General features: G+C 35.9%; 1 protein-coding gene across 1 annotated transcript; it reads left to right on the plus strand.

The window, feature by feature from the left end:
* The first annotated feature begins 225 nt into the window (after positions 1-225).
* HAT1 (histone acetyltransferase 1) lies at positions 226-49,356 on the plus strand. Its single transcript, XM_049887436.1, has 11 exons — positions 226-291; positions 2,469-2,573; positions 14,805-14,880; positions 19,028-19,148; positions 33,210-33,389; positions 33,677-33,798; positions 34,299-34,403; positions 34,715-34,821; positions 39,685-39,836; positions 42,218-42,334; positions 48,661-49,356. Exons 1-11 carry the CDS (start codon positions 285-287, stop codon positions 48,826-48,828), a joined length of 1,260 nt encoding a protein of 419 aa, XP_049743393.1. The 5' UTR covers positions 226-284; the 3' UTR covers positions 48,829-49,356.
* The last annotated feature ends 6,505 nt before the right edge of the window (positions 49,357-55,861 follow it).

The following is a 55,861-nucleotide window of genomic DNA, read 5'->3' on the forward strand; positions in this document are numbered from 1 at the left end:
ACGAGCGCTTAACCACTGCACCACCAGGTCTCCTCCGGCTCTGGCCTGCAGAAAGAGGTCGACTGCAGTTGCAGTTGCTAGGCGACGGACTGAGCATTCCCGACTGTGCCAGCTTGCCTCTTGAGGCACTTCCGCTAACGAGCGCCTTGAACGTTTTTCTCTCACTGGTTACCGTCACTCCGAGGGTGGGCGGGGGAAACGCGTTTGATAGTGCGCTCACTTCCGGCCAGGGAGCGCGCGGGTTGATTCGTCCTTCCTCAGCCGCGGGTTCTCGCAGCTCGGAAATGGCGGGTAAGTTCCCGGGAAAAGTTTACCAAGGGGAGGGGCGGGCACGGCTGGGAAGGGACGCTGAGGCGGTGGTGGCAGCGCTCGCCTGGAACCTCGGGGCTCTGGCTTTAGTTCCAGAAGGCCTTCTTCGGCCAGGAAGCGCGGAACTCTCAGCCCAGCACCCTGTTGGCCGCATTCCTCGCCCCCGCTCCCGCCCCCACCCACCCCACCCCCACCCGCTCAGGGTTCTGAGCTTTCTGCGAGGAATCCAGCTCCTGCGAAAGGCTGAAGAGGACTGGAGAAAGCGTCACAATCTGGGCTTGAAAGGTGCCAGATGCCTTCCAGACCTTGCCTCTTTGGGGCCTCTTTCTCTTCCCGTTCCTTTTGCCCACTGCCTCGGTTAGACCACAACTGACCCTGCTCCCGCTAGCTGATTTAGTGCTCTGATCCCTCTCTGCCGGGTCTCCCTCCACTTTCCACTCCAGTCAACTTCTCAGCTAGCGCATTACTGTTTTGATCTGCACCAGGGCTCTCACTTGAGTCTTGACTGACTTCGTCATGGTCTTCGTCATCTCCCGCAGCTCACTACTCCTATTATCGCGTTTAAATTTCCTTTGGAGAAGAGTTTGTTCCCGCCCTCTAACTTCATCTAAACTTTTAGCGTATTCTGTAATCGTGTTCATTCTACTCTGCTCTCTCCTTTATTGAGTCGCTTCAATTTGCAGCATTTAAAATTGTTATGACTTTGTAAGCGTATTAAGGCTGTTTTGGTGGGAGTATATACTTTTTTCCAATTGTATATCTTTCGAAGTGATGGGTAATTTCTATTTCTGCTTCATCTTTTCCCAGTGCCTTCATAGTCTCACTGTACGTACCTTAAACATTCCGTTTTTATGAATGTGCTTAATAGACAAGCCGTAGCTTGAGCTTTACAGATGTTTAAGGAAGTACTGTCCTACCAGATAGAGACTGTGATCTTGGGGTACACAGGTACCATAAAACGGGAACGTATGTGCCGTAGAGGCTGTACATATTTTAAGAATTGTACCTAGACTCGAATCTTAGTTCCATCACTTAGTAGTTGCTCTTGAACAAGTGACTAAACCTCTTTCTAAACCTAAGTTTTTAAATCGGAAATGGGACTGATACAGGTAGTACTTGCATGTTTTATAGAATTGTAGAAACTAATGTATGATTTTGCACGTTAAATTTAGTTGCTTAGGTTGTTCATAAATTTCTTAAGACGAGTTCTGTTATCTCCTGTCTGTTTTATAAATAAGGATCAGAGAGGTTTTATAATGTGCTGAAGTTCATAGAGCTTGTAAGTAAATTGTTAAGCCTGGGTTTAAATCCAGGAATTCAGACTTCAAACCATTACTCTATCCTGTCTCAGGTCTTTCCCATTTTCTATGTATGTGTGTTTTAACCACTTTTTGAAGTTCATGGCCTGTCATTGTAGCCCTTTTTTGTGCTGCTTATGATTTTTGTTTGTTTTTGCTGAATTTTCATTTTGTCAGGAAATTGTATTCACCTGAAAGTTTCTGTTGATAATGATGTCTTCCGATGTTTGGTCATTCCAGTAGCCTACAATGTCTGACTTTTATGCACACATGGTAAAACAAAAATTAATACAGCAAAAAGAATTTTCCTTGCTACCCCACCCCTATTCCCTTTCTCTTATCCCAGAGGTAATCACTGTTAACCAGTTTCCTGTATGTTCTTCCAGAGATAATCCATGCATCATCTGTTGACAGGTTGCAGAAATGAAATGTTGCCAAAATTATCAAAGGTCTTCCTCACTTTGCTCCTTACACCTGGTAGTGGTAGCAGTGGTATCCTTTAGCATTATGTATCTTTAAGATAAAGACTCTCTGGGTATGAATGCTAGCAGGTAATTTGTATTACTATCGAATGTTCAGAAATGTCAATAGTCTGTCACGTTAATTTTTAGGCTTACTCATTTACGTAAAGCAGGCCAAGTTCATAAGCTTCTATCTCAAAGTGTTTTTTTTTCCATTTTGTTATGAGGCAGTCATACTCAGTACATTCATTTAGGACTATGTAGAGAATGGGCTGTACTTTTATGACCGCTTAGCGTGTTTTAAATCTTACCTTCATCCCTCTTCTAAAAAGAATCCTATTTGTGGTTTTCACTGTTTAAAGCACTTCCAACCAAACCTTTTAAAAATCTTTTCTTCTAGGGTTTGGTGCTATGGAGAAATTTTTGGTTGAATATAAGAGTGCAGTGGAGAAGAAACTGGCAGAGTACAAATGTAACACCAACACAGCAATTGAACTAAAATTAGGTATGTACTGGCTATGTATGTACATATAATCTTTCTTTTTAAATTTGAAGTAGGATTTTATGTAACAGCAGTTTACCTAACTATAGTTCTGCACTTATTGAACACATTCAGATTTTATTCTGCCTTGCTTTACATCATGGAGTGGGTAGATGTTTGAGACGTGGCAGAGTTTCACATACAGGAAATATAATGTGGCAAAAAAAGACAAGTATATATATCTGGTCTCAACCTCTTATAAATATTTGCCTTGACTCTTTATGCTTATAAGAAAGAAACAATAACAAGTGTTGATGAGGATATGCAAAACTGGAACATTCATACATTACTGGTGGGAATGCAAAATGATCAGCTACTTTGGAAAACAATTCGACAGTTTCTTAAAAAGTTAAACATGAATTTACCATATGGCCCAGTAATTCTATCCCTAGGTATCTACCCCAGAGAAATGAAAACATCTCTGCACAAAAATGTGTACATGAATGTTCATAGCAGTATTATTTATAATAGCTGAAAAATGGGAACAATCCAGATATCCATCAGTTGATGAGTGGGTAAACAAAATGTGTCCTACCCATATGAAAGAATATAATTTGACATTAAAAAGGAATGGAGTACTGATACATGCTACAACATGGATGGACCTCAAAGATATTATGCTAAGTGAAAGAAGCCAGACATAAAAGACCACATATAGTATGATTCCATTTTGATGAAAAGTTCAGAAAAGGCAATCCATAGAGACAGAAGGCAGATTATAGTTACATGGGGCTAGAGGTGGGAATGGAGAGTGACTTCAGATGGGCAGGAAGTTTCTTTTTGGGGTGATGGAAATGTTTTAAAATTAAATTGTGGGAATATTTGCAAAACTGTAAATTTACCAAAAAACCATTGAATTGTACACTTGAGTGAATTTTATCATATGTAAATTATACCTCAATAAAGCTGTTTAAAAAAATAATATATGCTCATGAACTCTGGCTCCATCATTTGCCATGCCTTAGTTTTCTCATCTGTAAAATAGAGTTAATAGTGCATACTTCATAGTGGTGGTCAAGATTAAATATGAGGGTACATACAAGTAAAGTGCCTAAATAAATTGAACATACAGAAAATGCTCAATAAGTGTTAGATGCTGTTATTGAAAACAATGCAGATATAACAGAAATAAAAAGAAGGTGGCAGTCCCCTGAACCCTCATGACAAAGATACTAATCAAGATTCTTTTTCTTATTCATACATTAGTTTGTTTTTCTGAAACCAGGATCCGGTTGTACAAAATGTGTTGTTAGTTGTTTTGCTTAACAGTACCTTGAGTATTGTTTCCTGTACCTACATACAGACCTACCTGATTCTTTTAAGTTATGTAATACAGTATGACTGTATCACTCTTCACCAGTTAATAGACATTCAGGTTGTTTCTAATTTTGGTTGCTGTAAATAACTCTGCTAAGAATGTTCTTGTACAAGTCTTTTTTGTGAACGTAGGCTTTTATTTTGGATAAATTCCTAGAAGTGGATTTGCTGGGTCGTAGTGTAATTGTATGTTAAGCTTTATGGGATCCTGCCAGACTGATTTTCAAAGTACTTTTATACTCCACCAGCAATGTGTTAAAATTCTGGTTGGTCTATATCCTCACCAACATTTGTTGTCAATTTTTACAATTCCAGGCATTATAGTGGGTATGTAGTGGTATCTCACTGTGGTTTTAATTTGCTTTTTTCTGATGGCTGCTGCTGTTAAGCATTTTTTTTTTTTTTTCGTGTGTACACTGGCCGCTCGTATACCTTTTGTGAACTTTCTATTCAGATTGTAATGAATTGAATTGTGTCCCCAAAAAATATGTGTCAGCTTGGTTAGGCCATACATGGTTGTCCTTCATTTTGTGATTTTCCTGTGTGTTATGAATCATAATCTCTGCCTGTGGTTAAAGAGGATTAGGGTGGGATGTAACAGCCCTGCCCAGGCCACATCCCGATCCAATGTAAAGGGAGTTTCCCTGGGGTGTGGCCTGCACCACCTTTTATCTCTGAAGAGATAAAAGGAAAGGGAAGCAAGCAGAGAGTTGGAGACCTCATACCACCAAGAAAACAGTGCCGGGAGCAGAGTGTGTCCTTTGGACCTGAGGTTCCTGCGCTGAGATGCTCCCAGACCAAGGGAAGACTGATGCATCACAAGGACCTTCATCCAGAACCAACAGAGAGAAAGCCTTTCCCTGGAGCTCATGCCCTGAATTTGGACTTGTAGCCTACTGGACTGTAAGAGAATAAACTTCTCTTTGTTAAAGGCGTCCACTTGTGGTATTTCTGTTACAGCTGCACTAGATGACTAAGACAGAGATCTTTTGTCCATTTTTTTAGTTGGGTTATTTGTCTTTTTGTTATCAAGTTGTAGATATTCTTTATACATTCTGGGTATATGTCCTTTGTGCCAGATAAATGTTTTGTGCATATTTTCTCTCAGGCTTGTTTATTCATATTGTAATCAATATCTTATAGACAAAAGTTTTTTGTTTTGAAGAAGCCTGGTTTATTAATTTTTTTCATTTACGTTAATGCTTTCTGGCCAAGGACATGAAGATCTATGTTTTCTTCTGGAAGCTTTGTAGTTTTAGCTTTTTACAATTAGGTTTATGATCCATCTCAAATTATGTAGATAGTATGAGGAAGGTGATGAAGGTCCCCCCCCCATATCCATTCCAAATGGATATGTTCTTATACAAGATGGATATGGATAGCTATTTATTCCAGTACCATTTGTGTTAATGCTTTGGTGCCTCTGACAAAAACAAATTGACTTTTTAAGGGTGGATCTATTTCTGGACTCTAATCTGTTCCGTTGAGTTACCTGTCTATCCTGCCAATATCATACTGTCTTGATTATTGTGACTTTTATAGTGAGTCTTGAAACTGGTTAGGGTGAGTGCTCCACCTTTGTTCTTTTCTCAAGATTGTTTGGACTGTTCTTGACTTTTTCATTTCTGTATACGTTCTTGAGTCAGGTTTCCAGTTTCTATTAAAAACTCTGGGATTTTCATTTGTATTACATTGAATCTGTAAATGAATATGGGTAGAATTGTTATTTTAATAACATTGAGTCTTCCAATCCATGAACGTGGCATATCTTTGTATTTATTTAGGTCTTCCAGAAGTGTTTTAAGTTTTCAGTCTTAGATGTATTTTGTTAAATTTCTCTCTTAATATATCTAAGTATTTTGTTTTCTGATGCTGTTGAAAATGGTATGGTTTTTACATTTCCTTTTCCAGTTGTTTCTAATGTGTGCGAGTGTGTGTGTGCACAGTTGTACAATTGTCTTGTATCCTGCAGCCTTGCTAAATTCACTTATTAGTTCTAGAAGTTTTTTTTTTTTTTAATTATACATTACTTAGGGTTTCCTACATACACAATCATTTTGCCTATTATTGAAGACGTTTTCAATTCTGCCTTTGCAGTCTGTGCCTTATATTTCATTTTCTTGCCTTATTGTCCTGGCTAGAACCTCTAGGATAATGTTGAATGGAAGTGTGGGAACAGACATCCTTGTCTTATTCCCAATCTAAATAGGAACACATTGAACCTTTCACCACTAAGTATGATGTTAGCTGTAGGTTTTTCGTGTGTGCCCTTTATCAAGTTGAGAAAGTTTCCTTCTATTCCTAGCTTGGTAAGAGTTTTTATCATGAATGAATATTGCATTTTGACTAATGATTGTCTTCATCTATTAAGATGATCATATGATTTTTCTTTTTTAGTTATGTTAATGTAGTGAATTACATTGTTAGATTTTATATATATATATATATAAAATCAATCTTGCATACCAGTATATTGTCCCTTTTCTGCTTGCTGGATTTGATTTGATAACATTTCTTTAAAGATGTTTGCAAGTATGTTCATGAGCGATAGTGGGGTTTTTTTCTTGTTATCTTTGTTGGATCTTGGTATCTGGATTTTGCTGGCCTCATAAAGTGAGTTGGGAAGTGTTTCTTTTGTATTTTCTTAGTTTATGAAAGACTGGATTTATTCCTTCTTTAAATATTTGATAAAACTCAGCAGTGAATTTTCTCTGTTGGAAAGCTTTTAACTATATCTCTAATGAATAGATTGAGTTCTATTCTGATTTTGTTTCTTCTCGTGTCAGTTTTGATCATTTTTGTCTTAAGGAATTTATCACTTCATGTAACTTTCTTGGCAGAAAGTTGTTCATAGTCTCTTTTTAATAACTGTGGAATCTGTAGTCCCTTCTCATGGATATCGGTAACTTGCATTTTTTCTCTTTTCCATGATAAGTCTGGCTGTGAGTTTATCAGTCTTATCGATCTTTTCAGTAATTTCTCAATTATTTCCTATTTCCCATGTTTAAGCTTTATGATTCTTCTTTGGGTTCAATTTGCTCTTCTTTATCTCTTCCTAATGTAGAGGCTTATATCATTAATTTTAAACATTTCTAATACCAGCGTTAAAATTATAAATTTACCTCTAAATACTTATTTTGTTACATCCCACTAATTCTGATATGTTGTTATTTTTATTATCATTCAATTCAAAATATTTTCTAATTTCCCTTGTGATTTCTTCCTTGACCCATGGGTTATACAGAAAAGTGTTAATTAATTTTCCAAATATTTGGGACTTTTCTAGCTATGCTGTTGTACTGATTTCTGATTTAATTCTATCGAAGTCAGAAAACATACTTTTATTTCAGTTCTTTAAATTTACTGAGACTTGTTTTACAGCCCAACATATGGTCTGTTTTGGTGAATGTCCCAGGTACACTGGGGAAACAAATTTGTATTGTACAGTTTTTTGTATAGTGTTCTATAAGTGTAAATTGGGTTAATAGTTTTGTTCAAGTTTTCACTATTTTTACTGATTTTCTGTCTACTTCTATCAATTAGAATAATTGAGAGAGGCTGTTGGAATCTCCAGCTAACTGTGAATTTGTTTCTGTGTCTTCCGTTGTCAGTTTTTTCTTTATATATTTTGAAGCTCTGATATTAAGTGCATACAGGTTTGTTAGACTTGTATCTTCTTGATGAATTGACCCTTTAGTCATTATGAAATGTTCCATCTTTACCTCTGGTAATATTCCTTATCTTGAAGACTACTTTGTTGGATATTAATATGGCAATGAGAGTTTTTTAAACATGGGAGAAATAACATCATGTTTATATATTAATGCCAAGGATCTATCAGAGAAGGGGAAAAATGGTACAGGAGAGAAAGGGGAGTATTGGTGAAGTGTGATATCCTTGAGAATATGAGCAAGAAAAAGATCTCATTCACCAGTAGAGGAATTAGCTTCAGGAGCATGGAGAATTTCTCTACCATAACAAGAGGAAAGCAGACAATATGGAAATAGCTACAATGAGTTAGGTATAGAGGTAGCAGACTGAGCAGATTCTCTTGTGAATGTTTCTATTTCCTAAATGAAGAGTCGGTAAGGTCATCAGAAGAGAATTTGATTATAGAAGAAAGGTGTTGGAGGTTTGAGGAAATAGTCACGTAAACAAGTAAGAGGAGTGAATGGACTTGAAAAATACGGTATAATTGTCAAGCAGCACAAAGGGTTCACTTGAAGTTAATACTCATGATGAATATAAAGTGAGGTCAGCATGGAGGGGCCATACAGTCGGATTTAACTAGAGTTGGACTTTTACCAGACTGATATGACGAAGATTGGGGCAAAGGAATTGAGGATGTGTATGAGGGAATTGAAATATTGACAGGCCATGAAATTCTGTGCTGGAAAGGGAGGAAAATGAAGGTATGAAAGAGGGGAGGGAAGTGAAAGGGTGACGGAATCAATATGTGGTAAGTTCTGTGGGGAGGAGGGTTTGAATTGTTGGAACAGGGCTATCAGAGTAAGCTAAGACTGAAAGAGTTTACAGTGTTTGAAATTGAGATCAAGAGGGTATAGTTATTGATAGTAAAGGATAGGGTATATCATGGGAATAAGTAGCTAAAGTACAGTGAAGACAAGATTCTTAAAGGAGGAATCAAGGAACTGAGAGGGGCTGGTTTAGAAGATTAATTTTCATGAATTTTGAAGTCACTAAGAATTAAGTCTAATGTAATGTTGGAAACAGTGACAGTGAACCAGTAGCTAAATTCTTCAAGGAATGATGAGATATCTGGCATGAGCTTCAAGCTGGATGTTCTTAGGGTATGTAGAGAGAGACATTAGTCTGAAACAATTGTCCCAGCAAATATGAAGGCATGGATAAAGAGAAAAGCAGCCACTACTTAAGAGAGCTGTAAGAAAAGCAGTGTCCTGGAGGAGAGTTCTGTTGTCAGTGAACTGTTGGAGCCAGAAGGCATAGGGGAACATTCAAGAAGAAGTTGGGGATATGGAGAATTTTGCTGATAATTGACCTGTGAATTTCACAGTGGTTACAGGGAAATGGAGAAGAGCAGGAGATGGCATCAAATTAATGGTTTTACGTTGTTACGTAGGATAAGACTCCAGGTGTTAAGGGATAACCTAGGAACTTGACTGAAGTTAATTGGAATAAAGAGTATGATAGGATTAATTATGATGGTCTCCAAAGTATGTTTTTTATAACTTATTTTTGTTGTCAAGGATATACACAGCAGAACATACACCAATTCAAAAATTTCTACATGTGCAATTCAATGAAATTGATTACATTCTTCAAGTTGTGCAGCCATTCTCACCTTCCTTTTCTGAGTTGTTCTTCCTCAATGAGTGTAAACTCACTCACTGCCCCTTAAGCTTCCTTTCTTAACCTTCCTAGTTGTTGTCAGTTTGATCCCATAATGATAGATCTTAAAAGAGCACAATGCTAAAGGCAGACATTCTTTACTAGTTAGGTTTGGTTTTAAGAAGACTTCAGGGGATATTGTTGGTTTAAGGTTTAAAGATTAGAACAATTGTTTCAAGGTCTCAAAATTATTTTTTAATGTTGAGACCTCTAATGTTGCAAGTTGGTGGTGCTGATGGGAGTCTTGCCAGGAGCACACTGGGCCCCGTCCTTCTAGTATTTATTTTGTTATATATGCATGTATACTATTTCTCTTTTACAAAATTGGGTTTACAATGTCATGTTATGTTCACTTAACAGTGCACTGTGAACATTTTCCTGTGTCACCAAATATTTCTCAATGATATGATTTTTAATGATTTTATAGGGCATTTCACATATAGGCAGTCCCCGGATTACAAATGTACAATTCGTAAAGCCTATTATATTAAAAATTCAAGGTATATACAGTGATTCATGATAATAAACAGGTGCTACTTTGAGCCATCAAAACATTATTATTATTAGTGTATTATGTTAAAGATGTTTTAGTGTATCTGGAAGTGTTTCTGTAGTGTTTTTATGCTAAAGCGTTTGACAGACGTTAGATACGAAGCATACCTGACCTTTCCGACTTAAGTACAAATTTGACTTAAAGACATTTGAGAACAAAACTAGGTTGTGATCTGGGGACTGCCTGTATTTACTATAATTTAATCATTCTATTGCTTGACATTTGGATTGTTCGCTTGTTTGCTGGCATAACTGCATTGGAAAGACTTAAAAATACTTAAGGTTTATGATATCCAGGAGAGAGTTCACATTTTGTGCATATTTTTATGTATATCTATTACATTGATTCAGTCTTTGTACTTTGAGAAAGTCAGTCTTTTTTGCATTCTTTATCTATAAAGAGAGGTAACAATGGTTCCTACCTGTAATGACTTTTGTGAGGATTAGCTGCAATAATGTTTATAAAATCCATAGCACATTGCCCGGCACACAGTAAATATTCCATTGACAACTAATAATGTCATTGTTTTGTGTGTGACTGTTGCTTAAAAGTACACCCAGCGTTCACACAAAAACTTGTACATGAATTTCATAGTAGCATTACTTAGGGTAGCCCAAAAAGTGGGAACAACTCAAATGTCCATTAACTGATGAATGTGCACACAAAATGTGGTATAGCCATAAAAATGGAGTATTATTCCGCCACAAAAAAGCACTGATACATTACAACATGGGTATGGACCGTGAAAACATTATGCTAAATGAAAGAAGCTGAACACAAAAGGCCACATATTACATGATTCCATTTATATGAAATGTCCAGAATAGGCAAATTTAGAAACCTGGTTTTGTTTCATTTGTCATAATTACTATACTTATATAAGTATCGAAAGTTTTTCTTTGAAACTAGAAGACTACCATTTGTCCCTTATCTAATAAGAAGACTAACCTTCTTTCCCTAACATAAGTTTTTGGTTCCTTTTGTCTAGGTCTAGAATTTTTTGCCCTAACCACACTCTTTTTGAGGAGATAACTGTCATTCTAATCTCTATCAAATACATCCCTTGATATCTTCTGATCCCAGGAGCTTTTTGGCAGCTTCTTTAGAAATCTGGGCAGTTAGGTTGAAGGTTGTGCGATCAATGAATTTCATATAATGTAGTGACTAATATAAAAAATTACATTCATTGTATCCTTTATAAAATACATAGCATTGTGTTTAAAGAGTTTCTATTGGATTCTTGAATTTACAGGCTCAATTTCATCAAATCCAAACATTAAATATTTAATTAAACTACACATTTGCCTTAAGCTATTCATTTCAACTAAAACTCATTGCTTTCTTTTTCTTTTAATTACTATTTTCTTTGGACCAAGTTCTGTGCTAAAATAGTAAAACTTTACTAATTTGGATAACAGGGGCATTGGAAAACAGGCCAGTCCAAGTTACAGGCAGCCCCGGATTTCAAATGAGTTCTGTTCCTAAGTCTGTCTTTAAGTTGAATTTGTACATAAATTAGAACAGTTAGGTACATCAATTAGTTAAATGTTTGTCTTAGTATATAGTGTGCCTTTTTATGCATAAAAAACATTAAAGAAACACTTCCAGGTACACTGAAACATCTTTAACATAACAATACGGTAGTAATAATAATAATAATGTTTTGATGTGCATCACAAAGTAGTGCCTGTTATTATGAACCATTTTATGTACCTTGAGTTTTTAATATAATAGCTTTACAGGGGTTGGTTCATAACTACGGGTTGTACTTAAGTCAGACATGCATAACCCAGGGACTACCTGTATAGGCTTAAAATACTTGTCTTATTTATTGCTTTTCTTTTTCTCTGTACTATCTCTTTATCCATTGCTACCAAAGTGCTATATAACATACCATATTTTTATGCAAATAATACGTGCATTCTATGTTTGTTTGCCAACTGCTCCCTCCCCCTGCAAGATATTAGCATAGTGCACTTACAAAAATACCTTGTAGGGGGAGGGAGTGGTTGGCAAACAAAGGCACTATTTGTGTAAAAATATGGTATATGTTATATTAGAGGTAGTAGTTTGAAATTTACCTGTTTTCACAATTTCTAGAGATTTTCAAACATTAAAGATGCAGTAAATGTGAATTTTTAGGTTAATGAAGCTAGACATGTTGGACTACTTTATTTTTCTAAGTTATGGAATATTATAGACATGGAAAAATATAGAGCAAACTAATGACTATCTGTGATCCCATCGCTCAGCTTTTTCAAATCTTGGCGTTTTGCTGTTTGCCCAGGTCTTTTTTTTCCCCCTCCAATTTTTATTATGAAAACTTTCAAACATACAGAAAAGTTGAAAGAACAGAAACCATCTATATGTTCAGCACTTAGATTCAACCGTTGCTAACATTTTACAATATTTGCTTTAGTGTGTATATATTTTTTTTTATAAACTTTTATTAAGCTTCAAGTGAACGTTTACAAATCCAATCAGTCTGTCACATATAAGTTTACATACATCTTACTCCGTACTCCCACTGACTCCCTATTGAGTCAGCCCTTTCAGTCTCTCCTTTCGTGACAATTTTGCCAGCTTCCCTCTCTCTCTATCCTCCCATCCCCCCTCCAGACAAGAGTTGCCAACACAATCTCAAGTGTCCACCTGATATAATTAGCTCACTCTTCATCAGCATCTCTCTCCCACCCGCTGACCAGTCCCTTTCATGTCTGGTGAGTTGTCTTCGGGGATGGTTCCTGTCCTGTGCCAACAGAAGGTCTGGGGACCATGGCCGCCAGGATTCCTCTAGTCTCAGTCAGACCATTAAGTATGGTCTTTTTATGAGAATTTGGGGTCTGCATCCCACTGATCTCCTGTTCCCTCAGGGGTTCTCTGTTGTGTTCCCTGTCAGGGCAGTCATCGATTGTGGCCGGGCACCAACTAGTTCTTCTGGTCTCAGGATGATGTAGGTCTCTGGTTCATGTGGCCCTTTCTGTCTCTTGGGCTCTTAGTTGTCGTGTGACCTTGGTGTTCTTCATTTTCCTTTGCTGCAGGTGGGTTGAGACCAATTGATGCATCTTAGATGGCCACTTGTTAGCATTTAAGACCCCAGACGCCACATTTCAAAGTGGGATGCAGAATGTCTTCATAATAGAATTATTTTGCCAATTGACTTAGAAGTCCCCTCAAACCATGTTCCCCAGACCCCCGCCCTTGCTCCGCTGACCTTTGAAGCATTCATTTTATCCCAGAAACTTCTTTGATTTTACTCCAGTCCAATTGAGCTGACCTTCCATGTATTGAGTGTTGTCTTTCCCTTCACCTAAAGCAGTTCTTATCTGATTAATCAATAAAAAACCCTCTCCCTCCCTCCCTCCCTCCCTCCCGCCTTCGTAACCACAAAAGTATGTGTTCTTCTCAGTTTTTACTATTTACAAGATCTTATAATAGTGGTCTTATACAATATTTGTCCTTTTGCCTCTGACTAATTTTTTAGTGTGTTTATTTTTGCTGAATTATTTGAAAGTAGGTTTCTGAGTATCATCACGCTCTTCTAGCATATCTCCTGATGTGTGAACCCTCACATAAATAACCACAATACCGTTATCCCACCTAAGAATATTAATGCTAATTCTTTGATATCATATAATTTTCTGATTTCCCTGGTTACCCTCAAGACTCTTTAATAGCTTTTAAAAAAAATTTTTTTTAAACCAAAATCTAATCAAGGATCATGTATTGCCTTTTTTTAAGTTTCTTTAATCTCTTTTAATCCAAAACATTTCCCCCCACACACACAACTTTATTCTTCCTATCCCATGGATTTACTTGGAAGAGTAAAGTCATTGTATAGAATAATTAGACACACCTACATTCTAGATAGTCTATTTCCTATTGATGTTGCTTAACTTATTCCTCCATCTTCTGTATTTCCTATAAATTTGAAGGTCTAAAGCTTGATTAAATTTAGGATAAACATTTTTGGTGAGAAAACATAATAGGTAATGCTGTATCATTCATAATGTATTGAACCAGGCGACAACATGTTGGGCTATCCTACAATGAGTGATGCTAAGTTAGATCACTTGGAAAGGTGGTGACTGCCAGATCTCTATGGTAAAGAGATATATTGTTCCTTTCGTAAATTAGTAATCTGTTTTGGCACCCGGTGAATGGCCTGCTCTACGAGGACAGTGTTAGTGTTAGAAATTTTTAGTCTGTACCTTATCTTATCGATCTTCAGTTATTTAAAGATTTGCTGATAAAGCTTTTCTTTATAAGATAAATTATATTTGGAAAATGTCCAGTAGTATCAGAACTACTGCCAGATATTTATTCTAAATATATATGCTTATAAAACAACAGTTAAAAAAAAACATTGCCATCGAGTCAATTCTAACTCATACTGACTTTATAGGACAGAGTAGAACTGCCCCGTAGAGTTTCCAAGGAGCCGCTGGTGGATTTGAACTGCCAGCCTTTTGGTTAGCAGCCAGTCTCTTAACCTCTGCACTACTAGGGCTGACAGTAACATGCATATAAAGATGTCATTGCAGCAGTATTTTTAATAGCAAACCTAGGAACAACAAATATCATCTAGCAGTCAAAAAAAAATCATGTGATGATATAGGTTTCATCAAACTCAGGTTATTCTTGTTCTTAGGCAAAAAAAGTGCCTTCTCTTCCTTTTTGCATTGAGTATAGAAAAATAGAAACTAAATCAGGTTGTGCCTTCATCATACCTAGTTTTCTGATTCTTAGACTCAGTGAGGTTTTGAAACTGAAACACTCAAAGTGATATTCTAGTTTGCATTATTCATTAGTTTCAAGTGTAAATCATATAATAGAGAAGTGACATTTTAAGTGAGAAAAATGTTGGCTGTATCAGTTATAGTGAAAATCTGTCATCTTAATATCTTTAATATCTATGTATTTCTTATACTTTTTTTTTTTTTCCTTTTAAACAGTTCGTTTTCCTGAGGATCTTGAGAATGACATTAGAACTTTCTTTCCTGAATATACCCACCAACTCTTTGGGGATGAGTAAGTAACTTAGTAAATTGTTTGCATATGAGTATGGCAAAAAAAAAAAAAGTCTTTAGATTTAGATACCAAATTTTCTGTCCTGGTATTTTTCATGTAGTTTAATTTTAAATATATTGCAATTGCATTTTGTACATCAAGACACCAAATCTAATGCAGAATACCCATCATTTAGTGCTGTAAATGGATTATCAATTTTCACATTACTGTGTGATGGTATTATTCATTACATTGTACATTGATTGGTGGCATTGGATAAATGCCTAAGGACGTATGAATGGTTGACATTCAGATTCAGGCAGTCTGATCCCAGAGCCTATATAACTCCTACTACTTTTTTCTGCCTCCCATTTTGCTATGGGATTGCTGAGAGTCAGAATTGACTCAACGGCAGTGGGCAACGGGTTTGGTTTTATTTTGCTATACTGCTTCTAGTACCAAAAACCAAACCTGTTGCTGACGAGTCAGTTCTGACTCATGTGTTGCAGAGTACAACTGCTCTCCATAGGGTTTTCATGGCCCTGACCTTTCAGAACAGATCATCAGGCCTTTCTTCCGAGGAGCCTGTGGGTGGGTTTGAACTGCCATCCTTTTGGTTAGTAGCTGCAAGCTAACCATTTGTGCCACCACGGGACTCCATTTCAAGTACCAAAAAAAACCATTGTCATTGAGTCGATTCCAACTTACAGAGACCCTGTAGGTCAGAGTTTCCAAGGAGCACCTGGTGGAGTCGAACTACCGACCTTTTGGTTAGCAGCCATAGCACTTAACCAGTACGCCACCAGGGTTCCCTCTTCAGGTACAGCATATATTATTTCCTTTTTTTTTTTTTAATTTATTTTGAAAAAAAATTCAAATTTGCAAGCAAGTTGCAAGACTAGTACAGTGAACCCCATTACCTAGATTTATCAGTTAACATTTAGCCATATTTGCTTTAATCATTCACTCTTCTTATATAAATGTATTATTATATTGCTTTTATTGAAGCATTTGAGAGGAGGTTGCAGATATATCCTGATACCCTTACTCCTAAATTTTTCAGTGTGCCACCTAAAAACAAGGACAATAACCATAGTGGAAGTATCAGAACTCAGGAAACTTAACATTCTTATATTGTTTTCTAATACATAGTCCATATTTCAAATTTTGCCAGTTGTCCCAGTAATTTCTTTTATAGCAATTTTGCCCCATCCGGAATTCAATCCAGAATCACATAGTGTATTTAGTTGTCATATCTCTTCAGTCTCTTTTAATCTGAAACAGTTCTTCAGCTTTTCTTGTTTTTCATGACATTGACATTTTTGTAGAGTATAGGCTAGTTTCGTAGAACCCTCGTTTTGGATTTGTCTGATTGTGTCTTCATGATTAAATTCAGGTAAAATGGTTTTTGTTTTTTTTTTGCAGAACCACCAAAGAAGTAATATTGTGTCCTTCTCAGTGTATCACATCAGGAAGTCCATGTCAGTTTGTCCCATTGTTGGTTAACTTGGATCACTTAGTTTAGAGATGTCCTCCAGGTTTCTCTACTTTAAGGTTCACATGTTTCCCTTTGTAGTTTATAAGTCATCTGTCGGGAGATACTCTGAGACTGAAGATAGTGTTTCCTATTAAACTTTCACTCAGTAGTTTTAGCATCTATTAGTGATTCTTGCCTGGATCAATTTTTTTACAATGGTGATTGTAAAATGGTGATTTTCTAACTCTTATTCCTTCTGTATTTATTACTTGGCATTCTTCTGTAAGGAAGTCTTCTCGTCCCCCTTAATTTATTTCTTAGTTTATATCAGAATGGACTCAGGAATTTTCTTTTTAATTCAGTGGGCTATAATCAGTTGTTAGTAATTTCTTGAAATTTTATTGTGGTAAAATATATATAATAAAACATTTGCCATTTTAACCATTTTTTAGTGTACAATTCAGTGACACAGATTACATTTACCATGTTGTGCAGCCATCATGACGATCCATTTCTAAATGATTTTCATTACTCCAAACAGAAATTTGGTACCCCTATTTTTTTTAAAGCAATAACTCCTCACTCCCCCTCCCCCAACCGCTGGTAACTGCAGATAAACTTTTGTCTTTTCTAGATATTTAAGTAGAACCCTACAATATTTGTCCTTTTGTGTCTGGATTATTTCACTCAGCACAGTGTTTTCAAGGCTTATCCATGTGCCAGAACTTCCTTTCTCTTTGTGACTGAAAAATATTCCACTGCAGTTCAGTGGTTAAGCACTCAGCTGCTAACCGAAAGGTCAGCGGTTCAAACCCACCAGCTACTCTGCAGAGAGAGATGTGGCAGTCTGCTCTCCGTGAAGATTTCAGCCTTTGAAACCCTATGAGGCAGTTTTACCCTGTCCTGTACAGTCGCTGTGAGTCAAAATTTGACTTGACAGCAATGGGTTTAGTTTTGGGTTTTGGTATAGATACACCACATTTTGTTTATTCGTTCATCTGTTGGTGGACACTTGAGTTGTTTCCACCTAATGGCTACTGTGAACATTGCTGCAGTGAACACTGATATACAAGAATCTCTGAGTCCCCGCTTTCAGTTCTTTTGGATATATGCCTAGGCATGGAATTCGTGGGTCATTAACTTTTTGAGGACCACCAAACTATTTTCCACAGAGGTTGCATCATTTTACATTTCCACCAGCAGTGCACAGGGGTTCCAATTTCTTCACATCCTCCCTAACACTTGTCTTTTGTTTTTCTGATAATAGCCATCCCCTTGGTGGAAAGTGGTGTCTCATTGTGATTTTAATTTTCATTTCTCTAGTGACTAATGACTGTTTAGCATCTGTTCATGTGCTTGTTGTCCATTTGTGTATCTTCTTAGAAATACCTGTACAAGTCCTTTGCCCATTTTTTAATTGAGTTGTTTGTCTTTTTATTCTTGAGTTGTATATTCTGGATAGTAAACTCTTATTAGATTGGGGCTACCATATATTTTTTCCTATTCTGTAGGTTGGCTCTTCACTTTATTGATAAAGTCCTTTGATGCATGGAAGTTTTTAATTTTGATGAAATCCAACTTACCTGTTTTGTCTTTTGTTGCTAGTGCTTTTGGTGTCATAGCTAAGAATTCATTGTCAAAAACTAGACCCAAAGCTTTATCTCTGTGTTTTCTTCTAAGAGTTTTATGATTCTACTTTTTATATTTAAGTCACTGATCCATCTTGAGTTAATTTTTATATATGGTATGAAATATGGGCCCAACTTCATTCTTTTGCATGTGGAGATCCTGTTGTCTCAAAACCATTTATTGAAGAGACTGTTCTTTTCTCATCGAATGGACTTGGCACCCTTGTCAATTAAGCCAGATTGTGCAAGTGGCTACCCTTTCAGACTAACTTCTGAGTCGTTTTGATATGTCTGCATCATGTGGGGGATACTTCAATTTCTGGCGTAATAAAATACTCCAGATTCATCTTGTACTACTAGTTCTGGAATCAACCATTTTCCCAAGGAACAGTTAACATTTAAAATGTTTGTTTTATATAGATTCATATAAAAATTTGAACCTTTCATATTTTAAACAGGTTTTATTATAAAAATAAGAATATTTTCTCTTTGAATTTCGATCTCTAATGGGACATTTATTCTCTTCCTCTTAACTACTTTTTAAAATAATTTCTCGTGGTAATATCTTCACAGATAAGGTCTAGTCTTACAGATGCCGCTTCTTAATGACACTTTGCACATTGATCTGTTTTGCATAATAACACTGAAAGTGCTGAGCTTGCATATCACTCTTCTAAGGTAGGCAATTGGCAGTCACATAATCATGACAACATTGTGTTTCATGATCCAAACATGATATTGGTCTTGATCTTGGTATCATTGCCACTCTTTTCTACTGTACACAACTTTGTTGTACATGGTTTACATTTTTTTTAACTTACTCGTTTAACCCAAACAGCACCCCTAAGGTAAGTCCTGTTATTGCTCCATTTTAAAAATGAGGAAAACTCAGGCACAGTTTCATTACAAATACCTGTTTCTTTCTTTTTTTTTTTTTTTTTTCATAACTATAGTTTAAAATCTTGAAACTGCTTGTTCAGTTGAAATTATTTATATTTGTATGGAGGGTTAATACTTTATAATGACTTTGCAAAAATGCATTTTTTGGTTTTTTGCTTTTTAGTGAAACTGCTTTTGGTTACAAGGGTCTGAAGATTCTTTTATACTATATTGCTGGTAGCCTGTCAACAATGTTCCGTGTTGAATATGCATCTAAAGTTGATGAGAACTTTGATTGTGTGGAGGTAAGAACAGAAATTTATTTTAAACTACTTCCCAGTTGAGTTTAAAACAGGTTTTAAAATGGAAAGATTTGAGGGAGGAGATAATCTGTTATATAGTGCTTGTAAAATTGTGTGTTCAATATTTAGTTATGTAGGCAATTGCCTTCCTGTCATTTCACTTAACCCAGGGATCATGATCCATAGCCTGTTCTGTTTCCCGAGTAGACCTTCTCTATAAAAACCTTTGTTTTTGGGATCCAAATGGTATTTTCTTTCAAATTCAGTTTGTTGACTTCGTTTTTTATTATGGATATGAAAAATACTTCTTTTCCTAGAAGTTGAAGAAGATGGAGGGAAATATTTAAATTTTTTATTTCATGCAGAATTTGCATATTTAAATTTTTCTTGCTGTACTTCAAATTCCACAAATTTTGTAGTGTATTCTTTGTGAACATGGATAACTAAGCTGGTTATGCAAGTATCTGAAAGAAGTGGACCAAAGAGAGTGAAAGCAAAGAGAGGGATTGAAGAGTATGCACCTGAATATGTAGCCTAAAGAATGGCCCCAAAAATATTCACATCCTAAGCCCTAGAACCTGTGAATGTTAACATACATGGTAAAAAAGGACTTTGCAGATATTATTAAGTTGTGGATCTTGAGATAAGGAAGATTGTCCTGGATTATCTGGGTGGACCTTGAGTACAATCATATGCATTGTCATAAGATGGAGGCAGAAAGAGACCTGACAACAGATGAAAGAGAAGGCAATGTGACCACAGAGGCAGAGATGGGAGTGATGTGGTCATAAGCCAAGGAATGCTGGTAGCCACCAGAAGCTGGAAGAGGCAAGGAACAGATTCTTCCCAAGAGCCTCTAGAGGGAGTGCAGTCTTGCTGATGTCTTGATTTTAGCTCAGTGATAGTGATTTCAGACTTTGCCTCTAGAACAGTGAGATAATTTTTATTATTTTAAACCACTTAGTTTGTGGTGATTTGTTAAAGCAGCCACAGGAAACTAATACAGATTTTGGTACCGGCAAGTGGAATGCTGCTATAACAAATAATTAAAAATGTGGAAGTGGCTTTGGAATTGGGAAATGGGTAGAGATGCTAGAAGAATTTTGAGGCTCACAATAGAAAAAGTCTGCATTGCTTGGAATAGTGGTAGAAATATGGACATTAAAGGCACTGGTGGTGAGAGCCTAGAACAAAGTGCGGAGCATGGGAGAGAAACCCTATGTCGTTTCAGAGATTACATATATCATCGTAAACAGAATGTTGGTAGAAACATGAATGTTGAAGATACTGCTGGGAAGGGCCTAGAAGGAATGAGGAACATGATGTTAGAATAACCAGAAGAAAGGTGATCCTGTTATATAGTGGTAGAAAGCTACTATATCCAGCAGTTAGTTATATGGAAAGCAGAGCTTGTAAATGATGAATTTGGATATTTAGCTGAGAGAATTTCCAAGCAATGTGTTGAAAGTACAGCCTGGTTTTTTTCTTGCTGCTTATAGTAAAATCTGAGAGGAATGAGTTAAATTGAGGGGAGAACTCTTAAGCAAAAAAGGCTTAATGATTTGAGAAATTCCCAGCCTATCCAGATTGTAAAAGATGTGAATATTATGAGATTTACCTTCAGGAAAGCGTTCTGGAGAGAAAGCCAAGGATGTGCCTGGACAACCTTTTGGTCGTGCTGAAGAGATTAGATGTGTGACTCACGGATTCTTTTAATCCTTTCAGCAAAAGGCAGGGGTAGAGATGAAATACAGATTCAGGAAAGATCTGTGGAGGACCCTCTTGTCTAATGGTGTGAATCCCAGTGATATACACAGGAGACCCACAAGGGTTTTGAGAATGTTACATCAGGAGAAACACTGCCAGCTTGGACTGACAGGGATAGGAAAAAATGAAAGGATACCGTCAGACTCCCAAAACTCTGTAGACAGGAAACAGGCTCATGAAACTCAGCTTCAAACATGTCTTACCTTTCAAAAAAGAGGGCGGAGCCTTGGGCCCAGAGGATGGAGCTCAGGCCACAGAGGATTATTCCCAGGCCTTGAAACCTAACAGAGTTTGCCCTGCTGCATTTTGAAGTTGCTTGGGACCAGTGACTCCTTTCTTCCTTCCATTTTCTCCTTTTTGGAATGAGAATGTCTGTAACTGTTATCCTATTCCTGCCCCACCCTTGTATTCTGGAAGCAGTAATTTGTTTTCGTCTAGGAAAATTAGAAATTGTCAAAAATGAAATGGAACACATAAACATTGATATCCTAGGCTTAGTGAATTGAAATGGACTGGTATTGGCCATTTCAAATCAGACAATCATACAGTCTACTATGCTGGAAATGACAAATCTAAGAGGAATGGTGTTGCATTCATCGTCAAAAAGAATGTTTCAAGACCTATCCTGAAGTACAGTGCTATCGGTGATAGGATAACATCCATACGTGTACGAGGAAGACCAGGTAATACGACTGTTATTCAAATATATGCACCAACTACTAGGGCCAAAGATGAAGAAATAGAAGATTTTTATCAGCTGCTGCAGTCTGAAATTGATCGAACATGCAATCAAGATGCATTGATAATTACTGGCGATTGGAATGCGGAAGTTGGAAACAAAGAAGAAGGATCAGTAGTTGGAAAATATGGCCTTGGTGATAGAAACAATGCCAGAGATCGAATGATAGAATTTTGCAAGACCAACGACTCCTTCGTTGCAAATACCTTCTTTCACCAACATAAACGGTGACTATACACATGGACCTCGCCAGATGGAGCACACAGAAATCAATTCGAATACATCTTTGGAAACAGGCAATGGAAAAGCTCAATGTCATCAGTCAGAACAAGGCCAGGGCCGACTGTGGAACAGACCATCAATTGCTTATATGCAAGTACAAGCTGAAACTGAAGAAAATCAGAGCAAGTCCATCAGAGCTAAAATATGAACTTGAGTATATCCCACCTGAATTTAGAGACCACCTGAAGGATAGATTTGACGCATTGAACACTGGTGACCGAAGACTGGACGAGTTGTGGAATGACATCAAGGACATCATACATGAAGAAAGCAAGGGGTCATTGAAAAGACAGGAAAGAAAGGAAAGACAGAGATGGATGTCAGAAGAGACTCTGAAATTTGCTCTCTAACGTAGAGCAGCTAAAGCAAAAGGATGAATTGAAGTAAAAGAACTGAACAAAAGATTTCAAAGGGTGACTTGAGAAGACAAAGTAAAGTATTATAATGACACGTGCAAACAGCTGGAGATGGAAAACCAAAAGGGAAGAACACGCTCGGTGTTTCTCAAGCTGAAAAAATTGAAGAAAACATTGAAGCCTCGAGTTGCAATAGTGAAAGATTCTATGGGGAAAATATTAAACGACGCAGGAAGCATCAGAAGAAGATGGAAGGAATACACAGAGTCATTATACCAAAAAGAATTAGTCGATGTTCAACCATTTCAAGAAGTAGCATATGATCAGGAACCGATGGTACTGAAGGAAGAAGTCCAAGCTGCTCTGAAGGCATTGGCGAAAAACAAGGCTCCAGGAATTGGTGGAATATCAATTGAGATGTTTCAACAAACAGATGCAGTACTGCAGGTGCTCACTCGTTTATGCCAAGAAATTTGGAAGACAGCTTCCTGTCCAACTGACTAGAAGAGATCCATATTTATGCCTATTCCCAAGAAACGTGATCCAACCGAAAGTGGAACTTACGGAACAATATCATTAATATCACATGCAAGCAAACTTTGGCTGAAGATCATTCAAAAATGGCTGCAGCAGTATATCGACAGGGAGCTGCCAGAAATTCAGGCCTGTTTCAGAAGAGGACATGGAACCAGGGATATCATTGCTGATGTCAGGTGGATCCTAGCTGAAAGCAGAGAATACCAGAAGGATGTTTACCTGTGTTTTATTGACTATGCAAAGGCATTCAACTCTGTGGATCATAACAAATTATGGATAACATTGCGAAGAATGAGAATTCCAGAACACCTAATTGTGCTCATGAGGAACCTTTACATAGATCAAGAGGCAGTTGTTTAGACAGAATAAGGGGATACTGGTTGGTTCAAAGTCAGACAGAATAAGGGGATACTGGTTGGTTCAAAGTCAGGAAAGGTGTGTGCCAGGGTTGTATTCTTTCACCATACCTACTCAAGTCTGTATGCTGAGCAAATAATCCAAGAAGCTGGAGTATGTGAAGAAGAATGGGGCATCAGGACTGGAGGAAGACTCATGAACAACCTGTGTTATGCAGATGACACAACCCTTCTTGCTGAAAGTGAAGAGGACTTGAAGCACTTACTAATGAAGATCAAAGATCACAGCCTTCAGTATGGATTGCACCTCAACATAAAGAGAACAAAAATCCTCACAACTGGACCAATAAGCAACATCATGATAAACGGAGAAAAGACTGAAGTTGTCAAGGACTTCATTTTACTTGGATCCACAATCAACAGCCATGGAAGCAGCAATCAAGAAATCAAAAGATGCACTGCATTGGGTAAATCTGCTGCAGAGGACCTCTTTCAAGTGTTGAAGACTAAGGTGCGTCTGACCCAAGCCATGGTATTTTCAATCACATCATATGCAGTGAAAGCTAGACAGTGGATAAGGAAGACCAAAGAAGAATTGACATCTTTGAATTGTGGTGTTGGCGAAGAATATTGAATATACCATGGACTGCTAGAAGAACGAATAAATCTGTCTTGGAAGAAGTACAAGCAGATTGCTCCTTAGAAGCAAGGATGACGAGACTGTATCTTACATACTTCGGACATGTCGTCAGGAGGGATCAGTCTCTGGAGGAGGACATCATGCTTGGCAAAGTACAGGGTCAGTGGAAAAGAGGAAGACCCTCAATGAGGTGGATTGACACAGTGGCTGCAACAATGGGCTCAAGCATAACAACGATTGTAAGGATGGCGCAGGACCATGCAGTGTTTCATTCTGTTTTGCATAGGGTCACGATGAGTCGGAGCTGACTCGGCGGCAGCTAACAACACCGATTTGTTTTCAAGTTTCACAGGTCCACAGGTGGAAAGGTATTTTGCCCCAGGATGAATCATTCAGTAATACTCATACCTGATTTAGATGATGAGATTTGTGAATTTTGAGCTAATGATAATTAGATGAGATTTGGGGTTGAGTTACTGCTGTAATGAGTTGAGAATTTTGGGGATGTTAGGATGGGGTTTCATGTGGGATCAATGTGACTCTTTGGAGGCCTTAAGAAAATTATATATTTTAGACTTGTTTTATTCCTGGTATTCATCATTTAAAATTATTGAAACTTTTTATAAAGAATTGCTTCACAGAGTTGATTTCTTTTAAACAAAATGCCATTTTTGTTGTTGAATTTGTAAAACTGCCAAGTTGGCAATTGCATTTTTTTAGTAAAATCTCTTGTCCCGTAGATTTATGAATTTGGCAGGTTCTATCAAATCAGATATGTCATATTATTGAAAGTACTGTGATACACACCACAACTGGGCATAGAATTAAAATACCAAAAATGAAGATTAGATATTATATATTACTACATACTGTATGTCATAATTTTCTTTCTCTGTAGAAGTAGCAGTTTTTCCAAAGAGGCCAACTTTTTCAAGACTTGAAACTGACTTTAGACTTTTGACTTTACATCTTTTTCTAATCGTTTTGTTTTTTAAAACTTTCTCTCATTATTTGAACTGACTTTTTTTTAGACATCTTATCTGGGAACAGAGCCCTGGTGGGGCGGTGGTTGAATTGAGGGGAGAAAGAGAAAAATAAAAGAGGCTACTGCAATAGTTAAAGCAAGAGTGCCAGTAAAAGTAGAGAATGGTACAAACTCAATTGGATTTGTAGAATGAGTAATAGAAGAAAGAGAGACAGTAAAAATCTACATAATGTTTCATTTAGATTATTAACTCCAACCCAAAGCAAAGAAACTTGATGTCTTAGTGTTGACTGTTGTATTTCAGGTAACTGCATTGTTTCTGCTAGGTTTTTTTTAAATTATGGGGAGGGGGACTTGTGGACCCCCATGTCCTACCTTCTGATACTCTCCTAACAGTGTGGGCTATTGTAAATTGCACAATACAACAGAAAAGCTCGCGGACTGCCTGAAATACCCTTAGCGATTGTCAACTCATTTAGTTATTTGAGAGGGCAGTTCTACTTGGAAATAAATAGTCCACACACAGTCTTCTTATTTTGGTAGTGGCAAGGCACCACTTGGTAATTCCTGCACACAGAATCTTTCAAGCCTAAACTTGTGTTTTCCATGATATATGGGTGGAATTTAGGGTCTTTAATTGATTTTGTATTCAAATATTTGAGCCACTCTTTGAGAAGAATCTTTACCATGCTTATATGTATTCTTGCACATTTTTTGCAAAGATGTGATAGCCTTCCATTTGAGCAAGACTGCAGTTGGGGTCTTTCATTTTCATAGTAAACTGTTAATGAAACTCCAGTATGAAGCAGATGAATCAAGAAACAAGGAGGCAGGAGGCCTTGGATTTCAGAGAACTAGGTTACAATTTTGGCTGCATATCTTGTTTAACTGGGTGAATTTGGGCGATAGCACATAATCTCTTAAATCTGTCTCATCAGAGGATAATACGCATAGGACATTATGAGGAGTAAATGAGACAGCATACAGTGTATAAAAGTGCCCATTATAGTATTTGGAACTGGAACTAATTATATTTGAATCTACCAAAAGGGCTAGATGGTAGTTAATGTGATTTGCATAGAAGATCCACGTAATATACTTTTCATAATTTAATACGAAGGGAAGGTTTTTTTTTATTTTAAACATATAACCTGGCTTACTTTTTATTAGAAGGAAACTCTGTAATCCCTCACGTTTTACCTTTCTGTCTTGACTATCAGAAATTTCAGTTAAGCTTAGAGCTTGGTTGTAACAGGCCAGGTTTTTCTGGTGTGTTTTACTCTCTATTATCTAATATTTTTGGCTCTGTTTTATGGCAAAGGACTTGCCCAAAGTCACACAACTTGTAAGTAATTGAGATTGTACTAGATATGGAAACCCTGGTGGTGTAGTGGTTCTGGTTTGGTTTGGGTATGCTAATATGCTATTAGCTTCCAGTTTACTGCTGTCATGAGAAATTTCCCTCTTGCAAAAAATCTCCGTATGTCTTAAGTGTTAAAAAAAAAAAAAAAAAAATCACTAAGCTTAGTGGAATCACGTATAACAAATTGTGTACAGCATGAATGGTCTTTTGTCTGTTATTCCACTTTATTGTCAGAAATATTTTCAGTACCTAGTTTGTTTTTTGCTCCCAGTTCTCAGCTGTGTTTGAGATGGCTAAGTTTGTGAAATAAATATGTAACTGCACTTAATATTTATTTTATTCAGTTGTTTGTATCCTTTGGAAATTTTTGAAATTACAAAAGTGATTCTGAGCGACACTGTAGTTGTGGCGATTTGATGTTTGAGAAGATTTAATCTTAGATAAACGAGCATTTAACATAGATTTATTAAAATGGAATTTTTCCTTAATTGAATATTTATTAGATTGTTAAATTCTTCAGACTGAAACCTAGCTAGGTGTTCTTATTAAAAGTGCAGGTGGTATTTTCCGTTGTATTGTACAAATTCACTGTTGTTTGAGGCTTTTTTATTTTGTTTTTTAGCTGAGGCCTATAGAACTGAGTTGATTTCTTCCAAAGGAACTATTGACTTATTATTGATAAATCTTTCAAATGCTGTATGCAGTGAAAATAGCAATGTATTTGCATTGACTTCTCAAATTGTTCTACTCTTGAAAGCCAGGTTTTACCATGTTAGAAATACTGTGTTAGGAGTCTCAGGGATCAATATTTTATACTATCTTTTTGTAGGATTAATTATTTGCTTCATGGTCAAAGATAATTTTTATTACATGTTCAAGTAGCGACTTTTTTTCCTTTATATAAAAAAGAATAGGTAGTAGACGTGGGGCGAAAGTGTGAGTGTTCATTCCACAATGCCTACTGTGTTCTTGATGCTGATGATACAGCGCAAACAGAACAGCCACTGCTCTCATGGAGCTTACTTTCTAGCCATGAGAAAAAGTCAATAAAGAAATAGCAAGTTAAATTCAGATAGTATTAAATGCTATGAAGAAACATCTTAGGTTAATAGAGTGGGGTAAGGGACTTACTTCAGACAGAGTAATCATGGAAGGTCACTTTGAGGAATTCATGTTTTTGCTGATTCCTTAATGATAAAGAGCCAGACACGTAATAATTGGGGTGGGGGTGGGGGAGGGAGTTGAGTTTACTAAGCAGAAGGACCAGCAGATGCAAAGACCCTGAAATAAGAACACCCTTGACATTTTTGTAGTGCAGAAGCGTCACTGTGATTAAAAGTTATTGTGGTGGTGGAAAGAGAGATAGGAGATGGTTGAAGGAGTTGGCAAAGCTAGACCATATAGGGTCTTGTAAGCCATAATAAGGTGTTTGGGAAAGATAAGAATAGCTGGCAGCCTTTAGAGGTTCCAAGCACGTGGGGGGAGGGGAGGTCACAGGATGTGATTTACATTTTAAAAAGATAATTCTGGCTGCTATGAAGAGAACACACTATAGGTGGCAAAAGTTAAAGAATGGAGACCAGAACATTGCAGTAGTATAGGAGACATTGGATTCAGTTGTCAGACTGAGAATATATTTTAGAGGTAGAGCAAGTAGGATTTGCTATTGAGTTAGATGTGATGGATGAGGGCAAGATGAACAAGGACCTCATTGCATAAGCAATAGTGGTACTACTAACTGAGATAGGAAAGATTGGAGAAGTAGGTTAAGTGGGAAAAATCAAGAATTTTATTTGGAAAATTGCATTGATAAAGGGAAGGGTTACAAGCTGATTAATGCAGTCAGTAAATTGTACACCTGTAAAAGGTAGAATTGGCAAAAGTCGTGTGATAGACATATTTATAACAAGGACAAAAAAAGAGTAGCTGCTGAGCCTGCTTAATGTACAGCCAAACACCTCATGGGATTTGATTCTGGTGTTTGGAAGTTTAGGGTCATGGTTTCATGGGACATTCCAATTAATTGGCCTAATAACACATTTAGTGCACCTGTTCTACCTCCTAGTTCCTTGCGCAGTGCCTGGGGTCCTAACAGCTTGCAAGTGGCCATCCAAGGCACAACAGTTGGTCTCTATTACCTAGAGTAACAGGAAGAAGGAGTCAGGAATAGGAGAAGGAAGTAGAATGTGTGGCCAGTTGCCTCCATGAACAACTGCCTCCTTTGTCATGAGACCAGAAGAACTGGATAATGCCTGGCTACCATTATTGAAGAATCCTGATCAGAAGGTGGAACTGTTAAACAGAATTTCAAATTCTCATGGAATCCAGACTTTACGGAGCCATGGAGGCTGAATGAATCGCTGAAACTATTTCCCTGAGATAACCTTTAAAGCATAAGCCAAAAATATCCCCTGAAGTCTTCTTAAAATCAAACAGTACCTTAGCTTAACTAGTAAAGAATGTCTGCCTTGAACATTATGCTCTTTTAAGATCTGTCTATATGAGATCAGATGGACAACAGGAATTTGGAAAAGGAGAATGAGAATGGTTGCTCGACTTGAAGAATGTAATCAATGTCACTGAACTGTACATGTAGAAATTGTTCAGTTGGTGTATGTTTTGAGTATATTCTCAACAGTAAAATTTTTTTTAAAAAAGAATTTTGTTTGGATATGTTAAGTTTGACTATTATATAACACCATATTTGAGTTTTGACAGACCACATCATGTAGTATTATTTTTGAGGATGAAAAATATGCTCATTTAGGTGGTCAGAAGCCATAGCAAATCTGCTTAGAGGTTGATTTTCTTGTTAGAATTTTGCCATTAAATTAATCCTTGCCATCATGCGTTCTTTGTCCTTTCCAGGCCAAGTTCTCCAGTTGCACCAAAATTCTTGAGACACAATTAAGATGTTTGTAAAATCTATCCACTTGCCACCATCTTTAAAGGCAACATAATTATTTTGAATTTTACAGTACAATAAACTTTTGATTATTTAAACATTGATGACCCATCTTATGTTTGTCCCTGACATTTGCTTTTATTAATACCTCTTGTCTTCCCTTGAGGTAATTTAATTGCTTTTCAGTGAAAGTGTGTGTAACTAAGATTGTTTAATCTTGGTAGTTGCTGGCATTTCTGGGAAATGTTTGGTAGAGAATGTTGAAATACGTAGATAAGGTCTGGTGTTAGCTGTGAATTTCAATTATCTGTTGTATCCTTGTCTCATTAAGGAGATTGAGTTTCAGAGTAGATTAGAGCAGATTTTTAAAAATTTCTAGATTCTTCAGCCTCTTTATACCAAAATTCTGTACACTTAGAAACGTTTAATCTTGAAGAAATGAAAAAATAATTGGTAGACTACTAATGTTTCACTATACGCTTTATGGTACTTGTGATAGTTTTCTTTATAGGTAATACTTTTTATGAAATATCAAAGCTTTAAAATAATTATTTAAATTTTTATCTTGGAATTTGGTTTGCGTGTTCAGAGCAAAACACTTGTTACTGTTGTCAGTTACCTTTCGAGTCTACTCATATGAGTCAACTCATAGTGACCCTGTAGAACAGAGTAGAACTGCCCTATAGGGTTTCCAAGGAGCAGCTGATGAATTCACCCTGCTGACCTTTTGGTTAGCAGCTGAACACTTAACCACTGCACCACCAGGGCTCCAATACAGTGTAAATAAATATAACATAGCCTTATGTTTTACCAGTGGTGAAAAAAGTTTGCACTTAAAAAACATTTTGTTTTCTAACAGTACTCTCAATTTCTACAGTTGAAGCTTAAATATTGTCAGCGAATATGAGATTGAACAAAGTAAATAGATGCAGATTTTTTTTTTTTTGGCTTGTTTTTGTAGCATATCTTAGTCATTCTTTAAATTATAATGTTAAGTCCATGTGCCACTTTAACCAGGTAAAGGACAACATGTACCACCTGCCTAACATGGCTTTGATTGCTACCTCAGAAATAACTCACCACAGACAAATGGTGCTATTTAGGATAAGAAATTAAAGACTGATGTCACTGGGTTTTTAGATGTGTGTAAATACAGATAGGTATAATGTATTTATATTATAACAGATTACAAGTTTTTCTTAGGCACCTTTTTATGCAGTAAGGAGGAAAAACAAAAATTATTTCTTACGAACATCTTCATATGTAACAAAGTAGAGAACGCTGAAACTTGAAATGACCATATTGAGAAAGTACACAGTTCAAAACATTTAATCATGACCTACCTAACATAAGACTTAACTAGAATAGTTATTTTATTTTTTAAAGAAATAGCCACATATTAGGAAAACATTTGTACAGGATGTCTTTATTAGCTGAATATATCAGGTTGCATTCTGGATTCTTGATTTAGTCAGCTTAATTTTTTATCCTTTTTATATTTTTATATAATCTTAATTTAAGCTTTGAGTGACATTCTTAAAGATAGGGAATTTTTCAGTGATCTTCAGAAAGTAGAATTTAAAGACTTTAAGCTACTTGATTTGTAAACTTTCACTTAAAGCACAATAAAAATTATTTAAAAAAAAAGACTTTAAGCTACAAGCATTGAAATGAGAAAGTTTGAGTTGAACTTTAACTACATTCAATTAAAAATTGATTTATTAGATGGATTTTTTTTTTCTAATGATGATTTTATACCTGGCCAATTACCTAATTTGCAAATAAGTATTTTAAATTTATTTTAAGAAAAGAGTACAGATCTCTAAAACATGGTGGTTATAGGGTTTTGTTTTGTTTTAAGCAAATCCATTTAATAGAGAAATGCAGACATTTTTCCTTAGAAAAGCAAAGTCCTGAATTCTGGATTTGAGGAGATATTTGGTCTTAAGTTAATGTGTTTTATTATGTAAGTAAATCAGATAGATACACATTTTTTCTAATCTATGCATATATAACAGATTCCTCCTTTTCGTCCCCCTGTAAAACAGTTCTTAATATGTAAACTTTGCAAAAGCAAAATATTTGAAGATATTTATTATAATAAATACTAGGTATCCTTTTAAGGCTGAAAGTTAAACATTAACTCTCCTTCAACTTTGTTTAGCTCAAACCTTTGGGTTGTTCTGTCTTCCACTAAAACTGCCAGTTGAAGCTTAGTTTCTGAGAAATATGTGAAGTAGATTGATGGAAGAAATGTAAAGTGATTTGATCATGTTTTACAGTGCCTTGTTGAGAAGACAGGACATAGGGAAAGTTTTCAGAAGTTAAAATTATAGGTGCTGTAAGTGTCTTGAAGTGATTTTTTTAAACTGATAAATTATAAACCTGTTTATTTAAGTATAGTTTTTCTTAACTTTTTTAAAACTGACCTAAATTATACTACTTTATTCATCAGTAGTTTGGATCTTAATTACCACATAACAGGCCTATTTTTAAACTATCCCTCCCTATTATAATTTTCTTTTATAGTTATTGAAATTATACTAATTCTGTAAAATATGCTTAAGATGGTCTCTTCACATTAGATAGCAGTTTCAAGAAAAAATATTTATCAAATAGTACTTTTAAAAGAAGCAAAGATAGTCCTATCAAATCCAGTTTATTTGATCTTTGGGTTGAATGGATTGCAAGGACGTGGTGAATGTTTTAGAAATAAGCTGTTGAGCAAAATGTTGAAGAGCTATATTTTAAATAAAAGCTCTTTTTTATAGCTATAAACAAGTTATATATAAATGTTGGTGGTACCAGAACATTGGGAATAAAACTTGTTTGTAATAAATTCCATCCCTGGTTCTGTATCCTAAAATGTAACTGAATGATAATGAAGTGCTATTCATCTGCAGGTGCATTGCTTCTACTTAGTTAAAAGATGGTTGAAAGGACAGGAATTAGTAGCATGTTGTATTAGCCTTTTGTAGTGTATTTTGTCCTAAGCATCTTAATTTCCCTGTTTTGAATGCTAAGTAGTAAGGGTCTTGGTTTAGAACTAATACCCATCATGCATGTAAACGGTATGAAAGAGCTGCTTAGTAAGTTAACACAAAGTGTTCTTGTGTCAGTCCTTGTGGAAATAGATACAATACAAACATTACAGCTGAACTCACGGCAAACTCCATTAAGTAAAAACCTGGCCTCATTGTTCAGGGAAAAGTTTGAATAGAATGCAAGCTCATTTTGTTGAATGTAATGTCAGGCTTTTAGGGGACTGTATTGAGGGATAAGGTTTTGTTAAGTTGAGACCAATTCATTAAGTTTTATTGCCTGGTGAGAAGCAGTAATACTTTATTGTAAGACTTCATCAAATATTCATGGTTAAAGAGAAGTAGTAAATGTATTCAATCAAGTGGTCTTTTGGGGTTTTGAAAAGGATTATGAAGTCTGCTCAGCTGATAGTTTTAACATTCATCAAGGTTGTTTAACAAGGGTAATTTTAATCTCTAAGTTTAATTTTGTTGTCCAGACATGTCTCTCTTTACCTTCACAAGTCCAACTCTATAAAAACTGTGCCACATTATAGGAACGAGTGGATAATGTAGCCATTCATATAATTTATGTATTTCCTAAGTGGGTATATTATAAAAACTATCTTCCTAGTTTTGAATTTGACATGTAAAGGAGTTGTGACCTGTCTGCTTGTTCATTGGGGGATTGCTATTCATTTGCCCAGACTCTAGCCCCACCTCACTACTGCTGGTGATCTTTTCATGTCTGGGATAATATGATCTCTTTGACACATATAAAATAACAAGCAGCCTTTTGTTTTGGCCAGTTCAAATTGTTGTGAGGGAGATAGTCAGCATTTTCTGTATGACATGAATTTCAGCAGTGTTGTGCCTTTATTCTTATACTTGATATCAGGCTACTTGCCTCTTATTTATTTTTTAGCTCATCTCAAATTTGTGTGGCAGTGTAGTTTAAGCACGTCACTTATCCTTTCCCTGTTCACTATGTGTTTAATTCTTTAGTTTGTTAACTGGAGTTTTGTGATTTTGTCTGTTTCAAAGAAGTTGAGCATATTCAACTAGAAGTCAGATTTGCTATTAACCTTATGTCTTTTAAACCTCCATTCCTTAGGCGGATGATGTCGAGGGTAAAATTAGACAGATCATTCCACCTGGATTTTGCACAAACACAAATGATTTTCTTTCTTTGCTGGAAAAGGAAGTTGATTTCAAACCATTCGGTACCTTACTCCATACCTACTCTGTTCCCAGTCCAACAGGAGGAGAAAACTTTACCTTTCAGATTTACAAGGTAAATATAAGAGTAAATATTTCTTGGGTAAAGTTATTCCATTTGCCTGAAACTGTATGCTGTTTTGTTATTTTCAGTGATTTGTTCAACTTCAGGAAGTGAGTTTTTATCAGCACTGAAAACAGGGATCTATTTTCTGTGTGTGTGTGTGTGTGTGTGTGTGTGTGTGTGTACACATCTTAATCTGAGACTTCTAAACATTTTCCCTTAGGATAGTTTTATGTTTTGCAGACTTTCACTTACCTCTGTGATGAGTTTCACCTGACTTTTCCTGGCTTTTTCCCTAGGCTGAGATGACATGTAGAGGCTTTCGAGAATATCATGAAAGGCTCCAGACCTTTTTGATGTGGTTTATTGAAACTGCTAGCTTTATTGACGTGGATGATGAAAGATGGCACTACTTTCTAGTGTAAGTACAGTTCTAAAGCAACAGTAGACCTTATTACCTCCACAAAGCCAGCATTTTAATTGTGGCAGCCCAATTATTGGGACAGTATAATGATATTTTTCCCAGGAAAGAAAAACTATTGTTTATGAGGCATGAGTTTTCCTTCATTATGCTTTGGGAGACCTTGAGAATAGAGCTGAATTAAATGCTGTTGTCCGTTAGGACCCTGAATGTAGGCTTAAACAGTAAAATGAGCTTTGCCTGTGTTTTCTTTTACTTGCCACCTATTCATCTTTATAATAGGCAAGTGCACTGAAGTGATGTAAAGAGGTCTGATTTATCCAAGTTGCTGCACACCAATTAAGTGAATTGTACATTCAGAACATAGCAGGTGTACCCATTGGGCCCTCACAGAGTAGCTTGCTGACACTGAAAATTCAGTCAGAGAATGGAAAAGAAAATGGACACTGCATGGGAGCGCGACTGTAATTGACCTGCTTGGCTTTCTGTTTTATCTGCAGATTTGAGAAGTATAATAAGGATGGAGCTACGCTCTTTGCAACCGTAGGCTACATGACAGTCTATAATTACTATGTGTACCCAGACAAAACCCGGCCACGTGTAAGGTAATTGGCAGTATAACACGTGCCTTGTCTTTTATTTCAGAAGAACTGTTGAAGTTTCCAATACTTGTTATAGTACTGTTGATTTGTTTAAAAAAAATTACCATTATTTACTGGCTATGTACTGATTTATTTCATTGTTCCCTTGGAAAAAGTGTGGAAGATTAAACCAATTTTGAGTTCATAATATTTGAATTTCTTAAAGATTGATTAAAAAAAATCACAACTTTAAAATTGTTCATAGTATGTTAGGAATTTGTACTTTTTAAACTTATGTTTTGATATTTTAATTTTAAAATAATTTTTTACTATAGTCAGATGCTGATACTGACTCCATTTCAAGGTCAAGGCCATGGCGCTCAACTTCTTGAAACAGTTCATAGATACTACATTGACTTTCCTTCAGTTCTTGATATTACAGGTATGTAAAACTTGATTTGATGCTGAAAAAAGTCTTAAAAATGTCTTCTTTCCTGGCTAATATTATTCTTATCAGAAATAACTATTTTAGCCAGCTGCAATCTCCTGGTATCTTCTTGGAGCTATCTAAAGATGGCTTAAGGTTAACATTTTACACCATAAATCTTTGTGGGGGATTGGATTGCATTTCTAACTCTAAAGTGTTTAATTGAACAAATTGAAGATGATGAACTGAATATATACCGGAAAAATCTTGGTCAGGCATAAGTACATTGAAACTCTGATACAACTTTTATTTTTTCAGTTTATTTGACAAACTGTTACAGTATTCAGAGGCTGCCTGGGCTCTAATTTTCATGTAGTCTTTCTTAAAGAGGACCAAAATATTCTAAATTCCCCTGAGAAAAAAAATCAAGGTAAATAGTTCCTGAGTACACATTTATACTCTCTAAATGTGTGCTTTGACAGCAGTAGTATAGGTGAAATGTAGGCCCGTTTGTTTTGAAAATGGCTTTCAGTATAGATTAGCCATAGAAGTAGTATTATGTACAGGATGCTTAGGAGAAGAGGCCCTGCTCTTTAAGAGGAGAAGCCATCATAAAATGGAGTTACAAGTGATAGTATGTTAGTATGTGAACCACCAAAGGACAAAGTTGCCCAAGAAACATTTATGTTGAAATTTTTTTCTTACCCCCTAAGTAACAGTTTCAAATTTGTTACTCGTAAAGCTGTTGAACCACCTTTTTTTTTTTTCATGAAAAATACCAGCTATTCACATCCAAATAGGTATTAAACTTTAATTCTATAAGTGTTTGAATACACCTTTGTTTTTAAAACTACAATATTTAACATCCACTACAATTTTAATTTTAAAATGCTATTTTGTTTAATTTGTTTAAAAACACGTACAAAAAAAAAATGCTAGATGTGGGACTAGCAAAGAATATAAATAGGTAAAAAACCAAATGTGTTGCAGTCGAGTCAATTCTGACTCACAGCGACCCTTATAGGACAGAGTAGAGCTGCTCCATAGCGTTTCCAAGGAGCCGCTTTCAGATTCAAACAGCCTACCTTTTGGTTAGCAACCCTAGCTCTTAACCACTGTGCCACCAGGGCTCCATAAATAGGTTAGTAATTACATTATCAGCATTTTCCTTTTTTCATATAGTGGTTTTGTGTGTCCAGGTTAAAATAAGTTGCTCCAAAAAAAGATTTTTAAATTATTCCTGTAGACCGATAAGCTGGGGAAAAAGCATGCTGTTTTTATAAAGGAGTTCCACATTTATAGAGTTGAATTGTCTTTTCATCTGACTTTCTTGCTACTGTTAAGTGGGTTTTAAACTTGGAAGACAAAGAAGTGTTAGTAAAGTTTGATTGTATCAAAAGTTATAAATTGTTGAAGTGACACCTTCACCAGCTTGGTGACTTGTAAAATTATAGAAACATAGCACAAACTACATTACTTCCTTTATTAGAGCTGAAAATTGTTTAGCTTCTGTTTATTTTTAGAGCTTGGATTTGGTGCTACATGAAGGGACTTTTTGGTGATTTTAATCTGGAGATTTAGAGTTCATATCAGTAGTCTGTCTTTTCTAGTGGCTAACGTGTCAGCAGCGGTTGCTTCTATGAAGCCTCTTAACTACTTTCTTCTGTCTACCCCAGCCAGTAAAGTCCTTGATACTTAGCACCAATTAACAGATAAAGAATTTTATTTCTTAAATCTCAGTGAAGAGTCATCAATAATGGTAGTCTTTATTCATTGCAAGCTGAAGTCTTTAAGGAGAAAAGGCTAAACATGCTAAAGTACTTCTGAATTTGACAAGGGGGTAAAAAAAAAAATTTTGACAAGGGGGTGTTGGCCTTTATTTCTAGTATTAACATTTCTCAGCTTTATAAAACACTCAGAATGTCTTAGAAACTGTTTTCCTTAAGATATTCTAGATTTTGATACCCAGTCCTTATTAAAAAAAATACAGAATTTTCCACTCTGGTTGTCTATTCTCTAAGCTTGTTGTTGTTGTTTTTTTTTTTTAACTTCACAGATCTTCAGTAGGCTCTGGATCTCTCTTTTACAATCCAGGATATTCTTTATGTTCAGATGACCTTTTGTTTACTTGACATATAACCAGATATAGTAATAATTAAAACTTACTATTGATGACCTAGGTGATATCATACTACTGATGGATAGATGTTTGTGGTGTAATTGTCACTCATTTTCTTTTTTTAACGCTCAATTTGAAAAGTGGAATACTGAAAGATGGTTGTTTATATTACGTACATCTTCCTTTTGAGGATGTCAGCCTTTTAAGATAGATATATTTAAATGCACCTGAGTTCTGTGACTTTATAAATAGAATCAACAATTCGTTTCCTCCAAAACTGTGAAGAAAGTTGTATTTGCAAATAGAAATTGATCTTGAGCTAGGATATATATATCAGTATTATTAATCTGTCAGAGCTAATTATGTTTGTTTTTTAAATGCCCCTTATTGTTCTGGAATACGTTATATAGCTTTTTAGAATATTAAATTTCTTATGTTTAGGTGATTTGTGCTATCATCTCATTTCCCTTCTTCAGAGTATTATTTTTCTATCTCTAATATAGCCCATTAATATGGAGAGGCTTTTTTAAAATGATAGAAGAGCACTCACGTTGTTAGATGATGTGTTTAACTTGGAAAAAAACTCCATTTTTGACCTTGCATATCACTATAGATTTATATTCAGGCACATTTATATGATTTTTGTAATATGGAAACAAAGGAATAGAAGGATGTCACAAATTATTGGGTGTCATTGTAAGTTCATTTTCAGACTGACACTTTTATTCCTAATTGAAGAGCTACGAGATTGAGGGGTGACTTGGCCCCTTATATGAAGTTGCAAATAAAATATTATCAGTCTATAATGGCTGAGTTAAAACTAAACAGAATTTTTTGGCATGGTGTTTTGATACATGCGAGAATTTCAGAGAAGAATATGACATGGGTTTTTAGATTTTGTCAACTGTAATTTTTATATATTTTTTTTTTTAACTCCTCTGAGGACGTTTAAGTTACTTAAGCTTTTACTCATACTAAATTGTATTTTAAATCAATGTTAGCAGTGCAGCCCTTTTTTCTAAACTAGAAAGAGGTGGTAGACTGGAAAACTAATGCCAGATAAACTGAGCTTTATCCATTAGGACTTACAAAAGGATTTTTCAAGAAGATTTCTTGCTTAAGAGTTTGTCATTTAGTAGAGTTTTTATTAAAACAGCTTTATTGAGATATAATTTACAGGCCATATAATTCACCTATTTTAGGTGTACAATTCAGTGATTTTTAGTAAATCTGCAGAATTTTACAGCCATCACTACCACAGGCCATCACCCTATAAAGATCCCTCTTGCCTGTTTGTAGCAGTCCTTTCTGATTCATTTCTAATTTAATCCCACTGTTAGAGAACATACTTTGTATGATTTCAGACCTTTTTCACTTAGTGAGTTTTGTTTTATGGTCTAGGTTAGAGGCCAGAAATCTTTTTCTTCAAAGGGCTAGATAGTAAATATTTTACGCTTTTCAGTCCACATATAATCCCAGCTGTATATTCTTAGTGTTTTGTTATTTTTTTCCTTTTATCACTCTTTTAAAATGTAAAAGCCATTCTTAGTTCAAAGGCCATACAAAAACAGGCCATGGGCCAGATTTTGCCCATGGGCTATAGTTTGTTGCCCCTTGGCCTAGCATAAGGTCTGTCCTGGAGAATGGTCTATGTGTACTTGAAAATGTGTATATTCTCCCATTGTCAGATGGAATGTTCTATAAATCAGGTCAAGTTGGTCGATAGTATTCAAGTCTTCTGTATCTTTGCTGGTTTTCTTTCTTTCTAGTTCTATTCATTATTGAGAGTGCAATATTGAAATTCCCAACTATTTTTGCTGAATTGCCTGTGTCTCCTTTCATTTCTGTCAATGTCCGCTCCTTGTATTTTAGAGCTCTGTTGTTAGTTGTGTATGTTTATAATTTTAATATCTTCCTGGTAAGTTAACCTTTTTGTCATTAGAAAATGTGTCCTTTTTTCTCTTGTGCCTGGTGTGTGTAGCCACTCCAGCCCTTGTACTATTCAAATAGTGTATCTTTTTCAATTTTTGACTTGGAACCTGTTAATCTAAAATATTTACCTTATGAAGATTATGTAGTTGGATCTTGTTTTTTAATCCTGTCTGACAATCTCTGCCTTTTGATTGGAAACTTTAATACCTTTACACTTGATATAAGCATTGCTGTGGTTGAAATTATGTCCGCCATTTTTTTATATGTATCTCATTTGTTTTGGTCTCTCTTCTTAGCCCTTAGCTATCAGAAAATACTTGCTTCTGGAATTACTCATCAAAACTTGGTTCTCTCTCTCATTTATATAGCTACTCTAATTGAAATTAAAACTAAGATGCATGTGATAATATACTAGTCAAAAAGTTTACATTTGAAAAGCTCAGCTCTGGTGTCACATGTAATATTAAATGTATTTGTAAAAGGTTTACACCTACAATATTGACAAAGATAATCTATTATTTTAAAAAATAACTTTTTCATATTTTAACTTTTAAGAATATTTCTTTTTTTTTTAAAGAATATTTACCTTTCTCTCCAGGTATGGGAAACGCTGGTGGCGTAGTGCTTAAGTGCTATGGCTGCTAACCAAGAGGTTGGCAGCTCGAATCCACCAGGCACTCCTTGGAAACTGTATGGGGCAATTCTACTCTGTCCTATAGGGTTGCTATGAGTCGGAATCAACTCGAAGCAGCAGCCTCCTAGTGTGTATGTTTAGATTGCAAATTAGATTGAGTAAGGGAAATGTTATTCTGGCTTTTTTTCTTTAGCGGAAGATCCATCAAAAAGCTATGTGAAATTAAGAGACTTTGTGCTTGTGAAGCTTTGTCAAGATTTGCCTTGTTTCTCTCGGGAAAAGTTAATGCAAGGATTCAATGAAGATATGGCAATAGAGGCACAAAAGAAGTTCAAAATCAATAAGGTATTTTTATTCTGTAGGAGGAAAACAGATTTAAATTTTAAGTTTTTTGTTTGTTTTTTAAGTACGTAACTAAGATATTGTAAGTACACTAAGAATACATTTGTGGGAGGCAGTAGTGGTTAGGAGTACAGGCTCTGAAGCCAGATTGCCTGGGTTCAAATGTGACTGCACCACTTATTTTGTGACTTAGTGCAATTTTGTTTACTCTCTGTGTCTCAGTTTCTTCTTCTATAGAGTGGAAAAATAATAGATTGCATGGATATATTAAGTGTAACAAGCAGAACAGAGACATAGTAAAATCTTATATTTGCTTTTTTTTTTAATGTATCTAACCTGGTTAACTGGTTATACCACTGGAGAAGTATTGGTGGGAGGGGGGTTGGAGTAAAATACCTAACTTTCACTTAATATGTGCCTTTATATATTTTTTTAAATACACACACACACATATATATATGTGTGGTAAATGTATTAAGCTAGGTACAGAAAAAGTAATATGGGTGTTTAGAGGAGGGAGTTTATATTACATTTATGTAAGCATGGGAGCCCAGAGTATTTCATGTGAGGGATGGCATTTGATCTAAGCCATGAAAAATGGGTAGGATTTGGATTGTGAAGGTATGTGGATTGAAGGGTATTCCAATAACAAGGACAAGCATTTGATACTGTTGACCACCACTTGCTTAACTTCTAAGACACTGTATTCCCTGGTTTTCTGTCTACCACTCTGATCTGTCTCAGGATTCTTTCACTGGTTTCTACTCTTACATATGCCTCTTAAATGTAGCTCCTCCCAAAGGTTCTTTATTTTTCATTTTGTCTCATTCTTACTCTGGGGGTCTCATTTAAATCAGGGCTTTGAACCAGTTCTAACAAATTCCCTGGTAACACTAATGCCGCTGGTTAGGGACCAATTTGTTATACATAAGAATCACCTGGGGATCTTGTTAAAACTATAGGTTCTGATTCAGTATATCTGGGGTGGAAATGCAAATTGTCAGCAGCGGTTAGAACTGAATGAACTGGCCAAAGCTCTGGTTTAAATCTCCAATCCATGTAACTTTCCTGAGCTCCAAATCTATATATCTAAAAGTTTGCTCGTCACCTTCAGCGAACTACTCAACTTTTCATCTTCTGCATTAAAACAATTTAAGGATTTCTTGACTGTTAGGTAAAAATCTACATACTTAAGAAGCATTTTACATCTCTAGACTGTATTAAACCTATTTTTATTGAGAATTTATTTAATAACTCAGATTTTAAAAGAGAACATGAAAAGGAACATATTTTTTTAAATCATGCTGTTTTGTTATTTAAGGAACCCAAACTTCTTAATATGACACACAGGGCGCATCATAATCTGGACCCTGCCTACCTCACTAGCCACAGCTTCCTACCACTTACCTAAGTGCCGTGGTTTTACTGAGTTGCTTGCTATTTTCCAACTATGCCATAATCTTTCTTCCTTTTGTGTACCTTTATATGTACTATTGCCTTTGCCCATTCCCCCATCTTCACCAGACCAAATAGGACTCTTTTTTTTTTTTTTTATTAGCTCAAGTGTTCCTTCCAGGATGTTTAAATATTATCTTCCCAACTTGCTTCAGATTTATGTTCTCACTGTCATTTCATACTCTTCCTTCACAGGCAGTCTTTCCTCTTAGGTATTTCTAGAATCCTTGTCCCCTCAGTATTCTTACTTGGGTTACCTCAGTTCATGCTTTCATCATTTTTTCCTGATTTAGTACCTCAGGTCCTTAACTGGTTTTCTTCCCCCTTTTTCTCTTCCCTTTTCCATGTAAGTGCACGAATGCTTAAAACTCGGATTTGTGTATGTCACTCACTTCCCCATTTAAAATGTATGACCTACTAGATACAAGTCCAGCTCTTTAACTTCAGTATATAAGGCTCTCTGTTATTTGGCTCCATCTTCATTCTCCTCCTACCGCTTGCTTCTAATTTTGTGCTCTAGCATTGCCAAACTCACTCACTCACTCATACACACACACACACACACACACACACACACAACTGCCCTCTCCTCTTTCTGGAATAGAACACTCCCTTCCCTTTAAGTCCAACTCAGGTCTTATTCTCCTGGGAATCCTCTCCTAATATCACCCCCATTCCCGGGCTTTGCTACCATAATACCCAATGAATATTTATGTCATTAAATTGACCATACCTTAATAATTTGTATTACCCACTACACTACTAACTCCTTGAGGACAATGTCTGTCCTTTATTGCTTTTCTTCTGGTACCTAGGATAGTCTCTGGCATATATACAGATACAGATATTCAGTATGTTTTATATTCTTTTGAAAAAGTGTCGCTATTACTTAATTTGAAATTTTTCACTTTTTTCTTTTTTTTTATTAGCAACATGCTAGACGGGTTTATGAAATTCTTCGACTACTGGTAACTGACATGAGTGATGCTGAACAATACAGAAGCTATAGGCTGGATATTAAAAGAAGACTAATTAGCCCATATAAGGTAGGACTTTCAAGAGTCTTAACCGTTGTATTCTTGTCAGTGTTTAAAATGGGAAGAAAAGCTGGGAAATACTAGTGTATGGGACAGTTCAAATCATTTTCCTATATTAACTTTTATAAAAGTGAAAATACTCTTCCAGTTGGTTAGTAGGAATTCTCACTGTCATATTTTACAACTTAAGCTATAAATCTGCTTTTCATTTGTATAAATGCTAGTCCCAAGGATAGTCTACCCATGGTTAGTTTTTTCTTTCACTTGTATGTATCTTTTAAAAATCTGAATGCCCAGGCTTTTCCTCCAACAATTCATCTTGTTTCTTTTTCCCCAAGTCTCTCCTCTTCCCATTTTTCATATTTATTCTCTCTTTGCCTTAGTTGTCTCTTTCCTAGATATGGCCTTGGTTGTCCTTTGTAACCTCTATACCACAGCTAAGATTTCAGCTTACTATTCTTTACCTTATTCTCTTTAAGCATTCTTCTTTCCCTTTTTCATTTCCCATATTTTCTTCTTTTTCTTTTACCTCAACAGTTTCCCTACTAGCTCAGGTTTGGCCTCACCATCGTTTGGCCGTTGTTAGAATGGATATTATCCATGCCAACTTGTGTGAATGAGGAGTTACTATGCTAGTTGTAGCTAGGGAGTGAGGTGATTGTAGAGAATATTTAATTTATACAACACAATTATTAAGCACCTGCTATATGGTTGTTGGAAACCCTGGTGGTGTATTGGTTAAGTGCTACGGCTGCTAACCAAAGGTCAGCAGTTTGAATCTGCCAGGCGCTCCTTGGAAACCCTTATGGGGCAGTTCTACTCTGTCCTATAGGGTCACTATGAGTCGGAATCGACTCAATGGCAGTGGGTTTGGTTTTGGTTTATATGGTTGTTGTTAGAGGAGACCTGGTGGTGCAGTGGTTAAGCATTTGGCTGCTAACTGAAAGGTGGGCAGTTCGAACCCACCAGCCACTCCATGGGAGAAAGATGTGCCAGTCTGCTTCCATAAAGATGTACAGCCTTGGAAGCCCTATGGGGCAGTTCTTCTCTGTCCTGTAGGGTGGCTATGAGTTGGAACTAACTCAGCGGCAGTGGGTTTGGTTTTTTGGTGTATATGGTTTCTACATTTATGAACACTGTACCTGTAGGCTTACACAGTAGAATAGCTAGGAACATAAATGGCCAAGGCAACTCTGTCTTAAAATTTAAGGTGAAAATAAAGGAAATAACAAGTAATTAATATATCAAGTACACATGGTTCTGATTTTCCCACATAACGTTAAAGAAAACTCAGGTTTTATTTGCCATGGATTTTCCTTTTATAGAGCCAATCCTTTCAATGTAAGTGGTTTACTTGGGTCACACTACTCCTTTTTTTTTTAATAACATTTTTTTAAATAACATCTTACTACTTTGCAGTGAAGGTGTATTTCCTAATTTGTCATTCAAAAATGTCACATTCTGAATATAAAAATAATAGTTTTCCTATGACTGTAAAACATTTCATCTTAAATCATGTGTACACATAGTTCTTCATACTATCATTTCAGTAAGCAATTCAATGAGTTTATTTTCTCTCTTATGAACCACCATCTGCATATAACAGGTTGTATAAATTACTATGGTCTCCTCAAAAATTGTCCAAAGTCACATTTTATTCTTTGATGTTTATCAATTCAAAAACATCAGAAAATAGGTAACAGTGTTCCTTTCTGAAGATTTTAAATCTTTAATATTTACTCTGTTAGCAAGAAAATTTCTGAATTCAAACATATAGCCCACTGCCGTCGAGTCAATTCCAACTCATAGCGACCCTACAGGACAGAATAGAACTGCCCCATAGAGTGGAACAATGTAAATAGATCTCACCATGACAGCATTTGAGTATACTCACTCCTCACTTATTGACACGGTTAGGCTCCAAAGATCAGGTGGTTATGCAAAAATCAGCATTATGTGAAAGTGGAGTAAGACCACATGAGATCACAAAATGGAGGACAACTACATCATTACATAACTGCCAAACCACTGAGAATCGTGGCGCAGGCAACTTAACACAGAACCTTAACCATCACAGCCAGAGATATTCTTGCCTTGCACTGTCAGCATTTGTTACTGCCACATATATGTTGTTAATGCCAAGATAGTACATTTTTTTTACTATTGTCATTAAATGTGAAATATCATCTAACAAGATAGTTGATGAGTGATGAGTAGGTGTATTAAAACTGTTTTAAGAAAGTGAAATGACTATTGAAGTACGGCTCTCACATATTTTAAATGATAATCATTTTTTATGTTGTTATTAAATACCCTCCCCTGAGTTAAATAAAACAAGTCCTATAGGAATGGAGGAAACCCTGGTGACGTAGTAGTTAAGTGCTGTGGCTGCTAACCAAGAGGTCTGCAGTTCGAATCTGCCAGGTGGTCCTTGGAAACTCTTATCGGGCAGTTCTACTCTGTCCTATAGGGTCGCAATGAGTCGGAATTGACTCGACAGCAGTGGGTTTGGTTTTTGGTTTTTATAGGAATGGAAGAAGCAGTAAGATTTCCTCATTGAATATAAGCAAATGATTATCTCCAATTTGTCATTTTAAGCTGACATTCATATGCTTTGTTGTATTATCACAACATTCTCAAATGTGAAATTAAATAAGAATAAAGTAACATTTCTTAATAATAAAGCATGGTTTGAATGCTCTTTAGGTCTTTAAAATGTATGCTTAATGGTGAACAGTTGGAATATAAAAAAATTTAACACATTTTATGAAAAGAAACTCTAGAATTTTGATCATTAGTGAATTATTACTGAGGTATGAGCTAATTATTGTTATCAAAGTCCACCAATTTTGTACTGCCTTGATTTGAGGGATCAGGTTTATATATCAGCTGAAACAAATGCACTTTCTCTCTAAGAAACTACCTTGGTTTCTTAGTACTTCTTTAAGCACTTCTACCTTACTTAAAAGTTCTTTAAAAACTGGCAGTTCATTTTTATCAGCGCCAAGAAGGGAGAAAATAGCCTGTATTAAAGAGAATCATAAAAATGAAGCACAAAAAGAGACATCATATCTAGCACAGAAGTAATTTTCAGGTGTTCAAGAAAAGGTAAATTTCAACAGTTTGGCTAAAAAAAAAAAGAAAAGTTGATGCAGCATTAAAGCATTTGTATTGCTTCACAGGTACATTTAAATTCATAATTGGTTTACAAGTATAAAATTTAGAAATCAGTTCTATAATGCTGGATTTGGAAACAGGAAACTCAGTTTTGAGGTCTAGTTCTACCTTTTACAAATTGTGTGACCATGGAAAATGTATTCACATCTGAGTATAAGGTTTCTCTTTATAAAATGGAAATGATAGTACGTTTATCTCACAGGCTGTATATGAGAATCAGATAATCCTTTTGTAAACCACAATATGTTGTATAATCTTTCTTCCTGAATACAAGCTGATTGTAATAATATTGAAACTTGCTATTTTCTAAGTACTTTATATATTTTATTTGATCCATACAATTGTCCTATGAAGTAGGAATTACTATGAGGAAAAACTCTCTCATAAGTTAGCCTGCTTCAAACCTCCAGGTCTTCTGGAGTTTGCAGAGCCCGTGCTTTTTTCCTCTCACTTTGCCTCCATAGTAGCCAAGGAACTGAACAGAAAGAAAGTATATTACATTGTGCATGGTTTTAAAGATGTCTTTTGAGAAGTCTTTGGAATTCATATGCCTTAACACTATTATTCTTCTTAAATTCATATTAAAAAGAATCTTATCTCTGCACTTCACAAGAGAGACTTGTTCAGCAGATGGAAATCAAGGAGACCTTAGAGGTGCTGGCATTTTTGAGATTATGTTTATAAGCTCTCTTGGACCTGTGAAAAGTAGGCAAGAAGAAAGGTCTTCTGTACATAAATTCACATTTGAGTCAGATATTAATAAACAATTGTATTGACATTAATACCATCTTTAATTTGACTATATTAATTGCGTAATATTAACAGCCCTAATCTATGAAAGAATTAAGTTTTTGTTTCTGTGGAAGAGACATATTCTATAGAATGTCTTTAGAAAGTTCACTGTGGTCCCCAGCCATTATCTTTCAGTATTTCATTTATACTCCCAGTGTATGTCACTTTACTGGATAGAGGTGTTCCTCAAATCAGTTTTTCCCCAGTTCTTCTTTTAAAAAATTTTTAATATACATATGCAAAGCAATGTGTACAGTTTAAGGACGATTAAAGGTTAAAAAAAATGCTTCAAATTAGTCATTCTTAACTGAGTCATATCTTAAATGCTTATGAGAAACTTTATAGTTTTAATTTTTTTCCATACAGCTGTTACATGTATTTCTTATTCCTAGGTACTAAGAGCTCTTAAATTTAATCTGTATATTTATTGCCACGCCAATAAAAATTACAATATGATTAATTCTGACATCTAAAAAAATTTGATAGTGAAGAAATTGAAGATGCTAAGGAGGGGAGGGAGAAATTGGAAAACTGAGCTCCCTTAGAGAGAAATTTAAAAACAGCATAATTAAAACAGTATGTTACTGGTACATGATTCATTCATTTAGAACAGAATTGATAGTGTAAAAATATTAAGAATTTAATATGATTAGAGGCATCTTTAAGCAGTATGGGGATAGATTATTTAATAAATGTTATAACTGATCAGCAATTTAGAAAAATAGCTTATATTCCTATCATACACCACAGTTTTCTGATGAATTAATTAATCCTTTAGTTCTTGAACTGCTTCCTTGAGTTAGGTCTTTTTATATAGGGCAATCATTACTCTTGGCAGAAAAACAACTTCTACAACATAAATCATTATCATACACAGTAAGAAATATACTGTCCTCCTTAAAATCAGTCCACCTGAATTTTCCAAGAACTAATACTCAGAGTGTGGTAGATCGTCAACATGAGCATCACCTCAGAGCTTGTTAGAAGTGCAGAATCTCAGGCCATACACCAGACCTATAGAATCAGAGTCTGTCCGCCTTCTAATAAGGTTCCCAAGTGACCTGTATGTACACTCAAGTTTGAGAAGCATTGCTGTAGAAGGGCTTTCACTAATGAAGTTAATTTTTCCTCTCCGATGACAGTAGTAGAAGCCTAATTTACTTAGCCCTCCAGTTTAGACCCAGGCAGGATCAACATAATTTTTTTTGTAGTGTCATAACTTATTTGAGTAGACTTAAGTCTAGTACTTTGTTAGTTGTGAACCTTGTTTTAGAAATGTTTGTGTGACTGTAGCTTAATTTTGAGCTTTTTAAGTAGTAATCATAACTTATTTGCCTAGTGTTCCAAAACAATTAGGGTCCCTTTTAAGGAAACCCTGGTGGCACAGTAGTTAGAGCTATGGCTGCTAACTAGAAGGTCAGCCTTTTGAATCCACCAGGCGCTCCTTGGAAACCCTGTGGGGCGGTTCTCCTCTGTCCTTAGGGTTGCTATGAGTTGGAGTTGACTTGACGGCAGCAGGTTTTTTAAAGGGACATTAGTTAGTGTTTAGGAGTGGTTTAAAGTATTGTTTTTAGGGTTGTGCTTTATTTGAATTGCCTTTTGTGAGGTAGGTGGACATAGAGACTAAGAATACAGACTCCCAGCTGAACTGTTAGGTTTGAATCCTGGCTCCTCAGCTTTCTGCTCTCTAACTGTGGGCAAGTTATTTAACTCCTGTATCCATTTTTTTCTTCATCTGTAAATTGGAGAAAATTATGTTAACATGAGTTTATATATGTGATTTCTAATCTCTATATAAAGTCAGCTCATCGACGGCAGTGGGTTAATAAGAGAGAAAATTGATACAGTCTAGAACAGTAAATCCAAAAAGTATGACAGTTTTTTCGTTTATCTTTCTGAAGCTTTTCTACCAGTTTATGTTAAAATTAGTATGTTTAATGTGGTCCACAAATATACTGGGTAAGGGAACCTGGAAGTGAGCATACTGGTAGTTCAAAAAATGATTAAATAATAGCACTTAATCTCAGTTGCCTTTCTTCAGTTAATTTATTTTATTTGTTAAAGAAATGTTTGAGCGTCTATACTGGCCAGGGTTCCTTTATTATGCTTTGGAGCAGGCTGCTGGTCACCTACTATATTTACCATCAGTTGATGAAAATATCAGGTCTTTTGGTTAACAACTTTTAAAGGGCTTTCAATTCCTGGTTAACCTTAAGTTCAGGCTTCTTTAAGAATAAAACTGTATGAGACAAATTTGGGCATATCCCTGCTGCTTTTTTTTTTAACATTGTAGACATGAAATTATAAGAATACAAAGAAGTATCTCTGCTTTCTGAGTCTAACAAATAATTGTGCTTGTTGCTTAGAAAAAACAGAGAGATCTGGCTAAGATGAGAAAATGTCTCAGACCAGAAGAACTGACCAATCAGATGAACCAAATAGAAATAAGCATGCAACATGAACAACTGGAAGAAAGCTTTCAGGAACTTGTGGAAGATTACAGACGCGTCATTGAACGACTTGCTCAAGAGTAAAGATTCTACTACTATGTACAGGAAGTTTGCAGATTTCTGTACATTGCGCTGTGAAAAATCCTGTGATGACTTTAATATCTTGTAACATTTTACTTACATTAAAAGTTATCTATCTTTAGTTGAATATTTTCTTTTGGAGAGATTGTATATTTTAAAATACTGTTTAGAGTCTATGAGCATATATTGCATTTAAAAAAATATATAGGTTCTGAAATACCACTGTAATTGCTTCCCATATTAAACAGTATAATAAATGCTTAGTTGTGATATGTTAATGTCTGATGATATGATTCTTAAATACTGATGATAACCTTTTCCAGTTGTTAAAAATCTTAGGTTTTAAGCTTTCGTTATTCCTCCCATACTTTCCTTCGGTATTCTGGCACCTTTAAAACACATTTAAGGAGTTACCTGGTAACCAACCTTGTTTTTCCTGCAGGATTTTTCAGAAACTTGATACAACCTAAAACCTAAAGGTTTGGATCAGATACTAATGGAAGATAAATCTAGAATTTGGTATAAACATTTTATAAATAATATAATAAGATAGAAATCAGTTCATAAAAATCCAGTTTATATACCATTATGGAAATACATCTTGTGTACAATGAGATGCATTTTTATTATGATTTGCTATAATGTATTGAAGTCCAAGGAAAAATAAGAATAATGCTCAGCTGCTTAATATAGTCTTATTTTAATGTAGAGTGTCAAATTAATTGCTTGATAAGGAATCATTAAAAGCTTGATGTTCACGATGTGTAAGCCAGGTATTAGATAACATCTAAAACTGGATGTAAGTTGAACTTTACTTTTAGAAATTTGACTTGTTCAATGCTGAGGGCAAAATCCCAGCTTGGACAAGCACTGTCTTATCCTTAGACTAATTCTCCATCAGTAAAACACGTGAAACATAGCAGAAGCCAAGTAACTGGTAGCCTTTGAACACAAAGCAACTGTGACCGGCAGCACACTGACTGAGCTGTCCTCCTGAAATGAGGGCGCTGTAAAAACTTCAAACCATCTTATCTCAGAAGCTTGAGTATAGATAAAACTTGTTGATTACTGAGAGATCTTGTATGTGTATGTATACAGACACATAATTTGTTAGAGATAGAATGAACTACTTCAGTTAAAATTCTTTCTCAAACTATATGAAAGCGAATTTTTTTCCATCTGAATTAGCTAATTTTTTAATTTTTTACTGAAGATTCACAATTGAAAGCTAAACATAAGCTCTAAGGAACAAAAACAAACAAATCTAAACAAATTTTCTTTCAAGGAACTTTATGTAAAACCCAGAAAAGGCCTATGTAATACCAGCTTTCATACCTTTTTTTAGCAAGTGTTCTTAAGTTCAATTCATAGATAAAAGATACGGTTTAGCATTAATTTTCATGACTTGAAAGAGGTTAGAAAGTAAAAGTCTGATATTTAGACCTGCACCTTACGTGGGTAATTAAATACCAGAAAGGCTATACAGGACTGTGTATGAAACCCAAGACATCCACTCTCTAAAGCCTACCTAGTGGTCACTTATCACCCCTAGTCTTAGCCTTCACCCAAGCTATCATCCATATACACATCCATTGTATTTACTTTTGCCTTTATGATCTTTTTCACTGCCCTTCCTCGCTCTGCCACCATTACTTTTTCCTTATCCTCCTCTCTAAATTGCATTTTTTCTACAACTATTAATATGTTTTCTTTCTGAGCATCAGTTTTTTCATCTGTAAAATGAGGTTGTGCTAGAATGATCTCTAGGCTCCTTCCCTGTTCTAAGATCCATGCTTATCCTTTTCACTTCTCCTCACCCTTGTGCTTTTATACTCAGGTGTGCATGTAAATGTCTAAAATAAAACATACCCGTCACACAAGAAAATTCATAGCTTATATGTAAGTTTATGTGTGTGAGAGAGAAAAATGCAGTTATGTTTCTTGATTGTCTCCCAATTGCAGAGGCCCCCATTCGCTACACCAAAGCTTAGTCTATTTTGAAGATTTATCTGATCCACTGCAGTCCTTGCCTGCTAGGGAGGAGCTGGCAACAGAGCACCCAGGAACATCAGGGGTAATTAGAATCAGGCCTTAGAGGTCACTTGATTTAATTCCTTAAAATCATAAATTCTTTTTTCTTGGAATTACAAAGCCAGATTAACTATTAAGTACTGATTTAAAAGGTACCTGTAATTCTTCTAAATAAAATTATTTTTACGTTTGTATATTATCCCTATGTATATACATTGCACATAGTTGTATCATTTTCTTCTTAATATTTCTAGTGTTCAAAATGATTCTCATCATAGATGTGTAATATTTCATGTTGGTGAGCCCATATTAAACTATTTACCTAGGATGTTTTGGTTTTTTACTATTACAGATGATATTCAAATGAATTATTATCTTTGTGTATATATATTTTTGCATCTGTTAAATAATTTTGTTAAGATAAATTCCTAGGAGATGCAATCACTGAGTCAGAGTGTTAGGAATATCTTTATGGCTCAGTACGTAAACGTTTCATGTTGCTTTTTCAGACTGATTGGTAAAATACTGCTAGATATGTGTATACTGATTTTAATAGAATGTCAGTGGCACAGGATATTGACTTGTTTTTATAGCTGTAAAATCTCCAATTTATATTCATTTTTCCAATTGGAAAGGCTGGATATTTTCCCGTGTTTTTGTGAAAAAATTTCTCCCTGACATGAATTACCTGTTTGATTTTTTTTTTTTTTTTTTTACAAGGCGGGGGCATTTCTCTTTGGGGATTTACACTTTAAACTTATAGATGAATAACAAGTCCAGAAGTTAAGTAACTTCCTTAACAGCACACTATGAGTTAGTGGCAAAGTCAGGACTATACACTATTAGACTCCTGTTCTCCATTCCTCCATCTCCTCCCCTTTCATCAAGCAGGCCAACCAAGTTTTGTTTTTGTTTTTTTTTAATTGTAAAAATGCATATACAACACATGAATTTCTTTATTCCTTTTAATGTGCTTGCCAATTTAATGTTTTCACATGTACAATTTAATGACATCAATCATGTGCAGCTATCACCAATATCAGTTGCCAAATTTTCCACCACCATACCAACCAAGTCTTAAATATGCTAGCCCACTAGGCTCTACCTAAAACAAAAAGTCAAACCCGTTGCTATCAAGTCAATTCCAGCTCATGGTGATCCCATGTGTTACAGAGTTGACCTACCCCATAAAGTTTTCTTGACAAACCTTTATGGATGCAGATCACCAAGGCTTTCTTCTGTGGCACCGTGGGGTGGGTTTGGACAGCCAACCTTTAGATTAGAGAAGTATGAACTGTTTGTACCGCCTGAAGACCTTTGGCTCTTCCTAAGGGAGGCTTTTTTCTCCTCACCACCTGGAAAATGCTTCACTTGCATATTTGCCCTAGTTACCAGACAAATACCCAGCTGCCCTCTTGTTTTTGTAGCCTTAGAGGAGTAGGTATTAGGAAAAAGAATATTTGAAAGCAATAACTGAAAGTACTAGTGCCTCTTGAAGTATACATTGAAGTTACATACTTCCTGTTAACATTTAATTACAACTTTTCTGTGTTCCCATATTCCTCTACATCTCTTGTAATACATACATCATTCACCTTGTATTAAGTACAGTAGAATTATATAGTACATTTAATTTACTCTTTGCACTGGGAAGAGCTGTCTTTATGTATATACGGGTATTTTCAATAGGCACATCAAACAAAGATGTGAAGGGGTATACAGTGAAAAGTTCCTTGCTACAATCCTCCAGAAACAACTGCTGTTACTGATATCTTGTGTATCTTCATATGTGCATATATGAACATAAATGTATATATCATTTTTATGTATATATATGGTAACATACTACACATAATGTTCTCTTTTTTTTACCTAATATATCTTGGAGGTCATTAGAGCTACCTTGTTTTGTTTAATGGCTTTGTGGTATTCCATTATATGGGTGCACCATAAGTTATTCAACCAGTCCCCTATTAGCAAAATCAAACCCTTTGCTGTCGAGTCGATTCTGACTCATAGCGACCCTATAGGACAAACTAGAACTGCCCCATAGAGTTTCCAAGGAGCACCTGGTGGATTTGAACTGCCGACCTTTTGGTTAGCAGCCGTAGCTCTTAACCACTACGCCACCAGGGTTTCCAGTCCCCCATTATTTAGGTTGTTTCCAATATTTCCATTACAAACAGTGTAATGTGCTATAAATACATTTAGAAGTACACCTATAGATTAAAGCCTAGAAATCACTAATTGTAGTCTAACTTCATTCTTATAGTGACTACATTATTCAAACTAAACCAAACCTATTGCTATTGAGTCAGTTCCTGCTTATGGCTCCCCAGCGTGCTACAGAGTATAAACAGCTCCACAGAGTTTTCTTGGCTTTAGTCTTTATGGAAGCAGATGGCCAGGCCTTCAGCTGCGCTGCTGGGGTGGGTTTTAACCACCAACTCCTTGGTAGCCAAGGGCAAACCATTTAAAATTATTAACATGAACTATGGCTAAAGAAGCTTAGTAATATTTAAATAACCTCTGTAGGCCAAGAGAAGCATAATGTACTTCACCCATCTCCTTTCCCAGATAGAAATTTGAATTATCTTAAAGGCACAATGATTTCACTGCCTAGGCATATGCTTATGACTTTCTTTTTTATTCTTTTAGTCTTGTTTAGCGCTTCTCGAACCTTAGCATCCATGAGAATTGCTCTACAGCAGGGTTTCACAATCTCAGCTATTGATATTTTGAGCCAAATAATGCTTTGTTGTGTGTGGCTGTCCTGTGTATTGTAGAATGTTGAACAGCATCCCTGGCCTCTACCCACAAGATGCTAGCAGCAACCACCTCAGTTGTGACAACCAAACGTTGTCTCCAGACATTTCTACATGGCCCCTGCGGGCTAAATCACCCTTGGTTAAGAAACACTGTTCTATGAGATTGAATATCCATCCACTTCAAGCAGGGACTATTTTACTGATTTTTATTATGTAACGTCATTTTAACTCTTACAAAGTGTTAAAAAGCAAAGATGTCACTTTAAGGACTAAGGTGCACCTAACCCAAGCCATGGTATTTTTAATCGCCTCATATGCATGTGAAAGCTGGACAATGAGTAGTGGAGATTGAAGAAGAACTGATGCCTTTGAATGATGGTGTTGGCAAAGAATATTGATGAAAAACAAATCTGTCTTGGAAGAAGTACAGCCAGAATGCTCCTTAGAAATAAGGATGGCAAGACTTCGTCTCATGTACTTTGGACATGTTATCATGAGGGACCAATCCCTGGAGAAGGACATCATGCTTGGTGGAGGAGAGGGTCAGCAAAAAAGGGGAAGACCCTCAATGAGATGAACTGACACAGTGGCTGCAACAATGGGCTCAAACATTACCATTGTGAGGATGGCGCAGGAGCAGGCGGTGTTTCCTTCTGAACACAGGGTGGCTACAAATTGGAACTGACTCGACGGCACCTAACGATGACGACAACATACAGTTTATTCAAAATGAATAAAAGACTATTTGATAAATTGCTCTGTCCTTCTGTCCAGGCACCTAGTTCACCTCTCTCTCCAAAGGCAATTAACTTTTACCAGTTTCTCTTATATCCCTCAGAGTTGATTATCAGTCTGCAAATATGCATAATTTGTGTTTAAAACACAAATGGTTATATATCATATGCAATACTCTGAATCTTACCTTTTTCAATTAAATTTAACACATATCTTGACTAACACATATCTTGACTAATACATATTAAAAAAAAATTAGAATACCTTAATTCTAAACAGCTGTATAATAGTTCATCGTTTAGTTTCAATGTGTTTAACTCAATCCCATACTAATCAACATTTAGGTGGTTTCCTATCTTTTGCTATTACAAGCAATGCTGCAGTAAATATCCTTTTGTAAATGCCATTTTGTACATGTGGGGGCGTGTATGAAGGATAAATAGTGATAGAACTGCTAAGTGAAAGGGTATGAACATTTTACATTTTGGTAAAGCTTGCCATTTTGCACACATTTGAGACAATAGGGAAATTTGACTAGACTCAATAGATAGTATGAAATTTTGTTAATTTTTATAGTGTGATAATGGTATTGTGACTGTGTAAGAGAATGTCTTTCTCTTTTTGAACTATTTAGAAGCAGAGTCTTGACGTCTACTGCTTATTCAAATGATTCAGGAAAAAAAGAACGTGTGGGTGGGGATAAATGCACACATATCCACACACACAGAAATAAAGCAAATGTGACAAGATTTTTATAGTTGTTGAGTCTAGGAAGTTATATACAGGTGTCATTATATGACAACTTTTCTGTATGTTTTTAATTTTTCAAAATAAAAATTGGGAAAAGATATTGCATATATAAAACAAAAACAGTACTATGAGAAAAAGGAACTATCAGTGAATAAGAAAAGGCTCTTAGAAGTTTTAAATGATTGATCTAATTAATGTAATAGAAAGACCAGGATATAAAGTTTAAGAACTTCCTAGAACATCAAAAAGAGAAAAGATGAAAGATACAGGATCAACATGGGCAATCCTATAGCCAACTAGTTTTTGTTTCAGAGAGGAAAAGCAAACAGAAGTACCTTATCACAGAAAGGGAGGATAATTTCTCAGTTGAAGAAATTAATCTGCAGATTAAAAGGCCTCACTGCAGAAAGGGCCACATGAACCAGAAGCCTACATCATCCTGAGACCAGAAGAACTGGTTGGTGCCCGGCCACAATCGATGACTGCCCTGACAGGGAGCACAACAGAGGACCCCTGAGGGAGCAGGAGATCAGTGGGATGCAGACCCCAAATTCTTACAAAAAGACCATACTTAATGGTCTGACTGAGACTAGAGGAATCCCGGCGGTCAGGGTCCCCAAACCTTCTGTTGGCCCAGGACAGGAACCATTCCCGAAGACAACTCATCAGACATGAAAGGGACTGGACAGTGGGTGGGAGAGAGATGCTGATGAACAGTGAGCTAATTATATCGGTGGACACTTGAGACTGTG

The sequence above is a fragment of the Elephas maximus genome, chromosome 6 (genome assembly GCF_024166365.1).
Source record: "Elephas maximus indicus isolate mEleMax1 chromosome 6, mEleMax1 primary haplotype, whole genome shotgun sequence".
Taxonomy (NCBI): domain Eukaryota; kingdom Metazoa; phylum Chordata; class Mammalia; order Proboscidea; family Elephantidae; genus Elephas; species Elephas maximus.

What these genes read in the sequence shown, in the direction of transcription:
- HAT1 (XM_049887436.1), top strand. An exon ending in TTCAGTTCTTGATATTACAG is followed by an intron (nt 34,822 to 39,684) that starts GTATGTAAAACT and finishes TTTTTTCTTTAG; the next exon opens with CGGAAGATCCATCAAAAAGC. An exon ending in GACTAATTAGCCCATATAAG is followed by an intron (nt 42,335 to 48,660) that starts GTAGGACTTTCA and finishes CTTGTTGCTTAG; the next exon opens with AAAAAACAGAGAGATCTGGC.